The sequence below is a fragment of the Coptis chinensis genome, chromosome 2, assembly GCF_015680905.1.
Source record: "Coptis chinensis isolate HL-2020 chromosome 2, ASM1568090v1, whole genome shotgun sequence".
In the NCBI taxonomy this organism is placed as follows: domain Eukaryota; kingdom Viridiplantae; phylum Streptophyta; class Magnoliopsida; order Ranunculales; family Ranunculaceae; genus Coptis; species Coptis chinensis.
In genome coordinates, this window is record NC_141457.1 from 98,452,132 (window position 1) to 98,524,220 (window position 72,089).

Sequence of the window (72,089 nt, forward strand, 5' to 3'; positions counted from 1 at the left end):
ACACCAACTTTTATCTTTCCATCTTATGAATATCCGTTTGTGTTGTTCTCTTCTCCAATGGTTACATGGTATTCGAAGAAGAACAAGAAATATCGTAAGAAGTGTCATTGAAAGAAATTCGTTGAAAATTCGTTTGAAGCTTCTTTTGGACATGTGTTTACTTCAAGCAAAAGACTACGAAAATTTCACCCAAAAAGTTGAAAGAAGCGTTGGAAAATTTGTGAAAATATTGTTTTTGACAAAACAAGATTATTATTTTTTCCTATCATCAACTCAAGGTCGAGTTTTCCAAAAGAAGGGCCGGAAGAATGATGTAGGATTACTAGCCCATCTTTCTTGCCAGAATTCCTTCTAGTTGTGCTAAGATTATTTTATATTTTCAAATTAGAATTATTACTTATTAGGAATTTAGAATATTTATTAGTATTTTATATTTAGAGTTTAATTAGCTTTAGAAGTCTATGTAAAATTTAGAAGTCTAGTTTTCTTTGTTAATCAAATATGGCTTATCTATATAAAGAAGTCATTATAGTTTAGTTAATTATTTCAACCAATTTTCAAGGGTGTGGTGGTGATGTTGGCACCCCCCTTATTACATACTACAACTTATTAATGTTAATTTTTTTTTGTTGGACATAAAAGTCCTTGTTTGTTAGTGATGGCACCTACTTTAACAATTAGATTTTTTTTTCTCTGTTAAAAAAAGTTAAATAAAAATATTAAAAAGTAGAGAATGTATCATTCTTCTTTTTCTATGGACAATTGGGATCTTGTAATTGAACTATCATTCTTTATTTCATCTACTTAATTAGCGTCCTTGATCGAGCTAGATGACTAATTAAATGAAGCTCATATGATTATCCTTATTAGTTGAGCTAGACGACTAATTAACTAAATAAAGTTCATATGCATGCTTATCGCAGAAAACCATGTACTAGAGATGAGGTTCTTGGGTTTTTTTAATTCTTGTTGTTGGTTTTAGAGATATTGTTCCCCAAGCCGGCATTCATGTATGAGGTTTAACACTTTAACTATGGGGAAAAACACAATTCTGTGTTGAAGGAGGAATAATAGTCTATTGATCCGATTTAATTGAAGAAATATTTAAGGTTTCCTATTTCTTTTTGTAAATTCCATTTTGGTCATGAGTATTAAGAACTTATTAAGGCGAAACTACTCCCAATCCTATGTCAAAGACAGAAGTACAAATTTGTGAATATCCTAATACATTTTATTTTTTCTTCGATCAATTTTGATAACTCCACTCTTAATTAAAACTAGCCATTTGGCCCGGTTATGGCGGACTTGCTACATAGATAGCTAATGACTCAAAAGCCTAAAGTTTACTTGAATAAATAATATATGTATATTGATAGCTAATGATTTATTGCTTATAATATATTTTGTTTGAAGGGTTTATATGTTTTTGTAATTTTTTTTTGAAGGGTTTTGATGAAGGTTTTTATTGTAATGGCGGCTAAAGACAGGCTTAATAGTGTGGGAATGCTCGTTTAAAGGTGTTTATTTTTGGACCTGTTCAACGAACGAGACCGTTTTTATATGATTTTTTCCATTTGTATTATTATGTATAAAAAATGTTACTTCAAAACTATATTAAAATGTGGGTTGTATGCAAATGTGGACTTAAATCATAAGCCTATTTGGTAATCTGTAATACGAACTAAATTGACGCATACAGTCTAATTTTATCGCTTAGGCTCATAGTGCACTTCTTAAGGCTATAGTGCATCTTAGACTTTTTTTTTTATTATTGGTAAGCTTGTTTTAAATGAGATCAGTAACTCTTTGATGCTGATGGGGTTCGAGCCCTAGACCTCTGGTATCATCACCAAAGGTTTTACCGACTTTGCTAGTTGGCACCTGCAGTGCATCTTAGACATAACCCATAATAAAGTTTGTTAACCTATTTAATTGTGGTTGAGTTTAATTTTTTAATGAAAATGTGTCCTTGGTATGAGTATTATTTATTAAAAACTTTTTATTGATGTATAAACTTGCACTTATTGAATCGTTATGTTGTGATGGAAGAAGAATCAAAGAATTGGAACGATAAAATTTGTATTAACCGAACTATTATTTATCTGCTACTATTTATCAATGTATGTGGAATTTATAGTTAAAATATTACAAACAGGTCTGCAACTTTGCATAATGTTGTTTGAATATGTAGTAACATTGTTTGAACAAAGCGTTAGAGTATATTTTGTATGTATGAATAGTGTATCAAGCCAAAAAAATGTACAAACAACGTCAAAAGCCTCAAAGTCTTCTAAATCTGTATGTATTTTATAAAAGCCCAAACTTTGGCCCATAGTCCATTAATTGGTTGGAGTTTTGTGATGGTGTAGTCGTCTAAACATCGAGTTGTCCATAAAATCGTTTTGGCCTCATTATTTATTTTAAAAAAAAACCAATGCATTTATATAAAATTTCCGATTTTTCGTTAATTATTTTTTGAGTTAAGTATAGTTGCATCCATTTTAATTAATTTTTCAGGTTAGTTCAATGCATTTGACCCCGTTTCCAATTTTTTGTTACATGATATTTTTTTGGAATTTTTTTTCAACAGTTTTTTTAATAGAGTAGTGTTATACAGACTTTCTTTTTAGACATACTATTGCGACTGATTATTTGGATAATGTTGGTTTGCATTGCAATACACATGGACATGTATCTCTATGTAAATCAATGATTATGACTTTTGACACCTATCAGAAGATTAAACAATGCTGATTATAACTGTATCCTTTGTCCCAACTATTTTCTATTTCTTGAAACATATATACACCTCCTTCTATTCCTTCAATATATATACCGGATGATTGAATTTGGTAAAACATATTAAAAATAAAAGTTGTTTCATAATAAGCAATATAAAAAAAAATGCTATATAATAGAATAAAAAGTGAACGACGCGACTTATATATATTCAATATATTGGCATCTCAATTACTGATTGTTGTTGTTTGGTGAAGATCCAAAATCAATGACTTTGTTCAAATTGAGAATCAAGGTGGTGACCAAAAGGATTGCTCAAAAGTCAAAACTCATACTTAAAAAAAAACATTTGACAATATAGACAATGAAATACAACATTGAATGACACTGACGTCTGATGCCCACTAAAACTAAGTGCTATAATTTGCAGTTTTTACATGTCTCGAACCAAAAAGAACTATTGTGGATATCCATGAAATACACCATTTTTTCCTGTATTGCTTTGCTCTTCGTCAACATTAAGTTCCTGTAGCACTGGTGGAGATTCTCCCAGACTATTGTCACCCTGAGGATTACCATCTCACCATCACTATTCATCACTACCATACTGTATGGCATCAACTTCGTATACGATACAGTGTTCTTCTTGTGGTGTCTGAAAAAGGCCAAGAACACATGCTTAGATGCCAAAGGAGAATGCAATTAACCACCAGTTCTTGATGATGAAAGAAGCAACTCATTAACATGAAGTTTCAATTTGTGCTTTGTAACTCCTAAAAGATTCTCACTATATAGTCTACCATCATTTACATTGTAACAATGATTTCCTTATTTCAAGTATCAATTATATGGATTGCAGATATATAGACAATTATTCAAAGTACCTTCGAATACCACCTAAGTTGCATAACGAATGCTTGTAGTTTGTTCCAATACCACCAATCAAAGCAAATAACCAATCACAACCTTCATGCTGAACCACCTAAAATAGTTTTAATTTGAATGTATTAGTGAGATAGACTCATATTCTACATAGCTCAATGATTGCACAAACTTTATGATACTTTCATCCATTCACTTCATTCTCTCTTAATTAATAAGGTAAATGTTCCAGATGGAGAGCCAAAACATCTAATAACCCATCAGTTAGTGCTGCAATTTCATGTACAGAGTACGGGGTACCTAGAATGTAAAAATGATTTTCCTTTCATACTGTTCATGTACCTGGCAAACCAATTCTTTAATTAAGTCATTGTTTTTCATAACTATGGTGGGTTAAGTACTTGTTAACCCCAAACCTAAACGAATTGAATAGAGGTTTGGTTCAGGTCACTCATAAGAGTTGATGAGCATACTTGAATCGTTATATTATATGAATTCCATTATGTACCTCGAAAAATGAAAGGGGGCTATTGGAATAGAAGTCACAACCACCCCTGTTTCTACGTACTGCAATGTAATAAGCTTAAAAAGTATGAGCACTAAAAGTGAAGAAATTAATAAATTCATATAAAATGAGCATATGTAAGTGTAGTTTGTAAATCTCTTGTGACGACATTTCAAGTGGCAGCCATGGTCACGACATTTGGTAATTAATACAACTGATTTGTTGAAGTAGGTGGAGTGTGGAAACGCTAAAGGCATCTCTTCATGTGTGTTGAAAGTACACAAACATGTCCAGATAAATGTACCGAAAAAAGAGGAAAAACATACCAATGAAGGTTCCACGTTTGTGCTTAAGATACATTTCAATGATCTCATCGTTCGGAAAATTCTTCTCTGCGGAATTTTTTGGCAAACACCAAGTTGCCAATTTTCATGTTTCTTCTGCTCCTTATTTTTCCTATCCTGACCAATCAAAACAGAAGTCTTATTATAGGTGAGAAACGAATAAGGTGCATGTGGACTGAAAAAGAAAGATATTTTGATTTCCTATAGAACCACTAAAGCTTCAGTTCCACACTTGGTACTACCAATCTTTGGTTGGTAGTCCCTCTTTATGAACAAATATCATATCATATATACGTAAACAACAACAAAAAAATATATATGGAGCAACAAACGTAAAAATGTAAATATCGACTAAGATTTATTCAAATCTAATTAGAAGATCGCTTGTCATGACCAATTTCCAAACAATTAAAAAAATGAATATTTGAAATATAAATATCTCAAACATCACTTGGTTCAATTGTCTAAAAAACCCAGGCTATGACGGGGTGAATACAACACATGTCAAAACCTAAAACCCACATCATAAACAATCTTAACTACAAATTCAATCTCCAAAAATTCTCTTTATTACTTTATATAAGTCTATCTTTCATCAAAAATCATCAATATAACATTCTAAGAATAACAGGTCCTCAACATCGTATTCTCATGTCATACTAAAAATGTAAACTACGTTATTACATCATTCCAATAAGAATCAGACCTAAAAGAAAACTAACGGACTGCTCCAGGCAAGAATCCCAAATCAAACGCCATGTTTCCATCGCTTTCCACCTATGTTCCTAAGAACACACCCACGCTAAACAAAACAAAGCAAACATGGGTCAAAGAAATGGAATTTGCTGGTATGAGTAGACTAACCACATATAAATATTATCATACTTTCATTATTCAAACAATCACTTTATATTATCCCATAACTTAATCATTCACAGCTTGGAAGACAGGTAGTTCCGTCATTTTAACCGGCATAATTTCTTCCCAAGCAAGACTTCCATTATATAACTCATTATAATAACTCGGTTTTAATATCTAAACCATTGAATTAAAACTTACCGATATCCATCTTTGATAAGGGTAGGACCCTGCCCCTCAAGACAAAATGTTATTAAGTCCTACCCTCCTGCAAAAGAAAGTTAGAACTTCTATATAACCTTTAATTTGTAGATATTATATTAGGCATTCAAAAGTAAACCCAAACACTCGCATAATCAAAGAATACAACTAACCCGCAAGGCGAATACCTTAGTTCCTCTCTAGGGCAGTCCAAACAATCTGGTCATTCATGGCACATTCAATGAATACCCGGGTCATTCATGGCACATTCAATGAATACCCATATATAACGCTAATGGGCCATTTATGACATATTCAATAAATGCCCACTTAACATATGACATCAACAGTCATAAAACTCAATTCCAAAACTTGAGACGTGGAGAATTCTAAAAGAGGTGGTAAATTTGTTTACGCATTATTGCACTTTATTGCATATATTATCTCTGAGAACGAATGAATATCTTGTGTAATGTATTTTTTTTGTTTACGCGTTATTAATTTAATGGATGTATAAGTGTCATAACGTTGTGTATCGTAAAAGACTGAAAAATCACAAAGCAGTAAATATACGTACACAAGTATATTTAGAAAGGTCTTAGCCTAAAGCCAATCATGCTAATAGCCCTAGACCTATCCGAATAGCCCAAAATCATAATCCGAATTAAAAGGTCAAATTGGGTCAACTGGTCAAAAGTCAACCCTGTTCAAAGTCAACTCTGGTCAACAGTCAAAGTCAACCTGCCAAGTCAAATGCAGTCCAACCAGTCCCAAACTTTTCTAACCCAAAAGCCCAAAGTCAAAGGCCCAAAGTCTAATTGGTTTCGACCCAAGCCAATGTGGTCTAACCCAAGAACAAAATAGAACATGGCCCAAATAAAACTAATGTCTCAGCCCAACAGCTAAACAAACTAAGGCCCAAAACAAAATAGATCTCGGCCCAAGCCCTACTAAGGAACACTGTCATCTTCCTCACTAACTTCTCTCCAGGAACTCCTCTCCACCGTCAGCCACCACTAATCCACCACTCGACCACCTCCATCATCCTATCGGTTTTGACCCCCATGAAAACCCCCATCAACCGATACCATTATAACCCGATTTTATATCTCGACAAAACGAATCGACGCCATTAATGGCTGCTTAGAGCTTCACCGCCCCACCCAAACTAGTATTTAACCCTTCCACCAAACCTTTACTTCCCCGACATCAATCATCATTCTAACCTGAATCAAAAACCAAAACAACCAATGTTCACATAACCTACTGCGAAATTTCTTTGTTGTCGCCATTAACAACTAGCTTCTAAGGTTTCGACCTCCATTAAAGCTTATTTCAAGCTCCCCACCGCCCTCACTCAACAGCCCCACTACCACCATACCAAATCGTAGTTCAAACACACAAAGAAAACAAAAACCCAAATCCTTCAGTATCACAGTAACGCCATTAACACAGTTCAAGCTTTCTCCAAGCTCCAACAGCCCCCTCCCAACTCTCCAAATCATCAATCAATTCCATAACAACAACACAACAGTTGAACATCACAAAAACACAGTTTAAACAAAAATGAACGGGACGATTCCGTTTCTTTGGCTGGGCGACGCCATTTATGGCTTCTCGAAGCTTCGACAGAGCTTCGACAGTTTAAATAGTTTAACACTCCAGCCGATTTTACCAAATACAACAAAACGCCAAATAAAAACAGGAAATTGAATCGTAATAACAGACAGAAACCTTAGACAGAGAAAACTGTCCGTATACACCGATAAACGGAAAATTATAGATTTGTGAAATAGTAAAAAAATAACTACTCACTGTTTTAAAACCGAACTGCTTCCCGAAAGCGAAACCCCGAAAGCCCGACGCTTCATCAAGCCACGCTTAAAAAGATAATCTTCCTCGTTCAAAACCTTTTCAGCAAAACTCTCCTCTTTTTTTTTTTATAAACCCTCGCTGTGTTTTTTTTTTCTCCTAGAAACTCTCGTGAGAAAACTCTATTTTGTTTCCTTTCTGTTAAAAACAAAACCCCCGAAATAGGGAAGAAAGTTTATCCCATAAACCCACGTCTCCTATTTCCACTAACATTTATCCTATTTTATTTTATCTATTATCTATTATTATTATTATTAGAAAAAATAAAAGAAATAAAACACGGGTGTTATAATCGCTATTGAATCAGGTTCACGACTCCAATCGCTATTGATAAGGGCTGCTATTCTCATCAACTTTTGAAACATCACAACTTATTATTGCTTTATGTAAATTTTCTTGATATTTTTGACGGGGTTTATAAGTTGTGATTAGAGTTGCAGTGTGAACCCATCTGCTCCACCCACTATGTCCTACAACTATAATTAATTAAGTGTGGAAACATATTAAATTGAAATGAATTAAAAGAACTCGTAAAATAAAAAGAACCTGTTTGGGGAGCCAAGGAAGTTAATGGGTTGAGGACTCCAACACTATTGGCAAAGAGAGCTGCCATTTCTCCTTGTAAATCACCCTATTTAGTTTTCATCCATGGGCTATATTTCTGATTTACCTACCAAATTACCAATTAGTTTTAACTATATTGATTAGCAAAGTCAAAATTACCAATTAGTTTTAACTATATTGATTAGCAAAGTCAAAATTTTTGTTTCAGTATCACCAAAGTCAAATATTGATTGGAATTATAAAATTTCTGGGGTATGCATTTAATTTGATGTAAATTGTTTGAACACTTTGGAATTCAAAAATAAGTATACACATGTTATTGAAGTGATGACAACATGACATTTATAAAGAAAAATGTCAAAAACTCTCCATAGGGTAGAACGCCTAATCACGATTTTACATTTTTCTCTCTCTATACATTGTTCTTACTTTTGAGAGCTGGAACAACATGAAATGTGTGTATGGTTTGTCTGGGTTCACAATCACTGAAGGGAAGTTGGGATGATTTACTACGCCGTGGGAAACTTTGTGTTTCCAAACATAGTGCAAAGATGAGGACCGTAAACAAAACCGCCTTTTCCTTTTTACATCTTTCAACATGTTTCCCGTATAAAATCGCACACTGGTTGATCACTCCACGCCTTCATCAACCTCGCCTCGACTTGGGGTCATGAACTTTTGCCACCTTCTTCGGTTTGCGGTCATTAGGCCCATCGACATAGTTGATGTCGTACCCTTGGGGACTTTGTCGATCCCGCTACCAACAGTATGTGGTTTGAGGAAATCAAAGGGTGTTCCCTTAACTGGGTCAATCTTGCCGGTGGGGATAAGCTCATCGTCTGTGGGTGTGATGTGTGAGGCGAATAGCTGGACTCTGTTCTTTAGGATATCACCTCTGTTATGACCACCAAGGTTCTTGTTGTGAATATATAAGTGCGGAAACAACGTTACCCACAACAAACGGATCAATCCTACACAAAGATCGATCCTTCACACTAGACAAGACTTCAACACCCTCCAAGCAATATCCCAACACTTCTCAATATCAAATAACAAGCATATAAAGTAAAACAATTAATGTAAAGGAAGAACAAACCACAAGACGAGATATATCGTGGTTCGGCAATTTGCCTACTTCCACACTACGAGTTCCAAGCTTTACTGGATGTCCTGAGTAACAGATTACAAGTCTCTCAATTCACTCACAAAGAATGAACACTCAACTCACACGTAATTGCTCTCTCTTTATAATCTCTCTTTTTTGGTTTTGGAAAAAGTTAGGTTTTCTAAAACTGATTTTGTTTTTATACCAAAACCCAAAATCGCGATTCTTTAGAAATGAAGCCCACAAAAGAATCGAAGCATGGCGCTGGTCTTTACTCTGAAGCAGCGCCGCCTGAAATGAAAAACAAAAAAAAACTTTTTCTCTACATTCTCCACTTTCGGTGAGGTTTTAACACATAAAACCAAGCCCGAACACATCCAAAGAAGATCACATCCAAAAAAGGAACACCTCCAAAGAAGGAAGACTTCGCAAATAATCCGCCGGCTATGCCCACACGTGGCTCTTTCAAACATGTAGGATTTGGAGCAAGTCCAAACAATTGTTGGAACTTAACTCCGTGACAACTTTCGGCAAGATATCGCCAGGATTGTCATGGGTGTCTACTTTCTCAAGTGTTACATCACCATCCTCAACGACATCCCGTATAAAATGATAACGGACATCAATATGCTTGGTCCGAAAGCATGATGAACTTGGTTCTTCGCCAAATGAATAGCACTCGACTATCACAATACAAAGCAACACCGTTCTCGCTCAATACCCAAATCATCTAGAAGACCTCCGAAGCCATAAGTGCCTCTTTCCATCGCCTCTCGCCACACCCATATACTCTGCCTCAAGAGTAGATAGAGCAACCGTAGCCTGTAGAATAGACCTCCAAATAACCGTTGCACCATGCATCATAAACACATAACCAAGTAGTCGATCGTCGTCCTATCTAGATCACCGCATAATCGGAATCCACAAACCCATCGACATAACAAGTGCCTCCACCATAAGCTAATCCCACATCCAAGGTACCCTTCAAGTACCTTAGTACCCATTTCATCGCCTCCCAATGCCGCTTCCCAGGATTTGCCATATACCGGCCGACAACACTAAATCGCTTTTGGAAATGTCTCAGCGCAGTGCACACCATAGCATACATCAAACGCCACGGCACTTGCATAATAAGAACATTTGCCATATGCTTTTGTTCCTCCAATCAATTAGGAGAGAACTTAGCCGAAAGCCTAAAATGCCCAACTAAAGGTGTAGAAACCGACTTTGCATTCTCCATACCAAATCGAAAATTACTTTCTCTCGAATGTATTTCTTCCGAGATACAACTATCCGCCGCTTCTTCCTATCTCTGTCAATCTCCATGCCCAAGATCTTCTTGGCTCCACCTAAGTCTTTCATCTCAAACTCGTGAGCTAAGTTGAGATTTCAACTTGTCTATCTCCACCATGCTTTTGGAAGCAATAAACATGTCATCCACATAAAGCGGAGATAGATGAAGTCATTACCACGAAGCCTTCTAAAGTAGACACAGCTAGTCATACTTTACTTTGGGTGTACTCATGTTGCATCATGAATGTGTCAAAGCCCGCATTGTACCATTGCACAGGCGATTGCTTTAACCCGTCACGACAAAGGACCGATTCAATTTGCATACATAATCTTCTTTTCAAGAACGACAAACCCTTCGGGTTGTCTCATATAGATCTCTTCTTCCAAGTCCCCATGCAAGAAAGCGGTTTTCACATCAAGTTGCTCTAACTCCAAGTTGAAGTGAGCAACTAGACTCAATAACACACGAATGGACGTGATGTTTGACCACCGGGAAAATACCTCATTGTAGTCAACTCCTTCCTTCGTGGAAAACCCTTTGCTACCACTCTTTGCCTTGTACCCGATCTTTTCGGACTCGGGGAAGGACCTCTTTCTTTCAACACCCATTTATCGCCGATAGTCCTTTTGCCCTTTGGCAATAAAACTAGGTCCCATGTGTGATTTTTATCAAGAGATTCCATCTCTGCTTGCATAGCTACCAACCAATCTCTCGTAATGAGCATCTCTAATGCGGCTTCCTTGAAGCTATCTCCGCTCATCATCTTCGATATTCAAAGGCATATGCCACTAAATCCACCGACCATAGTGTTTCACCGGCTTCCGTGCCCATACTTGTGCACTTCTTTAACTTGTCTCGTGGCCTGGGTCACCACTACAAGTTGCGGATGCTCTTGCTCTTCTTCCCCGTTGTCGTGTGGTTCCATGATTTGGTACCTCATCATGATCTAACCACCATCTCGCTACATCGAATAACTCAAGCTCATTAGCTTGAACTTCTATAGACTCACCATTCTCGCCTTCCAGCCTACTTCCTAACTTCATCGAAGATAACACGGAAGTCTCATCAAAGGTAACATCTCTCTAACCGGAACTTGTAGTCTTCTAGACACCACAATCTGATCCCTTTACCCCATTTGCGAAACTAAGAATATGGCCTTCTTAGCTCTAGGATCTAGCTTGTTGTCCCTCACATGGTAGTAAGTCACGATCCAAACACTCGCGAAAAATACTATAATCACCGGTTACCTCGACCACACCTCATAAGGTGTCCCGCAATCTATAGCCGGTATCGGTGACCTATTATTGCGGGTAACACGCCATGGACACCGCATCCGCCTCAATACTTTTTGCCTAGACCGGCATTAGACAATAAACATCTTGCTCTTTCAAGCAAAGTTCTATTCATCCTCTCTACCATTCCATTCTCATGGCGGCGCCCTGATCGTCCGATTAATCCGGCAATTCCCTCGTCATACAAGACGAACTCTTGGAAATGTCCATAGGTATACTCAGTACCATTGTCAGACCGTAATGTCTTTACCTTCCTATATGTGCGATTCTCAACCCTTGCCTTCCACTTCTTAAATGTCTCAAACACTTCATCTTTCGATTTCATCATATACACCCACACATAGCGAGTATGATCATCAATGAATAAGACATAATAGCGGTTACCTCCCTTGGAAGCCACCTTGGAGGGTCCCCAAACATCTGTATATGCACATAGTCAAGGATGCCTGTTGTCGTGTGCTTGCTTGACTTGAACTTGACTCTGCACTGCTTCCCATAGACGCAATGCTCACAGAACCACATACTTGGTTCGTTTCTTCAAGTTCTTCAAGAACCCTCGCTTGCACAACTCAGACAAACCCTTTTCACTCATATGCCCTAAACGCATATGCCATATCTTAGTGCACTCAGAATCATTACTACATGCACCCACTACTACATCGCCTATCACCGTACTACCTATCAGAGTATACAAGGTTCCATATTTTTGACCCTTCATAACAACTAAAGAGCCATTAACAATATTTAGGACTCCACCTTCGCCCACAAACTTGTGGCCTTTGGAATCCAAGGTACCAAGAGAAATAAGACTTTTATTTAGCTCAGGAACATGTCTCACATCGGTTAAAGTCCTCACTACACCATCATACATCTTGACATGTATAGTTCCAATTCCTACCGTCTTACAAGCAACGTCATTACCCATTAAAACGGAACCACCATCAATGCTCTCATAAGAAGTAAACCACTTTCTATTCGGGCACATATGATAGGAACATCCGGAATCAAGAATCCATCTTTCGGTCATATAGTCTTGTGTGGACACGTAGACCAACTCATCATCTTCTTGAGCCCGAAGCATAATTTGCCTCAATTTTTGCCTTACCTTTCTTCTGACCATCTCTCTTGTTCTCTTTCTTCGGGTGAGGACAATTACTTGCATAGTATCCCTTTTCATTGCAATTGTAGCACTGTACATATTTTAAAGGCTTCTTTGACTTGGACCTAGAATTCTCATTACTTGAATAATTACGTTCATAATGAATTTCCTCTTGCCACTAGCCCCGACCTGCATCAATGCTATTCTCTACACGTGTCTTCTTCATCAACTCATAAGAAAGAAGTGCACTTTGAACTTCGCCAAGATCGACGACTTCTCTCTGCTCATGAATGTAGTCATTAGATGCTCATAGCTTTTCGGCAAGGAGAATATTAAACATGCCGCTTGATCCTCATCATCCATCTTCATACCAACATTCAAATAATCCGCTAGACGCCGACGAACTCACTAACGCGTGCTCTTTGCATCGTTGAACCATCGACCATCATGTACCGATAAAGACGCTTCTTAAGGTACATCTTGTTCATCATGCTCTTGGTCATATACATAGACTCTAGTTTGAGCCAAATACCGGCAGCGGTATTTTCTCCCATCACACTATACATAACCTCATTAGCAAGACATAACCGGATTGATGAACAAGCCCAAGAAGATCGAACTCTTCCCAATCATCATTACTCATACTTCGCCTTTAGATTTAATCCCCTTTAAAGCCTTGTGCAAACCTTGTTGGATGAGGATGTCCTTTACTTGGACTTGCCAAATCCCAAAGTTATTCTTCCCATTAAACTTCTCTACTTCAAACCTTGGTTTGACATCTTGGGAGCCATCTTTCAAGTTACACACAATAACCCAAAAGAAACAGTTTCACCTCGAATTTAATCAACACCTTGTCTACACAAATTTTGAGCACTAAACTCAAAATCCTAGGTCGTATACCTACGCTCCGATACCAATTGTTGTGAATATATAAGTGCGAAAACAACGCTTACCACAACAAACGGATCAATCCTACACAAATATCGATCCTTCACACTAGACAAGACTTCAACACCCCCAAGCAATATCCCAACACTTCTCAATATCAAATAACAAGCATATAAAGTAAAACAATTAATGTAAAGGAAGAACAAACCACAAGACGAGATATATCGTGGTTCGGCAATTTGCCTACTTCCACACCGCGAAGTTCCAAGCTTTACTTGGATGTCCCGAGTAACAGATTACAAGTCTCTCAATTCACTCACAAAGAATGAACACTCAACTCACAATGAAATTGCTCTCTTATAATCTCTCTCTTTCTTGGTTTTGGAAAAAGTTAGGTTTTCCAAAAACTGATTTTGTTTTTTATACCAAAACCCAAAATCGCTGGTCTTGTGATAAACCCACACAAAAGAACTAAGCTGGCGGCGCCCTTTGAGCTGGTCGCTCGCCAAAACATCGGAGCATGAGCGCTGTCGCTGCTTCACTCGAAGCCTTGGCCAGCCTCGAAAGTGAAAAAAAAAAAACTCTTTTTTCTCTACAGTTCTAGTAAGTGTGTTGAGCGAGATTAATTGGAGTTGCCTTGTTTAATGCTATGGCTTTCATGATCACACTCAATTTTTGGTTTCCATAGAGCATGTAAGTTACATAAGCAGCAACAACACCAGGGAATCCTGTGTTACATGGTTGATGCATTAAAACTTTAGAAATAAGAAATGTACATTAACTTTTAAGTTTTTACTAAATCCAAAACTAGGTTGAGTTTTTAAACTGACAGTTTGAGATTTCATAACTAAAATATCTGAACCTCAGTCCTAAGCTTACCTTGTTCACCATCAACGTTGCGGTATGCGAAAGTGATATAAGGAGCAGGACCATCTTGTTTGAACTTCTTCACTCGCCAAATCACGTCGCCAAACCCTATCTTTCCACCCTAAGTCAAAATGAACATTGCATATCAGATAATTGGAAATGGCATATTATTGAATCTAAAAAGAGTGGAACGGAAGCAAGGACTTAGTGAAGTACCATGAAGTATATTTTTGCCTTCATTGGCAACTAATTTGTAAGTGGTGCCATTTAAAGTAAACTTTGCCCCTCCAATCCTATTAGCAACTCGGCCAACAGTTGCACCAAAATACACCTTGTCAGTCTGCATCAAAACGATGCGTAGATAATAAAATTTTCAGTAATATGAGAAACATAATCAAAATTCCACAACATACATATGAAATGTTGCAATTGTAGGTCACTCAATGTTTAACTTATTATTAATTCATTTGATAATTTTCCTAGAGTGTACCTAGTCTTTGATTAGGCTTCTCTCTTTAAGCTTTAAGGCAGGGCGGCGGCATTGGTTGACTTTCTTTAGTTAGGAATCGATCTAGTTGCTTCTCCGGTCTTGGTGGGTTAGGTTAGTATGGGGAATTATATTCTGTTTCAGAAAGAACTCTGAGTGGAAAGAGATAAGAAAGAAAGTCAAAGGACAAAGGAGGGAGAGAGATAAAGAATAGAAGAATACAACTATATCCCCGACCGAGAAGAAGTAGAGAGTCAACCAAGGATTGGTTGGTCTTGCACAATAACCGATTCTAGCTATTCTTCTTCAATTTCAATAAGAGTTGGTGAGTGACTCTAAAATCGAAGCTCCCGGGGACCTTAGATTCTTTCTTTTCGACGCGAACTCACTTTCGCTTGAGGCGGACTCAATCACTCTTTTTGGTTGGAGGATCATTCGGTCTTCACTCTCTTGCTATTACCTCGAAGGGAGCGCAGCAACCAAAGTGCATATTATCATATAGAAAGAGGCTGGCGTGGCGATTAAGTACTACCGAAAAGTTTTGCTAACCGACAGGCAATAGAATCAGCCGATAGGGGCAAGCAAGTGTAGTGAATCACATAAATAAGCCCCTACCCGCTAGTGCATGGATAGATAGGGCGTGTGAAGTGTGAAGGGGATGGATGTCTGAGCGGTTGAAAGAGTCGGTCTTGAAAACCGAAGTATTGATAGGAATACCGGGGGTCCGAATCCCTCTCCATCCGAGAGGTCATAAGTTCACTCTTGCCTTATCTATAGATAATAATGAATCGGATCAACTCGACTGATATGATAGATGGAATGGTAGTTTGTGTTATGATTTAGTTAGGACCTTGTCTCCCTTTCGTTATCTACCGCTCTCCTTGTATAGGTTGGGAAAGGGCGGGTGGATTACCTTTGGGAGCTAAGTCAAGATCTCGGTGGTCTTGTGAGTGGTTGATAAAAGCTGCGATTGTTGTTTTCTTTAGGAAGTCCCATAGCTGTGAGGCTTAAGAGACAAAGAAAACGGTGGATACTTTTCTGGGTGGAAGGTGATGACCCTAATGAATCGACTATCAAGGGGGCTGTTAGCTACATTAGCACTCAAATTCTTTCCCTTGAAGCAAGCAGGCAATCTCACATCAGGAAGAGCCTCTCTCTAGGTTTCCCTTGAGATTTCACATTACCATTATTTACACAAAGAGGCTTAATATTCATTGGAGATCTTATCTTTATAAGGAAAATCTAATCGAGAATGCACGAACCTCTAACATGATCACTTACCTGGTTTAAGAGGCATTAAACCTACCACTCTGCAGATACAATTTCACCTTACATCTCAGTAGTACCAATATATTACTATTTTGTTTTCTACATATATGATATATCTACCCAGTCCAGTCCACATGAGAAGAATTTACGGAATTCTCTTCCATAAAACTCATAAGCTACAAAACATAGGAACCTCCAAACGTCTTTTGGGGAGCTTGGTCCAGTTTTAAGCCATATCCAGGTAGTCTCAAGTATTCATCTCAGTAATGATATCATTTCTTTGTGTGTAGAAGACCTTGTGACCATCAATATGAGCTCATGTGCTAACAAATAGGAGATAACTACATAAGTATGCAACTGTCAAGAGAACTTCTTATCTAACGAAAGAAAGTGAAACCACACTTCTAATTCTAGTATATAATTAACCACCACCACTGTTGCACCATTGACATCAGAGGAAATAAGATTATGACTACACAAACCAGAAAGTACCACAACAAATAGAAAACTGCAAGGCTGAAGATATGACTGACCGGGCAAAGTGGAAGTCCCGATGGACTCAGCAAATAGTTTGGAATAGGAATCAATCTTTCTCGAGGATGATGGAACCTGCAAACAGCACCGTACCATATTTACAATCACCAGTCTTCATGTAAAATTGGCATTCTGGTTGACCAGGTCTTTCAGGGAATACATTACCCCTCTGCAAATTATAAAGCCCTTGAACTTCGTGACTTGTTTGACTTTGTCGAGGAGTACCATAATATTGATTGTTTCACGGTGTTTACTGGCGACGCTCAAGAAGATATTGAACCAATTTGTCCCTCTATCAAAATCAATGTAGGGATTACTGAGCAAAGAGAGAGGTTGGTAAAAATTATGAAATTAAAAAGGGATGGTGACCATCACTCATGCCAGATTAAGACGCAAACTATCAATAGATAAAGAGATAGATGAAAAACATAAAATAGAAAAGTTTTGATTGAATCGATTTCAAAACCCCAAAAACACAAAATGAAAAAAGAAAAAAAAATTACAAATCATTGGTCTGGCAAATTGTGAAAATAAATTTTGTTGATTTAATTTGTTTTTTTAGGCCAAAAATAAATAAAGAAAGAAAATAAAAAGTTATTTGAGTGTACGTGTGAAACTCACCAAGATGTTAAGCTTCCCATTGAACACTGATGAGGTCTCTTCCATTAATTTCTCTCTTTGGGCTCACACCGAGACATCACAAATTGATCCAGTTACTTTATATCCCAACTGGCTCCACTCATGTGGATGGATTGATTGGACTGGGGTTTTGACAAAGAGTCTTTTGCTCTCTTTCTTCTTTATTCTTTTTTTCTTTTTCCGATTAATATGTAGCAAAAATGTCTCCATACCGTTGATTACAAAACCAACAGTGTTACAAAAATAAGTTTACAAAGTGAGAATTCTTTGTCACAATTCATAACACACCAAGCCACTCGACTTTGGGAGTCCCAAGCATGAGGTCGAGGGACTTTGGAAAAAAAAAATTGTTTCTGTATTGAGTTAGATATATAGACATAGTACACGGCATTTCCACCAAAGAACAATAACTGCAGCAATCAATGGACACATTGCAGTCCCCTCGTTCCCTAGAAAAGTTGAACTTCCTCTGTTGATTCTTTCCCAACAGGAAACTGTCCACCACATCCTTCAACAACAGCTCTGTTATTAGCACTGTCTACTTCCAGCTGTAGTCCGAGAGTCTTCAAAGCACCAAGCATATAATGAATATCCTCACTGTTTCTCGTATCTATCTTCATAGCATATATGCATATTGAATTGATCTAGGCATACAAATGTATACTGACCAAGGAATACTAACATTAAAACTAATCACAAAAAGAAGGCACATGAAAATAAAGAGAAAAAAATGGAATTCAACAAATCAGCATATAATAATACAAATTCAGAAACTAACAAAATTATGAAACTGTAATTTCAATAGAAAATTTCAGTATCACCATATCACCAATTATTCACACATGAGACACGCTACGGCAGCTTCAAATAAATCTAAATAACTTGAAGAAAAAGAAAATGATATTTAATTAGTTCTTGAACGTTACGTTGTCAATCATTTTTAACACATTTGTATATACAACCCTATCTCCTTTAATAAAAAAACTCTAGCACATTTCCCTCAAAACTACCATGCATCACCTCTGCTTGCAGATATATAACCTGATTAGTTATATCTATCATCATAAACAACCAAATAAACCAAGCAACAACTAAAATCAGTTAAGCCGCATATGTTCATTTGGCTTAGTGCAGCTATTTAACAAATCAAATGCCCAATATTTTCTGTGTTGCATAATTCATAAGACTTGAGCGGTCAGATGCCATGACATGTCAAATGTAGATTAAAATTGGAACTCAACTAATGCTTCACTCACTGAAATTAAGACTAAGCAAGCCTTAATTCAAATTTTCATTTAGTAAGCTAGAAAGACTAAAGTTTCTATGTAACCCTTACAGTTTCTAGCAGCAATGGAATTTTTCTAAATGGAGCTATTAATTGGGTCTCAAGTGTTGAAGATCAATCACCACACCAAGTTAATGCTTTTGATGTTGAGAAAAAAGCATTTCGACGGTTTTCTAGACATGATGAAGTGGGTAAAAAAGCTTTGTTGACTGTAGGGGTGCTTGGAAGGAAAATATATGTACTTTGCCAAAATTGTGGTTTTGATGTTTGGGTTATGAAGACTTATGGCGATACAAACTCGTGGGCAAAAATGTTTTCTATGAAAGATACTGTTATGAAATCAATTTTTCCACAAAGTCTTCTCATTTTGCATGGTCCTCCGAGGCTTTTGCATGTTTCAAAGAATGGTGAACTTATTGTGAAATATGGAAAAGGTGTATTTTCGTATGATCCGAACCAAGAAACACCTACGAAACTTAGCACTCATAAAAGTTTAGATAGTCTTGCCTTCTGAAGTGTCTCTGTCGCAAAGGGTACCCCTTCTCTAGTAGCTACAGCTCTTCCCAGGGATCCACCAAGAATGTTTTTTGTGTGTGACCTCTCCCATTCATACTTAAAAGCTGTTGCAGGTTAAGGATAATATTTATAAGAAATAATGAAAAGAAAATGTCCCATGTATCCACTACTTGGGATAGTGAACATATAAAATCTACAAGACTTGATTTAAAGCACTTTCATTCAAATAAATATGAAAGAATGTGCTGCGGATTTACACTCTTTGTATCCTATGAACAAATAAACACATAATACTAATTTATTTAAGGCCAGGGGACATGTGTTGCACGAGTACTTCAAAATGGAAGCCGTACCCTTCTTGGACACTCCATATTTTAATTGAAAATGTTGTGTCTCATGAGAAACACCGTCGTGTCTCAGCCGTACCCGTGCAACACAGCAGGGGACTAATAAAAAAGAAAAGGACCAAGGAAATTACCTACCCCAGTAATTGGGTTCATCATGTCCTAGAGAATATTTTGATAAATGGAACTCATCAAGACCATTAAGTATGCAAACCACACATCAGACAGTTTGATGAGCTGCGGCGAGTAATATGACATTAAATTCATATAATATGATAAACACCAAGTAATATCACAGTGCTTTGAGTGATCCTGTTGCTCAACTAATACTTGGTTAATTTTCCATAAAGCTAGTTTCAATAGATACTTACCTAGTAAAAAAATATGACAGCTTTCCTTTGTACATTGTCCCAAAGTTGTTTGCTCCAATGTTGTTTTCCAAGGAAAAGTTATTAGTAGCAGCAGCAGGCTTAAGGGTGTGAATTCCTATGCTCTATCAGTATGTTTCGAAGACGTTACGACTCATTTTTTAGAGTGTATTATGGTGGATGACCTGCATAATGAAGTGATAAAAAGGTTACTAATTGTCTGATAACCATTGCTATTGCCAAGATCATGTATGTTCATAAAGCTAGTTTCAATAGATACTTACCTAGTAAAAAAATTTGACAGCTTTCCTTTGTACATTGTCCCAAAGTTGTTTGCTCCAATGTTGTTTTCCAAGGAAAAGTTGTTAGTAGCAGCAGCAGGCGGGGTGTGAATTCCTATGCTCTATCAGTATGTTTTGAAGACGTTACGGCTCATTATTTAGAGTGTATTATGGTGGATGACCTGCATAATGAAAGTGATAAAAAGGTTACTAATTGTCTGGGAACCATTACTATTGCCAAGATCATGTATGAAATGAGTAATTGAAACATGAGTGAGATCACGCACCAAGAAATTAGATAGGCTGATAGCCAACCTTCAACATACTTTAAAATCTGATGTCTTAATGTACATTCTCAAAATTTAATTCAAATACCCAACAATAAACAATATATTCATGTACAATAGTTCAAATTTTTGTGATGAGGTTATAATGTTGTTCTCGAGCTCGATCATAAGCAATATGCTTACATTGGAGAGCTTTCTTAGCATCATCAAGTGTAACAATAGCAACAAATGAGCCAACCCCATTCTCCTCTTTTCTCAAAACTTCACAGCCTTCATCACCAACATGCATGCGGATCACATCAGAAGCTAAATCTTCAACTGGTCTAATCTTAGAACACAGCCATCACTAACTCATAGGCTAGGGATATGAAAATTGGTTTATGGCCCCAATGGAGAACAACCGCATGGGTAGCAGGGATCACTCCTGAGAATCCCATAGCAAGGAAAAGAGACGCCCTAAAATGCCCGGCAAGCAAGCGAAGCGATCACAGGCGAGGAGAGTAATGATTGCAAAGATGCCAAGTACAGTAATGGAGGTGAGGTATAAAGACCGAAAATTGGGATGGCAATAGAATGCATAATAAATAGGCGGTACAAAGGAAGAAACTATCATGAGAGAGATGCCGGCATAGTCAAGGCACCAAAAGAAAAGGTTGAAACTGCGAGAGTATATTGAAAACCGTTCGTTATCAACAGTGACTCTTCCCGTTGAAACATTAGAGAACACGGAGAAAAGAGAACTCTTGATAGCTATTTTGGGTTTCCCATTTGACGTGAGTTTTAAATCATCTTGAAATTGCAGTATAGAATTGTTCATCATCTTGAACAATTTCTTCTGAAGAACAACATCTTCTGTAATTTTGACATCACTCTATCATCCATAGAATAAGAGAGAGGGTTTGAAGAGATGATGCTTTTTTTTTTCCAGAGTTGGGAGTGTTTTGTAGAATTGAAAAGAGGAGTATGGAAATAAATTTTTATTTATTTTGGGTTATGAACAATTGAAATCAGTAAAAAAAGACATATAATTCATTTTTTTATGCTGAATTATTTTAAAATCTGATGTGTCAGTCTCAAAAAAAAAAAAAAATGCTGACGTGGGTCACTAGGAGCATTCTCAACTACTCAGTATTCATAGTCTTTGATGAATGGTTCACGGTTAAAAATGAAATAAACCGAAAAATCTAAGAAGTAAATTATGCATTTTAACCCCTTCCTAACCCCCAAAACTAAAACATGACCTCTACAATCTTATACGTTCTATACCCAAAAACATTTTTTCTCATACTGAAGTCGTGAAATTAAACTAAATCTTTTTTTATTTATGGTGGTCAAAGAAAGTTACGATTAGAACAATCAATATAATGTACTGTGTGTTCCAATATTTGTGTTGTCATAGATGTCCACTATCACATTTGTGCTATAATTCCACTTACTCAAAAAAAAAAAAATTTTGCTAGATTTTAGCTGGAAACAAATTTGTTTTATACCAAAAACTGCCATTAAAACATTTTAAGTTATGTGAAGTAGATGATTGTATATGAGAATAATGGGTCAAATATATAGACAATGAGCATGTATTCCATGACATTGGTATTATGTACGCTATTGTTGTGTTACTATAGCATCAAAGGTGACGTGTAGTCTAATACATCCATAAACTTTACCAAAATATAACTAACATATCATAAACTTTACCAAAACATTTACCAACAAAAATAACTACAACAATTATTATTTTGCATATATTATTGTAAATTATAATAAAATGTCACAATAATAGAATAACTTGATAACATCCGTGCCGAAGGCACGGGCACTAGCTAGTCTATATAATAAAACATAGCGGTTTTTGGAGAGAGGTGTTAGTGCGCAGTGTGGATCACATTAGAGGGGACTGATATGTATGAAAATTACACTTTTACTCCTACTTAGCTAAAGAAACTAGGAAGAAGTAAACTATATTTTCCAATATTTTTATATCAAAATTCTACTATCAATAATCATGTAATAAAACTAGAGTAAGAATTCATTCCACTCCTAATTGCTTATATAATAACTAATTTCACTAATGATGAACAATTAAACAACATGAGAGTAATGATTTAAAATATAACTAATATGGTGAGAACTAATATTGAATATATTCTAAATTAAACTATGACAATTAAATACTAAGATGTGAATATAAAGAAGGAATTAGGGAGATTTGAAATCTACTTTGATTAATCCCTAACATGTTAGTATAGAGTTTGTTAAAATCCCAATCTTTATGTTTTCACACAAGGTTCAACATAAAGGTTATGTCTTTTTATCCCTAATTATTCATGGTATCTCTAGCCAACTAATAATTAGTATGAAAGAATGTTGAAACCCATTCTCATGGTGAATGAACTACCTTCTAGCCTATGATTATTTTACTTATTGCTAAATAGAAAATCCTAGATTTGAAGTTCTTAAATACAACTATTCTATAATAACACATCAAGTCTTCATCAAAGCTTCAATCAAACCCCTCTAATGGAGGTTTAGCTATGGTTCATTAGACTATCATGGAATAAATAATGAGAAGAAGAAGATATAATTAAAGAAATACTTGTATTAAAAATAACTTGAATTGTATTAATGGTGGCTAGGTTAATAAAATATAAAGTTTTTAAACTAGGTTAAACTAAATAGAAGAGGTAGGAGAGAGTTAGAGTTTTGCCTTAGTCCTCCTTATGTAGAAGAGGACTAGGTTTACAATTTCGTGCATGGGCTTTGGAGCTATGTTTTGGGCCACTAAATCTGCTGAAAATTATTGCAACAACCTTTTTTTCCACCTTTACTACTCTTATTGGATCAAGGCTTAGACTATTAGAAAGCTCTTTCGAGTTGGTCGTTTTGACATATAATAGGCCCAATTCCGAGGTCTGAGTCCAAAGATATGGTTTGTGGAAGTTTTGTTGACTTTTATGCTTTATTTCTGTCCGCTTTTACTTTGACTTTTCAACTTTGACTGGGCTTTAAAAATGTTTTTTCTCCTTGAAACTTGGGCATTAACCATAGAACTTCTTAGCAACCGATTTTTGCTCATTTATCTTGCAAAAGTGACATATTTTTTCACATAGTTGACTCAAATACCTGAAATACACAAAAGTACGTAAATAGTACTAACTCTTATTTATTATAAATATAATTGGTCTAAATGTAATATTATTAAAGGGTTAAAATTACAATTTTGGGCTCTTATCAGGGATATGTGCGCGGTAGAGATCTTCTCATGTTTTAGGTGGGCTTCAGACGTGGATTAAATTTAGCACCAAAATGGCTGATCCAATAATAACTATTAATTGAGTAGCTGATAATATAAGAACAGTAGATTTCTCTAACTTATTCTTATGTTATCAATTATTATTTCCTACTTTCAACATATATATTCATCTAATATATAGAGTACGGAATCATTCTGATCTTAATTCTCTAGACCTAAACGAATTCAACTAATGGCAAACAAGTAAACGGTGGTGAGAGTAATATTTATAGATGTGAAGTTATACTACGAAACTAAATTTATGAATTTAACTTATACTAATTTTATCTAACCAATGAAATATGTGAAACAAATAGAGAAAGTTAGAGAGAGATTGAAATCCACTTTTCAATTCCGATCCTTAATATGCTAGCATAAAGTTGTTGAGAAAACCACAGTCTTTATATTTTCACACAAGGTGCAAACATAAAGACTAGACCTTTAATGGTTTATAATCACTTATGATATCTCTGGTCATAACTAATTAGCATGAGAGAAAGTTTGTTTCCCATTTTCATGATAAAACTCACCATTATCTAGTTTAGGTTTAACTCTCTTTATTTCTAAGTCAAGAAAAACCTAAACTTGAACTTCTAAACAACAATTCTAATCTAACAAATCAAGTCCTCTTAAAACTTCAAACTCCCTCTAATGGGAGTTTAGCTTTGATTCATTGGACTATTATGAACAAAACAATAACAACAAGACATAATGTAAAGAAGAATTGAATTAAAATAAGAACTTGAAGGTGTTTAATGGAGGTTGGAAACTACAATAATAACCCTAAATTATTCTAAACTAATGGGAGAGAAAGAGAGCTAATGTTTTACCCTAAATCTTTTTATAAAACAAATATTTAGGTTACAATTTTGTGCATGGGCTTTGTAGCAGTGTTTTGAGCCACTAAATCAAGTCCAAAACCTAAATACTTAAGTCCAACTCTGTTGGAATTTAATACAACACCCATTTTGTCCACTTTTACTACTTTTATTGGGTCGAGGCCTAAACCATTAGAAAGCTCTTTCCGAGCCGGTCGTGTTGACATAAAATAGGCCCAATTTTGAGGTCTGAGTTCAAAGATATGGTTTGGCTGAAGTTATGTTGACTTTTCTATTTTTTTTTTTTTGAGTTGACTTTGACTTTCCAACTTTGATTAGGCTTTAAAAGATTTTTTCTTGTTGAAACTTGAGTTTTAACCATAAAACTTCTCTGGTGATCAATTTGACTATTTTCTCTCACAAAAGTGATTCTTTTTTACACATTTGACTCAAAGACATAAAATATACAAAAGCACGTAAAGAGTACTAAACTATTATTATTATAAACATAATTGGCATGAATGGGATACTATTTGTTGGAGTTATCCCTCACATGAGGAGAAAAGGATTTCGGCCTGCATGGAGAAACTGTGCCGCTTCGACTTGGTCTTGCCTGGCGGCTTGCCCCATGCTGCCTTGGTTAACTTCGAACTCTCTTAACTCGTGACCACGCTCGACTTGGCCTTGGCCAAGGCGCACCCCGCGCCCAAGTCTATTTTCAGAAGAAATTATGGACCGCAAGTTTGTAATTAATAAGAGTTAAAGTTTTTGGCAAAATCTAACACTCAGAAGAGACACGATAGGCAGCACAAAAGTCAGAGAAAACCTAATCTTGAAAGCTATCAAGATTGAGAGATAACTTTTACAGAGAGACAACCTTGTAAAAAGATAAGAGTGATCTAGTAAGGTGAGAGACTGAAAGGAGAGATTGTAATCTTCATTCCCACTTTATAAAGAACTAGCTCTTGTGGAAGTAAGCACCATTGGCCAAACCACGATATATCTTTGTGTTGTGGTATGTGTTTAATTCTGCTTTACATTATTATCTATTGTTAATAGTTGTTTAGAGAGTTGGGCATGTTAGTATAGGTTATAGTTGATATTTAGAATTTTTTGGAGTTAAATTGAGTTCAAATACAAGTTATCTGTATAGTGGGGGAATCGATTGGTATTGGTATAAACCCCAACAAGTGGTATCAGAGCCTTAGTTAGATTAGCCTAGGGTGTTATCCAAATCTTGGTCGAAAGGTGTTTGACAAAATTCATGAGAGAATATTTGAGTTTAAATAACTTGTAGAAATGGACTATTCCATGAACACTCACATGATGAGTCTGAATAGGAAGAACTACACCATTTGAAAAGCCAAGATGGAAGACTTGCTTTATTGCAAGGACTTGACACAACTCATTGAGAATGGAGGAGAAAAATTGGAAGCGGTTGCTGTGGCTGAGTGGAGCAAGCTTGACAGAAAAGCAATTAGGTACATTCAACAGTGGATTGACGACAGTGTCTTTCACCATATATCCCAAGAAACTACAGCTTTTGGCTTGTGAAAGAAACTCGAAGACATTTATGAGAGGAAGTCGGGTGAAAACAAATGATTGTTCGTTAAGAAGTTTGCCGACACGAAGTACCAAGAAGGTTCTTCAATGTCTGAGCATCTTAACGAATTAAAGAATATCATCAATCAGATGCATTTGATGAAGATTAATTTGGGAGACGAAGTTGAGGCTTTGTTTATATTAGACTCTCTACCCGAAAGTTGGGAGACATTAGCAGTCTCTTTACACGGAGCAGCCAAGGATGGAATCGTTACCATAGATGGCTACCATGTCTTTGTTGAATGAGGAGACTAGAAGGAGTTCAAAAGGCAGCTCCTCTTGCTCAGAGATCGTTGTCATAGAGAAACGGGGGAGAGGTAGATACAGAAAACCATCTCATTCTAAAGGTGATGACAGAAGTAAATCTAGGGGTAAAGCTAGAACTCCTAAGGCAGAGAGGCAATGTTACTATTGTGCCACCAAGGGTCACTTCAGATATGAGTACAGAACACTAAAGAGGGATGAGAAGAATAACTGTGTACATGAAAGAATATGGTGGTGCAGAGGAACGGAAACACGCATGAGAGATTACCGCACTAGTCGGCGACCTAGTGAAAATTATGTCGTTGTGGTGTGTCTTTGTCTTAGTACCTCATGCCAGGATCTGAGTGGGTGATAGATACAGAGCATCCTATCATGTCACAATCAAGATAGGAATTCTTCACTACCTACAGCTATGGTGAATATGGTGAAGTGAAGATGGGTAACAGTGGTGTCTCGAAGATTATAGGCATTGGAGATGTTCATATAGAAACCAATGTCGGCTATACCTTGACACTCAAGGATGTAAGACATGTCCTTGACATTCGGCTAAGCCTAATTTCGGCTGGAAAGTTAGATGACGATGGCTTTCTAAATTCGTTTGGTAATGGGGTATGGAAACTGAGCAGAGGTTCCGTTGTAGCAGTCAGAGGGAAGAAAACTTGCTCTCTATACAAAACACAGGCTAGTTTGTGTAAAGCAGAAATGAATGCGGTATAAGAAGAAGCTTCCTCCGAACTGTGGCACAAGAGACTGTGTCATATGGGCATAAAAAGGGATGGAAGTTCTTGCTAAGCAAAAGGCCTTGCCAAACATTAAAGGTATACATTTAAATACATGTACTCACTGTTTGGTAGGAAAACAACACAGAGTGTCTTTCCAAAGATTCTCATCTCACAGAAAGGACAATGTCCTTGAACTAGTGCACACAGACTTATGTGGTCCTATAAAAGTGAAGTCCTATATGGGGGAGCTACATACTTCGTGACCTTCATTGATGATGCGTCAAGAAAGATATGGGCCTATAGTTTGAAGACCAAGGATGAAGTACTTGGAATGTTTGAGAAATTCCACAGCATGGTGGAAAGAGAGACTGGGAAGTTATTGAAGTGTATTCACTCAGATAATGGGGGTTAGTATATTGGGCCGTTTGAAGAGTATTGCTAGAGTCATGGGATTCGTTATGAGCGGACCGTTCCCAAGACACCGCAACATAATGGAATAGCAGAGAGAATAAATTGTACCATTGTAGAGAGGATGAGATGTATGCTATCTCACTCTAAGCTACCTAGAACCTACTGGGTAGAAGCAATACATACAACCGTGCATGTGATCAATCTATCGCCGTCAAAACCTTTGAATAGTGATTACCCAAAGAGAGTATGGTCAGGCAAAGATGTTGATTATGGATACTTGAAGGTATTTGGGTGCAGGGCATTTATATATATTCCGAAGGATGAGAGATCCAAGCTTGATGACAAAGCCAAGCAGTGTATTTTTTTGGGTTATGGAGATGAAAATTTTGGTTACAAACTCTATAATCCGATTAACAAAAAGGCAATCTGAAGTCGAGATGTTGTGTTCCTGGAAGACCAAACCATAACAGACTTTGAGGAGGGTGAGAAGCTACAAGCTTTCACCAATGATCTTGTTGATTCAGAACCAGAAGTTCCTACTGTGGAACGTGTAGAAGGCATTGAGAATCCAGAGAACCATGGGCTTTAAGCTCATGATGGGATAGAACCTATTGGTATAGAAGATGCAGATGAGATGCATGAACCACCACCATAGCAAGCAGAAGTGCATCCTCCTGAGGCACCAGTAGATGGGGCAAGGAGGTCAAACAGAGAGAGACTAGTTTCAACCAGGTATCCACCACATACGTATGTGCTACTAGCATCTATAAAAACTACTCTGGCCTCCTATTAATTTGGAAATTGCATGGAGGTAGCCCCCCTCACTGTTCGAAAGGGGAGATTGTTGGAGTTATCCCTCACATGAGGAGAAAAAGGATTTCGACATGCATGGAGAAGCCTGAGCGCGTGCACTCGACTTGGTCTTGTCCAAGGCCTGCCCCACGCCCTTACCTTGGTCGACTTCCAGAACTCTCAGTGCGACCCTCACTCTTGACTTGGCCTTGGCCAAGGCGCGCCCCGTGCCCAAGTCTATTTTCAAAAGATATTGTGGACCGCAAGTTTCCAATAATAGTTAAAGTTTTTGGCAAAACCTAACACTCAGAAGAGACACGAGAGGCAGCACAAAAGTCAGAGAAAACCCAATCTTGAAGGCTATCAAGATTGAAAGATAATCTTTACAGAGAGACAACCCTGTAAAGAGATAAGAGTGATCTAGTAAGGTGAGAGACTGAAAGGAGAGATTGTAATCTTCCTTCCCACTTTATAAATAACTAGCTTTTGTGGAAATAGGCACCATTGGCCGAACCACGGTATATCTTTGTGTTGTGGTATGTGTTTAATTCTGCTTTACATTATTATCTATTGTTAATAGTTGTTTATAGAGTTGGGCATGTTAGTATAGGTTGTAGTTGATATTTAGAATTTGTCTGGGGTTGAATTGAGTTCAAATACAAATTATCTGTGTAGTGGGGAATCGATTAGTATTGGTATAAACCCTAACACTATTAAAGGGTTTAAACTACAGTTTTGAATTCTTATCAGTAGCCCAATCGAGGTCTTATTGCACACAATGTCGTCAAACATATCCTTTCACCTAATCACTTTAATTTACCAAATCACTAAAAATTTATCACAAAGTATGCCATTGTAGTATCAACTAAGTTGGTGGAGATCTGGTGATTTTAGATTTTCTCAAACCAATAGATTGGTTGTTTCGTAGGAATGCAAATTATAAGCTTTTTTCTCTTATAAGTTGGTGATATTACAAGCCTTGGTCCATTCCAATAAACACGTTAACATAATGAATCGCCAAGGCACAAAATCTGTCAGAGGAGAGGCTGTATTCCCTCTGTCTTTACCTACGGTCATTACAAAGGTTCTTAGCAAATTGTATGAGTGCTGCTTCATTTGTTCTTTTCCCCACAAGCTCCCCATACTTTCCTATCTCCACATTTACACTTACAAAACCGGTTTCTTTAAGAGCCCATTTCCAATTTGATCAAGGCTTATTAAGTTCTATGTAGTTGCAACATAAACAAATACGGTGCCCCCTGCCTGTCATTGTGTCATCCTGGTTGAGATCCAATAGTATAGTGGTGAGTCTAAATGTAGGGTATCCTTATAACTATAGTTAGCGTACTGAAAGAAAAAATATATAAATTTTAAAAATAAAATTGTAATCATGCTCCTGAATTTGCAGATAGTTTTTTTCACTATTAAGAGCTTGGAAGGAAAAATAGAGATCTGAATGATATGTCAACAATATTAAAACTAGCATGCATGAAACTATCAATAAATGGGGTTGAGCCATTTGTGTGCAACTCATCCAAGCAACCTATGTTGGAATCTCTTGTGTATTTCTAAATACTAGTGTGTGTGCAAAGTGGAGGAGATGAACAAAAGGTGTTCTCTCCACTTTAGTGCATAGTAGATAGTCCCACATTGGTTATCCACCACATCGGGTCGGTTCAGGCTTGGGCTTGGGCTTGGGCTTACTGTTGTGGGTAGTGGTTTGACCAATTACCTAAACTTGTTTTGTTTTTTCTTGAGCAGTAAGTTTCGGTGTTCTATTAGGAGTTGGTCTCTCTTCCTTATCTGTTTAGGAGACTGACCTAATCTCTATAAATAGGACTATGAGTCCATAGAGGAAATGGACTTTTAACATAAACCAATCTTAGAGAAACAGAAACTTGCACTTGCTTTATTCTTCTTCTCTTCTTCCTGTAGCTACCAGAAAGAGTTATATTGCTGTTTTAGAGAGTAGTTTGTTATAGTGCAAAGTCAAGCTATTGTACACCATTGAATCCTGTGAGAAAGACGCCACTGTTGCCTTTCTGCACCATTGGAAGGGGCGAAATCTTTCTTTAAGGACAACCTAACACATGCCTTGGTTGTTACCTATTACTGTTGTCATTGTCTACTGTTCCTTCTGTTTTACTCTAGTTGTTGTGTTCATACAACTATTCTAACAATCTTAAGGAAATATTTTCGTAGTAGAACAAAGAAGAGTGCTTTAATATGACAATCAAAAGATAAGTCTTTTACTTTGAGTTATTGTTTGTGTTAATTGGGTTATGACTTTAGAAATATTCTAATAATTTTGTTTTTGTTAAGGAAACCAATTAAAGATTGAATATTTATTGATCTTTTGTGGTTTATCAAACCCTATATGGTTGTAGACCTTTCTTCTATGGTTGTGGGAGTCAAATTTGAGATTTCTATCAAGAAAAATGTCAAAGTTTGTCTTTTTGACAATTGCATCACTCGTTACAGAAACTGCTTGTAACTTTCAGCTCATAGCTCAGTTTGTAATCCACTTCTTGTGTTGGATAGTTGATTCAAAGAGCTTTCCAGTGGTATAAGTCTTGATACCCAATTCGCCCTGAGTTGGTTAAGTATTACAGTTCTTTTGAACTGTTTTTGTGGAAGGAGGAAAATATGGTGATCCAATTTTTCAATCGGTTAGGTATCATATTCTTTCACCCTTTGCAATTCTTTTGGTTTGATTATATGATGATATTCTTGCCTTGAGTCACATACTAGTTTTTATTCTTAGGAGGAAAATCCTAAGCTTAAACTTCTTTAATAACCTAGTCAACAAATTATATGTGTTTATCACTAAGATATTAATTGGTTTGACTAGAAGTAGTTTGATATTAATTTTCTTTAAACATATGTATATGTATGTAGATGGTCTAAGAGAGACCTTAAGATAGTTAATATCAACCATACTAAAATCTTGGATAGTAATTATAATGTATTCAATGCATAATTGCTTACCTTTATTGAGTGTACGTGTTGTTAGACGATGATTATAATTGTATTGTTGTGAAAATACATGTTAGATGAAGTAACTTGTAGCTTATATATATCCAATATATCATATGTTAAAGTTGTGAAGCATGCTAGTTTTGGATATTAATCACCGTAGATTTACTTTGAACTTGATGATAGTTTATTGGTAAAATTTTTTAGTTGAAGACATTAATGGGTTGAGCCATTAGATGTTGTGGTAGTACTTAAGGTCTTGTTGATAGGGTATCCTATCTTGTTTGAGCTCATGTAAAAAGAGGAGGTGGAGTCCTCAGTTGTTTTGCATATTCAGTGGCTAGATTTGCTTAAATATCGTTTACTTTTTGTTATGAGGGGTACAGGCTATTGTGAATGAATCTAAAAAAAGTTTTTTTTTAGACCTAGAACTATCTAGTAGATATTCATTGGTGAAACTCATAATAGTGATGTTTATTTTTAGTTGTCATGCGTGATAACAATCTTGTAGATACCACACTATTATTGAATGTCTTATATGCTAATTTTATTTGAGGTTGTGCTTTATGTGAAATTAGCATAGAGTGGTTAAATGTTCATAATGAACTACATAAGAGGATCCCATAATTTCTAAACAAGAAATTTGGAAGACTATCAATGAGTATATCTACCATTCACGGTGATGATGTTTATATGTTTCTTGAGGAAGATTCATTAACCTATAAGAAAGTTGTCTGTCTATGAGAAGTGTCCATTTTGAAGGACACAACTCCTCTAAACTAGACTCTTGATTTATTGGGGGATCTATAGGTTGAATTGGATGTTCAAGAGAAAACTAAAACGTGATAGTTGTATTGCAAAATATAAGACTAATAATAATAGTCAAGGGGTTTCACTCAGAGAAAAGATTTATAATATTTTGGAACCTTGTTCATGCAACTAGAATTTCTTCTTTAGAATTCTAAAGACTTTAGTTGAGTAGTTGTGAGGAACTACAATACCAAGTAGTACCAGGTGATGAGCTTAAGGTATACAATTTAGTTAAATCTTTGTATGAGTTGATTCAAGTGCCTATAAATGGCATGAGCAATTCAACAACATATTGGTGTCGTATAGATGTCAAAGTACCATTGTTGATAAAGATGTATCCTTTCTTTAGAGTAAAACAAGACATATGTTTTAATCTCTCTTTGTTTAGATGATTTAATATTATGAGTGCTAGCATTGAGAATGTATGAGACAGATAAATTCCTATTTGAAACACATAATAGACCGTCATTGGAAATGATAGTTCATTATGTTGTTAAACTCATTTAAGGAACGTGTGAATCGCTATATTCAAAATTAATTGTTAAGATGTTGACGTTTGAATATGGTTGAAGGCCCGCAAACAGTCGGCCACCACCTTAAGAATTAAGTCTCTCTCTTACCTTAAAAACCACTTAACCTTCCTTTTGTTCCGATGGTATAGGGGGGAATTTCGTGGTTATCACTAAAAATTGAATGATTGGTGAATATATAAATTATAACTCATGTTGGTCTCATTATGTTGTTTTCGGTTTCGACTTAGTAGAAATATTTTCATTGAAAAGTATGGGTTATTATTTTAGTAAAACTATTGAGATGTCAACACTTCTTGTGGTAGATATCCATCTTATGAAAAATAATCTACTTGTGTTTTTTCATACTAAATATGTCAATATCATTGGTAGCCTATTGTACTTGATGTATTATATTTGTGAGACATGACATTGCCTACATTAATGACATACTGAGTTGATAACCCATTGTTCTTAAAAGGAACATTGGATGTATATTGTCAAATTATCCAAGTACTATAGCGGAGCCATTGATTATGGACTTATATTTAGTGTTTTTCCATCATTGTTGAAAGGGTAATGTGTTATAAGTTGGATCCAGTAATGTTTATGTGTTTACCCTGTCTTGGATATCATCCAAGCTAATCGCCTTAGAAAAGGCATGTGATGATGTTGAGTAGGTTAACAACCTCTTGGCAAATCTTCCTATTGGCTCTAAAATAGTCTCTCATATGTATATGTTTTTGGTAACCTGCCTCATTGCAATAGCTAAGACATAAAAAGAAATATGTGCAATGGGAAAAGAATACATGCAAGTTTGAGATATAACTTAATTAAGCAATTGCTAGAGATTATGTTAGGTTGGACTTTTAGTTTGGCCATTATGTCGACCACACCACTTTTGGAGGCAAGTGGTTACGTCGAGGGGATGGCACTTAAATATAGCTTATATAGAGGGCTTACACCGACTAAGCAACCCTACCTATGTAATTGGAGATCCCATGAAGTATGTTCAAAGGGAAAAACAAGTCACAATTCAGATCCGCTTGATTACTATCGTCTTATATATTTATGAGACGTCTCACCTTATGGCGAGATGATACTATAGTATACTTTGTATAACTAGAATTGCAATGAGTAAGGATGAGTTATTTTACTCTTATTGGAATCCATAGTCCATTTTATAATGAGATAGTGTATTTTAACTGCAATGTACACTTGATGGATATCCACCTACGTGAATGTAGAACTGGGTCGGTTCTTATGAGTATACATGCAAGTACTCTAGAGCATTCATGGAACATAGGCAGCGCAATGGCCAAAAAGCGCAACACCGCAGAACAGACATATAATGAAAGAGCAGTTTGGGTGCATGTGATCTATTTTACTACAAGGAAATGTTGGTTCAAAGATTTTTTAATCCACCACTTTCACGTATTATAAGACATGTTACCCTATGACTGGTTCAAGCTCGTAAAGCATCAGTATCTTATGTATTGTTTTTTCGATTCTCTCTGACATTTAGTTAACCCATTTATTTTGTAATATCCTATTCCAAAATAGTGGAGGACTATTAGTATTTTGAAATAGTGGGGGATTGTTGGAATCTCTTGTGTATTTCTAAATACTAGTGTGTGTACAAAGTGGAGGAGATGAACAAAGGGTGTTCTCTCCACTTTAGTACATAGTAGATAGTCCCACATTAGTTATCCACCACATCGGGTTGGTTTGGGCTTGGGCTTGGGTTTACTGTTGTGGGTAGTGGATGGTTTGACCAATGTCTAAACTTGTTTTGCTTTTTTCTTGAGCAGCAAATTTCGGTGTTCTTTTAGGAGTTGGTCTCTCTTCCTTATCTATTTAGGAGACTGACCTAATCTCTATAAATAGGATTGTGAGTCCATAAAGGGAATGGACTTTTAACAGAAACCATTCTCAGAGAAACAGAAACTTGCACCTGCCCTATTCTTCTTCTCTTCTTCCTGTAGCCGCCAGATAGAGTTATATTGTTGTTCTAGAGAGTAGTTTGTTCTAGTGCAAAGTTAAGCTATTGTACACCATTGAATCATGTGAGGAAGACGCCACTGCTGCCTTTCTACACCATTAGAAGGGGCAAAATCTTTCCTTAAAGGACAGCCTAATACATGCCTTGGTTGTTACTTGTTATTGCTGTTCTTGTCTAATGTTCCTTCTGTTCTACTCTAGTTATTGTGTTTATACAACTATTCTAACAACCTGCAACCCCCACTTTGCTGCGGCAGCAAAGAGTTCCTGTGCATAAGGAAAGTAGTAATAACTTGCTATAATCCATTGGATGGATAGATTGGGTGAAATTCTGGGCTCTTCTTCTTATTTCCCTTGAGATATGGCCGGGTGATGGCCCTGTGTGTCTGCACAAATGACTGATATAGTAAGTTGTACATGTCAAGTTATAGTACATATAAACTAGATAGATAGGTTATATGCAAGAAGGATTCATAGTCTAAGTTGATGCCCATGCCTGACTTACAGGATTGTTTGCAGTAACACGTACTACAGTCCTCTTCGTTTCAAAGTAATGAGCAGGAAGATGTTGGAGCTGCAGAGGTGCTGACGCAAATGTCCCAGAATAATGGGTTCTTTAATGCATCAATTCCAAGTTTCCAACCTGTATAGGTTCTCAAGGCAACATAGTTGAACCGAAGTTGCGTACTCGTCTGCACACAGCTTAAACAAACCTTCAAAGTTATATGGTGCACAATTGCACATTGGACGATACTCAATTCCTGTCATAAATAGATAAGAAATTTGGAATAGCATTATAGCGCAGTAGATGTCAACTATTGGACTTAAAACATGCATCACCATGATTACACTTGTAACTTATCTGATGGTGAGAAACTTTCCTACTGTCTCCAGTTTATTTAGTTAGGAATTAGGATTTGTTTTACGGAACTCACGGGTTTCTTGATTTCAAATTGAGTCACGGTATTGGGGGACCCAAACGAAATCCCAAAACTAGCACGTGAGGGACAGAATGAAGTGGGCTTCGGACCCTTTTTTTTTTTAATATTTACGCAGGGTATTTAACCGAGTAAATATTTTAAGCGGTTTTTATTTAAATAACGAACACGTGGCTTATTTCCTGAGCTGCGGAAATCCTACGCTACTTATTTTTGCCTATAAAAAGCCTGCTTGGGCTTTAATCCACAAAATAAAGCACACTTTGCTCACTTATGGAAATTAAGGGGATGTATTATTAATTTATCTTATAAAACTTTCTTCTTACTTCTTATAAAACAATCCTGTTGGTTTTCTTTTTGTGAAATATAAACCTTATTCTGCTATTGGGTGGTTGCTCATTGCAGTCTATTTGTGTCAGCTACTAGTGCTTCAGAATTGGAAACCGCACCATATATTCCTTGTCAACTTTTAAAGGATTGTTTTTTTCTTTCTCGTTGAACTCAGTTTCGCAAAAGATATATTTTATTTTCCCCAATATTGATTAAAATTCCTCCTAGCAAAAGATGTTTGTTTCTTGTTTTACAAGAAAACAATACAATCATTTTTCAAAAACTTTTTCTATCTTACCAAAAACTGTTTTTTGCACACTTGGAGTTTGCAATCTCTGTCCCAATTACTACATTGTTACAGAAACCCTTTTCTTTTCTAGTATCGAGTTTTGTAAAAAAAAAAAATTATATTTGAAAGACTCATCTGGTTTTGAACAAATACTCATGCTTTTGGGTGGTTTTCCTATTTGTCAACATAAAACATCCTTTTTGTTTTAGTTTATTCAAAACGATGGTTATTTTGTTCACGGTTACATTTAAGTTTCCGTAGACGCTCATGATTTTTTCTGGAGAAGAGTTGATACGAAAGGTGTTGGCAAAACAGGCTTTCTTGTGAGTCTTGCTTGTTAAAATTCTTCTTTTCTAAAGCACATGATTCCTATTTGGCTTCTTTTTTTGTTTTGAAAATAAGTAAAATGTTGGTGCTTATCTTATTTGGATGATACCTTTGATGCTAATATATATATCATAAAATTGGACTCGACGAAATCCTCTAATAAACAGTGTTTTTCTTCGTCCCTGTCAAGTTCATATGATCGTGGAGATACACTCTATTTTTCTATTAGTTCTTTGTGTATACTGTTTTTTCTGAGTTTTTATGTGAATGTTTCCTTTATGTAAGCCAGATGACCTAAAAGTAACACACAGTTACTAGCGATGAAATAACTATCACAATGGTTGCTAAAATTACCACAAACTCTTCCCTTCCCAGTAGCTCATTATATCAAGGTTCTGTTGTAGCTCATCATATGGTTGCGTGATCCTATCTGTTTATTAGATTTGAAGTTACAGTTTATTCGATATAAAGTTGGTGTTTTAGGTTGTTTGCTGATACCTTGTCCATTAATAATTTCTTAATTTATATCGTTTGATTGGAAGAGGTGCTGACGCAAATGTCAAGATAATTGGATCTGCAAGTAGTCTCCAAGCTTATTAATGTAAAATGGTTTGGCCAGGTTTTTAATTTTCTAGTAATTTTTATTGTGATTATTGGTTAATTACTACTTCATTATATTAGTAATGTTATTATTTTGGGATCTCGTAGGGGTGAGGAATTCAAATGTCATAGGATTCGTGTCGCCTTGATGTAAGTATGTAACAGAAATGCCTCTACTCTACAGAGTAATTTTTTTCCTTTTTATTTATTTATTTATTTTTGGGGTGGGGTGGGGGATATTGGATGATCACGTTGCTACTTCGTGGGAGATAGAATTGCAAAATAATCCTCTTTCAGTCATTTCCTAAAATTACGTTAAGCTGAGGTAAAGTACTCTTTAAAGGATTGTGTGACATGATTGCTGGCTGACATGCTGCAAAACAGATAATTGCTTTGAGAAAAAGCCAATGTGAAAAAAGATCAAAGCCATAAATACAAGAATGATGCTCTTGAGGTTACCATGTTATGTAATCTACTCATTTTTCATTTTATAAATCAAGTCTATGTCCTAACTCTATTAGCTTGGTGTTACAGATGTTAGCGAAGAAAGTTAGACACTATCGAGAACTGCGGTGGAGGATTTTGCACCTTCTGTGACAGTAAATGTAAGCTACTAGATAGTTTAGTGGGCATACGACAGTTGTCAATAGCACTAGCGAGGTATGTGTGATGCATTTTTCTGTGTGTTGGTAATGGATAATGCTAGATGCACTTTATGTTTTTTCATGAGAAGTCAAAGGACTTAGTTCATGACTAGACCTATTACTTTCTAGTTTCTACATCTTAGTTTGAACAATGTTATACAGCTTTATTTACTGGATATGGGCCATGCAACAAAATCCTGAAGGATTACAGTAATATGCAAATTGTAACTGTGATTGGGTCTGGCAGCTTATTGCATTGCAGGAGAAAGAGGATCGGTGAACGTATTTCACTTGTCCAGTAATTGTGAAAATGTTGTGTGGTGTGAAGCATCTCAGTGACACTCTATTTGCCATTAATACCTTTGGAGGTGGTGAGAAATGGAGTTAGTTAACATATCTTGCCACCCAATGATACACAGGTAGGTTTATGAAAATGTCAAAATAGTGAGGTAGTTCTTGTGCCTAATGAACTAATATATGATACTTGACATTCTTGCCCACATCCAATCACATAAGTCACTTGAAACATGATTGATTTAGTTTCTTTATTTCATTGAACTACGTAACTCTGCTAGTATCATTACACTGGCAAATACTGTTATGGACAAACATTTCACCAACGAGGTATGACCTGCATTTGATATGATGCTTCTTCAGCCTCATATGTTCACTAGCCATGAGGGTTGAGGTATGTCCATATTGTATATTTTATTTTTTAGTTCGACATGCTCAGAACTTATCATACTAATTGGTGAGTATACTGAACTGAATTTGAGTTTCTATCATACTGTTCTCATATTATGCCTTCAGATATCATATTCACGTCTGAACTGATATACTCCTGCATGCTAGAGTGGGCAGTGCAGAGAAACCCTGTACCCTCTAACGCCTGCATCAGCATTTCGGTAGCTTCCACACACTCTTCCGGCTCATTGTTTTGAAACGAAAGACTCGGATGGAAAATCTGTTAGGAATATACAACTTAATTGTACTTACTCTTTACCAATTACCAAACTATACAAATCTTTTGTCTTGTAAGTGTTTTGTACTTCTTAATTAAATTCGAGCCTAGCGTAGATACACTATGTCCTTAAGACAGATTTTCTCCCTCACGGTGCTTGAAGGTTGATAGGAAACTGTCTCCCAAGATAGAACGAATTTCCTTCTATAGAAAGCTAGCACTTCAATTTTATAGAATCAACGAATACAAGATAGTATTTGACTAAGAACAGAAGGAGAAGAGAAAGATCAGAACTCTGTGTGATCTGGTATCGTTCTCTCCAAATTCATCTACTATTTATAGGTGAGTGGTGTCTCTTCGAAACAACACAGTGACTCTTGAGAAAAAGTAAGTAACTCTTTGAAAAGTCACATGTTTTGAAAAGACACACCATTTCGACATAAAGTACTGTTTCGAACCAGTGCCTATTTCGAAAGGTCACACCTTTTCGGCATGATGCATGTTTCGAACCAGTGTACATTTCGAAATGTCGCACTTTTTCGGCATAATGCACTGTTTCGAACAAGTGCATCCTTTTGAAAATGTTTTTCTCACTTTACTTACTATTTTAAAAAAAACTCATCTTATAAGTGGGGTAATTTGGGAGACAAACTACTCATTCATATTTTAATGGATTTGTGCAAATTTATTTTTCTAACAAAATCTAGACGCTTTGACCTCATTGGTGAAGTTCTTACTGCAAACAATCTTGTAAGTCATCACACATATTCTTTCACCTCATCAGTCTCATTTACAAACACACAAGACTTGTATTATTTGTAACAAAAAAGATGCCTAAAAGGTCTATCACCACCTACACCGTTGTAGTATCAATTAAGTTGGTGGCTTCTGGTGATTTGAGATTTTCTCAGACCAATAGATTGGTTGTTTCATAGAAATATGGATATAATACTGATTATAATTTTTTCTCTTATAAGTTGATGATATTTCAAGCCTGAGCCTATCCCTGTACAGAAATTAACACAATCAATCACCAAGGTGCAAAGTCTGTCAGAGGACAGGCGGTTTTCCCTGTCTTTGCCTACGTTCATTACAGAGCTTCTTAGCAAATCGGACAAGTGCTTCTTCATTTGTTCCTTCCCCCTTAAGCTCCTCTTGCTTTCCTGTCTCCATATTTACCCTTGAAACTGGTCTCTTTAAGAGCCCATTTCCAATTTGAACGAGACTCATTAAGTTCTCCGTTGTTGCAATATCAACAGATGCTGCATCCCCTGTCAAAGTGTCATCCTATTTGATATACAACATATGTTAATGAATCTAAATGTAATCTTATAGATATAGTTGGCGTATAGGAAGAAAATGGTGAGAAAAAAATATAATAAAGAAGAGAATAGAAACAGGCACCTGAATCCGCAAATAGTTTTTGTCACTATTGAAAGCTTGGAAGAGAATAGAGGTGTGAATGTCAACAATATCAGAACTAGCATGCATGAAACTATCAATCAAAGGGGTTGAGCCATTGTTGTACAACCATCCAAGCAACCCCCACTTTGCTGCGGCAGCTGCACTAAATTTCTCTTCCAGCTTGGGAGTTCCTGTGCCTAAGGAAAGTACCAAGAACTTGCTACAATCCATTGGATGTATTGGCTGAAAATATGGGTTCTGCATCTTAATTTCCCTTGAGATAAGGGTGATGGCCATGTGTGTCTGCACAAATGATTGATACAGTAAGTTATACCTAGATAGATAGGTTTTATGCAAGAACGATTCATAGTCTAAATTGATACCCTTGCTCACTTACAGGATTGTTTGCAGCAACACCTCCATCGATCAGGTCAAAACATCGAGATGTGCCACCAGAGTCATCTTTCGTTTCAAAGTAATGAGCAGGAAGATATGTTGGAGCTGCAGAAGTGCTGACGCAGATGTCTGAGAGTAAAGGGTTCTTTAGCGCGTCAATTCTAGCCTGTATAATTCAGGGCAACATGAGTTTCTTATAAGTCTGCACACAGTAAAAATAAACCTTCAAACGCTCTCATTTACTCTTAAGAAATACATAAGAAATTTGGAACCACATTCTGGTGCCGAGAGGTCAATGACTGGTTTTCAAAATTCAAACAAAGACCAAGGTGATTAAACTCGTAACTTATTTGATGAATCACTCGTAACTCCTACTGTCTAACACCTACCCTCAAGTTTATTCAGTTAGGAATTAGGATTACTTTTCATGAATCACTGGTACGACTATTGTACATACCTCTTGGGTGGTGAACATGGTGGGCTGAAGGAGCTTGATATCAAATGCAGGAATGAGTATGTTTGTTAAGGTTTGATGGAGCTTTGTTTCACCGAGAACCTCTCGCACTTTTGTGCGTAGAAATTTGCCATTGTATTTTGGTCCAGCAATTGCTCCGAACAAGCTTTTCACAGGTCCTAAAATCATGTTCTTCCTGTGTTTTAATCACATAAAATTGTTGGAATGAAAGTACTGAAGTACTTTACGTCTGGGTACCTTTTGTTCACATCTTATTACTAAGGAAGAGAATATATAATTGCATACATAACCATCTGGTGCCGCATGAAACCAACAATTTGATTTACCGAAACTCCTCCAGATGGTGATAGTGAGAGCCATTTCCAGACAAAGTATATGCACCTTTACTAATCAAAATTTCACATAATTTTTTACTGGTGGATACTGATATCTCGTGAATTTCATGAAAAATTTGGATTTAGTTTCTCTAAAATGATAATCGATTGTCAATTCAAGAAAAGAACTATACACATGAGTACATGACACATAATTTAACAATTGTTTAACAATTCGTAAATTGGACAAGAGCTACTATAATAAAAAGTTAGTCAGCTGAACTATAAACAATTTAGAATACATATTTAGTATTTAGATAAAGTTCGATCTGTTAGACTGTTAGTATTATTATATTTATATAATTATATTTAACCATGACTACAATAATCTACAATTCGCTAGCTGATCATGTCATGATTCATAATCTATCCAATCCACGCCAAAAGATAGGGTGTCTTAAATGATAAGTGGATTTTATATTGAGAGTTCAAAAACTAAAGTCTCTGCTCTAAAATCTAAAACATTATTAGCCTAACTGCATACACAAACTAAGTGCAAATTCAGGGAACAGTACTCACGCATTTTGAGGGAAGATCTTTGGGCAATTGTCCAAGTAGAAGTTGATGACTTCTTTCGCCATGTAAAGCGGGCGATTTTCCTTATTAGGAACTGTAAGCATGATTGTCACTAGTCCTCCTGTGCTTGTTCCGGCAACAAGATCAAAATAATCTGCAATTCTTGCATCCACTCCATCCAGTTCCTGCAGATCAACAACCGGAAGGGAAAGTTCAAAAACAACCACAACGATAATGGTAGCTTGACGTAAGTCAAATATTCAACTAAAGTAACTTCCATACCTGAAGCTTAGATTCAAGAAAAGAGAGGATGGTTGCTGGAATAAGGCCTCTAACACCACCGCCATCAATGCTCAACAATGTTACCATCTTGCAAGCTGAACGCTGAGGTGTAGGATTTACAGTTCCATTAACACTGGTGTCCTGACCTGCACTAGTTGCCATGGTTGTAGAAGTACCGTTGCAGTCTAGCTAGCTAGTACAAACTACGAAGTGTTAATCTGGTTAAATGTTGGAAATTTCAAGACAACTTCAGAATATACAAATGGAGTAACAGCTCGTAAAAATAAAAATAATAGATTCCCTACTTGGGCTGATCAAATAAATTGAGCAAGCACTGAGACCAAATGTTAAATAACTGACGAGTGTTCCTTGAAAATCCGAGTAGTCAATTATTTAACCAGGACCCTAACACCTAAGCATTTTCATGAAATTTTGTTCCATCTGGATTTAACGAACTCTTTAGAATTCACCTGGATAATTTGAGTTTTTTAAGGCATTCAGCTCAATCATTTTGAGACAATCAAATCGAGTGGAATTATTAGGCGAGTAGTGTAGGTCGCTTTCATCAAATGCTTGATTACAAGTTTACAACTAGAGATGTCCAAGCGGGTACCGACCCGGAACAAACTCAAACTTTCTGGTTTTTGGGTTACCTGTTCTTAGCGGGTTGGGTTTGGATAATTTGCTGAGAAATGCTGAAATGTGACAAAATCCCCTTACCCCTATATTTTGGACAGCCATCGGGTTTGGGTTTCCGGGTGTATAGGGCAGTAGGAAACCCTATTTGAATGAATCATTGTCACAAAGTATGGTAGGGTTTAAAACGGTGTACTTGAAAAAAAAACTTAATTTGTGTTTTAAACGGAACGTTTCGGAAAACAAATGGAAAAAAAAACGTAAAAAAACGTGGAGCATAAAAAACGGGTTTAAAACGTATAATACGTAAAAGAAACGGTAAAAACCGATGATAAAGAATATGATAGATAAGGAATTTGATTTGTTAATTGTTATAAGAGTGGAAAAAAGAATAGGCACAGAAAATAAAAATAATAATAATACAAATGAAAGAAAATTCAAATACATGAAAGCATCAAATTATCATTATTCATCTAAATACTAGAAGTTTTAGATTGAGTACCAAAACACGACTCTAAATAAGATACTACTAATTACCAACCATAATGGCATAATCAAGTACTACAAATGAGTTAATAACTTTAAAATTTTCAATTATTAATAGTTCAAAACAAAATAGAACTGTCTCAATAAGTCAATCTAATGCCCACTCTTCAAAAAGGTAAACTTCAAAACCCCTTCTCGCATTTTCTTTTAGATTATTAAAAAAAAAAATGTTTTAATAAAGTTTAAAACGGGAGATTTTCAAAATCTCGGGTTTTAAATGTTTTTTAAGTTTAAAGCGCGTTTATTTTTAAAAAACCCGGGCTTTAAACTGGAACAAGACGCCTTGCCAATATCTCGGGTTTTAAACGCGTTTTTTTGAAAAAAAACACCGAATTTGGGGACAATAATTGAATCCATCACAATTAAGGGAGTGTTTGTTTTTGGCTAATTGAAGTGTTTGCTATTTATAAGTTTTTGTAAGTCAAATATTACTATTTGCACTTTTGGCACTTCTAAGTAACAAAAATATACCCAAAAAATAGTCTACCACTTTTAAGTAGCTAAAAACAAAAAAAAAAAAGTGGTCCACCACTTACAGTGAGAATAAGTACTAAGAGCAAGTCCAATGGGGTGTTATATGGGTTGCTAAATCCAATATAACACATTAACACCCCAAAAATCAAAATGTTATTCCAATTGGGCTGCTAGAAGGCTCCTAAATTTGGTTGGTGTGATAAACTTAGGCAAATTTGTGGCCTTGTCTAGCAGCTGCCATAATAAGTTTTGGGAGACAGACGACACAGTTTATGCTGTCTGTGTGTTAAATTTCAACTTACGACAGAAATTGTGTCATCTGTATCCCTTTAGCACCTCCATCTTCAATGTCTCTATTGAAACCAATTTTGAGTTTTCTACCTCTCAAATTTAGTTGGGCAACCAAAAATGCTAAAAATCTTACGTGGCGGTACTATAGCAGCCCATTATAGCAGTTTTCTATTGGACTTGATCTAAGAACTTACAAAAAATTAAAAACAAACACCCCCTAATCTTTGATTTCAGTCCCCCTTAAGAGCAACTTCAATGAAGATCGAGATACCACCAATCTCTTCACAAGATCATCACCACCCAATTTCCACCATTACTCTTCATAAGAACTGAATCTGTCATGTCAATGGTGGTCCTAATCTACTCAATGGAGGCGAAAATGACGAGTTTGAAATTCCAAAATATAGCAAATATAGGCAAGATATATGCATTCTTTTGATATGAAAAGCTAGGAAAGGCTTGAACACTTGTATGTACATCTTGGAATTCGGTTCCTTGTTAGCAATTCGGGATAATTCATGATATTATGTTAATAAATAAATATTAATAATAGTTGTCATTCTCTACAACATAACAAACCTATTCAAACAATTTAGCTACGAAAGCATTGAAACTAATTGAATGGTCCACATAGGCACCTTTATGTATTTGTTATTGGATTGAAATTACAGCTCAAACTTCAAAATACACACACCATGGCACGACAATTTAAATATTGTCCAAAAATTATAAAATCAAAGTTTTTGGATTAATTTATTACTAAGAGTGTAAGAGTGAGGGACTTAAAGAGTGAGGACACAAAGTACATAAAAAATAACAAAAGTGCGACCGAATTTTCATTCATTTTTTTTTAAGTGAAAAGTTTATTGATAATGATAACGAGTTTTACAAATAATTAGGACAAGCGTGCAACAAGCTGCACCGCAAGTCCTTTCTGAATGGCAAATCCTATCCTCTTATATACAAACTTGTTAGATACAGCTGTCATTACGTTGTAGTCTATAACTTTCTGCAATCTCTTAAGGAGCTCAACAGATTGTTGTGCCAAGAAACCAAAAGTGTCGAAACTGAACGGAATGAAATAATGTTGATTAGCTCTACAAGCCTCCTCATGTTTCTCAATCTTCTCTACCGCTCTATTAGCTGCTTCTCCTACCTCAAAGACTCTATTCCCAAACCCTACCAACAGAGAGGCTCTAGTTACATCAACACACGCATGTCTCCCCTTAAACCAACTATAGATCAATACATCCGCAGGCCGAAGTGTAGATCTTCCCTCATTCGGATCAGTGAGAAAATTCACCGGAGCCTCCTTCTTCACTTGTACTACAATCCTCTAAAATGCATCACATAAAATATCTCTGACATGATCATGTTGGTATTTGAAACCTGAAAAATGTTTACAATGTGGAACATGGTCCTCGAAAGCATCTAATCTACTCTTTTTGCAAACAGGGTATAGACCACCATCAGAGTACAAATTAAGGAATCATGATACGGTACCGGAGAATAGAACGATACTCCACCGGCGACATACGCTGTCCAAGTCCCTCCATTGGATTAGCAAGTAGAAAATCATTTGCGTGTTATGACTGCAAGCATCCAATGACTGCTTTCTGACGAACATATAACACAAACTCTCTCTCAAGACCAACAACAATCTTACCATAAAATGCTTTCGCCAAAACTTTTTGTGATTTTTGAGGGGAGGATGATAGCATTCACAACCATAGAACTATGGTCAAAATCGGGTAGACAGAGACTCAATGCATTGCTAGCAACATCAAGAATCTCATCCAAAGGCACTATGCCACAACTCCTAAAAATGTGGTTCTGAAACTCAGAAGCCTGACACCGGGAGGCCACAAAAGCAAAAGTAGAGACGTTAGTGGCACAATAAATACCTAACTCACCAAGACGTAATGGGAGTGTTGATAAAAGCCATTACAAATCACCGAAGTCAGGACCATCAGAAACCATAATACCTTGGAGAACACTGCAGAGATGCCGATCAAAAGTCTTAGCTGCCTCTATAAAAAGGGATGGTGGACAAGTACGAATCGCAAAGACAAACTTAGAGAGCCCATCACAAGCACGTAAAAGCGCTAACTCACACTGTGAATCTTCTAATGTAACTAAATGGTCCATCAAAGTCATAACCTTTTCAACATGCTTGCGAGCAAAGCCTATGACAAATGATGAATCAGTGCTGACCGCACCTCCAAGCAACTTGACACCCTGCTGAGGACGGGACAAATCTGAAGGAAAGAGACTCGGAGTGGAGCGACGTGGATCCAGTGATGGCCAAAATATCTCAATTTTAGCCACATTAAGAACCAGCCTGTAAGAAGGACCTTCTGCCTGAATCATACCCAAAGATGTCGCCACCTATTCTGTATCTCCAATCGGAGTCTTATCATCTAGGTACCAAACCTGTAGCAATAACTAACAACTGGACTGAATCCGTAGAATCACGGGATGTAACACCAGTGCAAAGAGAAGGGGACCTAAAGGGTTGCCTTGCTAGACCCCAATAGCAGACCACATGTAGCCAGGCCATCCCCCAAATGTAACCTTGCAGGTTGACAATACAAGTACTCGACCTAAGCGGCAATAGTTGGACAACGGATACGAACCTCTCTCAACATAGTAGTCCGATCAACCATGTTAAAAGCATTCTAAAAATCTACAAACAACATCGAAAGAGAGGTACTGTCACTGTTAGCATACACTATACGGTTGACAGCATGCAAAATTGCTTCTACTCACCAGAAACACCAACCCCATACTGAAAATCATGTAAGTAACCTACCACATCTTTGGAAACTCCTTTCATTGCAATATTGGAGACCAGACGCCGCCAAACCATGCCCACAGCTATAGGATAAGTACTATTATCCGGCTTAAGAAGTGGAGTAAGTGGAACACTCGTAATGAATTCCACTAACGGCTGTGGGCATCGTCCCTGTAATCAAAGATTCACCATAGAGGTCAATGCATCTAGTAAATCAGACGATATAGCTGCTGCAGCACCACTTATGGCATCCAACAAATGCTGAGCTCGAAAACCATCACAACCACAAGAAGTACCTTTCGGAAATGACCTAATGCATAACAATAGGGTGTCTTTCTTTACCACTAAAAGGGGCTCAACAAAAGGAACTGTTGGTCTTACCGGCAGTTGTCGCATCGGGTGCTTCTCCTTTAATGCACATATGGTCTCTGCAGTATTGGAGGCAACTCCTGATGATGACAATACTTTTACCGCTGCAGCAAAATGTCCATCAGCAACTATCTGCAAGCATCAACACACATTCTGAGTGGGGACAGATATTTGGGGTGGCTAGATTGAAGGAGGCTCTATTACAGACTTTAAGAGACGAAACATCCCACCAGACTTATTCGATGTCGTCAAAGCATGGAGAATCTGTTTCTACTGAAGGTTTTTTCTAATACCAGAATGATGTTTCTGACGATTCTGTGGTCGAAAAACTTGTAGCATACAGCGAGGTAGAAGAAGGAGACTAACCCAAGGCATAACTAAACCAGGATCAACCGTAATATCCGAGAGAGCAGATTTCAGTGCAGCAGGAAAAACCAAATGACAAGCACGTGGTATACTTTTCACAGTACGAAAAGGTATACGGAATGCGCTATCAAGTAACGTCTCATCAAGATGCGAAACAACACCAAGCGGAATTAGGAGTATCACCGTCACAGTGTCACCCCTGAGTGTCGTGAGTGTAAGGTTCATAGTGTTAGGCTTGGGGGCGGCTGTGGTATGCCCACAATAACACATGCGGGTTCTCCACTCTCCATCAAAGTAGGTGGTTCTATGGTATCATCTGGATGACGACACAGTATACCTAAGTGTTGATGCAAAACAAATGCTACAAATCCATTTGTCTAATGACTTTAAGGAGTTATATAGTGACAAATATAGTTGAAAAATTATTCACATATGCGACAAATTCATTTTTATTTTATTTTTCACAACCAATGAATTTTTTAGCCAAAGTTTTGAAAAATTTATTAAAAATTGTATTATAAGGCAAAAAATTACGAATTATTTCGAATCTTTCAAACATTCGAAAGTATTAAACGTATGCCCTTCAAAGATTCGATTAGTGAATAATTCGGTTTCCATTTTTTAACGCTTATACGAGGTTTAGGGTTAGATGGTCAGGTTGGGTTTGGAGAGTGTGACCCAACTCTACCGTCAACCCTATATATTTCGGTCTAGGGTCTGGTTCGGGCTTTGTCAGCTTTGGTGGCGGTTTTTTTTTCCACAAGGCATCCCTACTTACACCTGACTTCAATTCCTTATTGGCTGTTGATTTCAACCCATTCACACAGGACACGTAGAAAGTGTGGAACTCATTGTCGAATGATGCTGATTTGAGCCCATTCTCAAAAGTGTGGAACTTTTTTTTAGGTAAAGGTGAAGCCATTGTCCAAAATTCGACCTATCCTCTTTCTTCTTGGTATTTTAATTCACTTGCTTTTTGTTACGCCAATCTTCACCACCGCTTTTCCTTTCCAGAAGAACTGGGGACTACAAATGCTATGAGCCGGGACGAGGTGCAAAAATGGGACTACTTTAGACTATTAAAGTTGGTGCAGTCAATAGTTTTCCAACCAATAACCAACTCTGGACAATATAATGCGACACCTATACTGATGGAGTCAGGGAGCTACAGCCTACAGGGTTTATTAACAGGCTTTGTGAATGAATGAAACTGAGGTTAAAAATTCACGGATCCACTGTAATAAAATTCTAACTATTTGAAACAACCAATAATCAAATTAATGACCAAATAATTAATTAACGTGCTTGAGAATTGAGATACGAGAATTTGAACAATTATCAACAACCATTTATGATAATTAAAAAAAAATCCACCACTATCACTCATACATTCAAGTATCATTTTTATTTATTTATTTTTGAGATTTTGGACTTTCCCGCCAAACTTAATTCCATCATTATTATTACCACGTTAATATCGGCTCGGTGTTAGAGCGATTGAGTTTTTCTGATAATTTGTATTTGTTCTCAGTGATTAATTCGGTGATTTCGGCCGAGATGACTGATTTCTCACTCTATCCTTTCAAAATTAATCAGTGAGATTATCGGTGCCCAAAGAATGAGAAAGAAAACTTCTATCATCTCTCTACACTTTCAATTCGTAGAAATCTTTCCCATCTAAATCCCAAGCTCACTCCTTCTCATGAATGAATGATGGAGGTTTAGTTAAATTGAAATTGTTTAGGGGGAGACAGAAAAGATAAGCCAAGATCACTAAAGAAAAGAACAAAAGAAAAGAATTGGAGGAAACGGGATTTGTTAGTTGTTTTTTTTTTTTGGTTTTGAAGACGAAATGGTCTGTTTGTTAGTTGATTTTTTCATTTTGGTTTTAATACGGACAGAAATAAACGAATTAATAACAGTGACACTATACTCAATTTCTGAAGGAGTCAACTGGGCATTTTGCTAAACTGGAAAATTTCGATATCTCGGTTTTTGGTGACGTCAAATTTCTAAAATAACAGTGATACCATACTTTCATTTCTGTATATATCGATTATCTCGAAATATCGATTATATCGTATATAAACTTTCAATTTGTTCATATATGTCAGCAAATACTGAAATCTACCAACACTGTGAGCACGTATATTACTATAACTAGCATCATGCACGTGGCGCTGCACGAATTTGTATTACACCGTTGACTCTTGAGGCTTATACTAATGGAAGTTATTTCTATAGCTCAAATGCAAACCTTGATTTGCCTGAATCTAGTGAGTTGAGGATTCTCGAACATCATAATTAAACATTTGAGGCTAGAAAATAGAGAGATTGGAGTAGTATACATATGATAACATAATCAAGTTATATGCAGTAATTTAAAAGTAGCAAAGGGAATTAAAAGTTAACAGAGATTTCACCCATAGTCCACCTAATGAAGAGATTGGGGTAGTATAATTAAATGAAGAGTAATTTGTCTCTTCATTTACATACGTTTCAAAGCATATCAAATAATTTACACATGTGATATATCACTGTTCATCAAGGGTCTGCAAAATCAATTCCATACCATGGAAGATTCGCGAAAGCAAGTTACACAAATGATAGCCAATTATTTTTTTTAAGATATGCAATCGGCAGTATCATATGAATGCACGTCCCTTAGGCCAACATTGCACTGCAGATCGTTTGAACTTTAAAGTATACATTGTAGCACAATTGGCTAGTGTTCTTGTAAGTGGGGCTTTTGTGATTGACGATATATGAAGTATATGAAGTGATCCAGAATTTCAAATGTCTCCATAGAAATTAACCCAGTCATATAATTTAGAATAGTTACTGTATTAACTAATGTAATAGTCTAATAACACAATGTAAACTGAAAGTTAAAAATTAAATGTCCAAGATTATTTTCTCCGGCATTACAATGGCGTACATGAAAAAGGGAATGAAGTATTAAAATTAGATCAGTTGCATCTTTTTCATTGAGTGATCCGGTATCGAGATTTGAGTGTGTGGAACTCAAAATTAAGGTTGCTTCAGTTCATTTGCTCTCAATTGACATGCGGGCCTGCAATAGGAAAGTATATGTAAATGTTAGAAATCAGATTATGGTTAATAAGTAAATTACTGAAGTGTGTATAATGTTGCTAAAACTTTACAGCTTCAACAGTTCAGCCTAAGTTCAACGTAATATCGAAAAACCAGTTCAACCTGATTACTAAGTACTAACCCATCAAATGCATGAGAGGTGAACAAATAAAAGATTTACAATTCATGTCCAGTTAATTCTGAATTTTAATATTCAGTATGCTCAACTCTGCAATAGCATTGAACTTGTAGTTGACTGGCTAGCCATTTTCTCTAGCATGGGCACGTCAGGTAACCTGCTTTTTATAAAGCCCAAAGCAAACATTGAGTCCAAAAATGTTATGTCGCAACATCTGATGGCCTAGGACTTCCAAGAATCATTTTCCTACGGACGCTTGGATCATAAGTTTTGGCCTTGACATGAGCTTTTATCAAGATATTAAACAAAAAGGTATACCTAGGATATCTTGCTCCCTACAACCCAGTAAAAATAAACATGCTTCACATTCTCCATATCACCCCTACCTGCAAACAGTTCAACTACTACGAAAGCAGTTACTAAACATTATGCAAATCTTTTAACAGTGGTTGTTGTTGTCAGATCAATCCCAACTGCGGCCTCCAATGTCATCAAGAGCATAAAATTAAATTGAGAATAAATATTAAGAACATATTCATGAAGTAAGAACCCCAAGTAAGTAACCTGCAAATATTTAACTATGGGAAAGGGTCCTTATTTCTCTTAAAACCTATTGATTAAAACAACAATGAGGTCTTGTACAACAATAAGAAAATGGAAAAGAAACTAATAAGAAAACAAAGTGTAAATTATATGATTTGATTTTGCTAACCATCTAAAAACTGAACAATTAAAGAAACGTAAACAGTCGACCAATGTAATAAGGTTCAAGTTTGAGTTGAAGCAGCCCAACATCAACTAGTGTGAACAGTTAGTTTAGGTTCAACTACAAACCATGGTGCATATTTAAAAAACCCACAATCATGTCTCTACGAGGGATGACTTTGTTCTAACAACTTGGACCATTTCTAAAAGACCAAGACCTGCACCGACCATCAAGCAATAGCAATGTACCTCGATTCCACCTGAACCTAACATAAGTAAACTCAACACCGATGGTGCAACTTTCAGCAATCCAGGTCCAACAGGTATCAAATTTTCTTTCTCAAATACATATTTCATCCTCAAATGTCCACGAAAACTTATGTCCGAGTGCCATTAAATCTAGGTTGTGACAATCCATCCATTAGCCACATCAAACCATCAACTGCATGACGCAGAAGGCCACTCCATGGACCATGTTGATTTCACCTCTAATAGCTTACCTCTACGTTAAAGAGAAAATACAAACTCATCCATATTACTGAACTCAAAAGAATGAATTGTTTACAGATCACAACTCTGAGGGTATTGGTAGCATGAGAATCACATTGTTATTCCACTATTGTGATTGAATACCCCTACTAATACTACTACTTCATCTAATTCAAAGTTTATATAGATCTAACAAAGAATTTATTTTGTCGTTGCACACACAATTAGTATATATACATAAAGAATGCGTAAATGATTTGTGATTGAATAGCCTAAGTCTTTTCTAATGGATGCATCATTGATTTGTGACCCTAAATGCCAGGAGCTGAGACAGATTTCACATTGCACATTGATGTGATCAATAAAATAGCAAAGGCCAAGTGTTATATATCCTTTGATATTGGCAAGGCAAGAAATGGCTTTTAGGTAAATAGTTCTAGTGAGTTTATAACCTCCTTGAGCTCAAACCACCATCGCCAATCAAAATTTTCGATTACCAATATTCAAGTACACTGTTATAGCAAACATCATGCTCCAAATATATTTTCCCAGGTAAATCCCCCATAAACTTTCCAAGGTGACTATGACAATGGTATCGTTATTTCAAAGTCACTACAATGTCACTTCAAGACACTGGTTTCTCAAGATTATATCTCTGATTTTTTAAATGAGATTCGTGTTCATGTCACCGTTTCAATTCATAACAAACAGATAATTAATCACAAAGCTAGAAGATACATAAGAATAAATGGGCTATAGGATGTACTTGCCTCAGTAACAATGATTCTCGAGTTTAAGGTCCAACCATCCTATTGAAAGCAAGGTACCACCATGGCACATCATTGAAAATCTACACAAAAGCAAACACAATTAACACCAAGAGGTTATCAATCAAAAGATTAAAAAATCCAAAAACCACCATATCGAAATCAAATAAGCAAATGACATGAAGCAAAATCAGTTCAGGACTAACTTGAAAAGGGTATTGAGCGATTTTGAGGGCCCTCTAGAGTTAACTTGCTCTTGGTCCTAATAGTCAAGAAGGGACTAATCATCCTATTTGATGCAAGATACCACCATGGAACATTGATGAAGGCTTACAAACAAACATCTTTAGATAGTTATTTCAACTAAATTAAGTCCATGTTTGATAAAAGAAGAAAAAGGTTGAACTTGTCATAATGATAACCAAAAAGAAAGAATCTGGTCATGCCTGAGAGAATCAATCTGAGACCTATATAGAGCTCCTTCTATAGATCACCTTTGTTTGAGCAAAATAAAATAAAATAAGAGAAGATGATAATTATGATGTAACTAAGAGCACACACCTGAGGAAGTAAATTGGAATTCCACCATGAATAACCTTTGGAGACCTGAAATTAGCTTAATTAGACATAGCAATATAGCATTCACTAAAATTTTCAAAAGCAAAGACAAATTAGAAAACAACAAGAGCAATTAGACGTACTAACCAGTGACAACCAAGGTGAATAACAATATGAAACTTCCCAAAAGTTTGTTGACTGCTAAACTGGCCTCTGGCCTTGACCTAGATACAACATAATGTTCGTCCCATTTATCTAGTTTCTGCAAGTTAAAAAAAAAAGACTAATGAAGATCGTATTAGAACAAATCTACAATCTACATAATGCTACAATCATGGAAGGATCAAAAGTAAAAAGCTAACTGTCAAACAGCCATGATCAGATATTCGTATCCTCTAATCAATGTCAACTGAACATGGAAATTGACTAAAAAAAATATGATAACTACAAAGCAAATCTTCCTAAATGAAAAAAAATAGAAGATACAATCTCTCGCATTAAAAGAAATCGAAATAACTAAATAGTCACTTAAAAAAAATACCTGCTACAGACAGTGCTGGAATTGAGAGCGAGAAGAGTGTCCTAATTCGAATCGTCAACAACTTTAGAGCTTTGATAGAACTTTGAATAATGGTATTGCAAGCAACTTGAATGAACCAAAAGCCCTATTAATAACTTTGAAGATAGATTCAAGTCCTCAAATTTCTTCGCAGATGAATACCATGTATTTCCTGAGGTAATTTGTACACTATTCATTAAGAAACTAAAAACTTAATCATTGCAATTACCTAATTAAACTTAACACTAGAAACAATAAAAGGAAAAAAAGAAAAGAGAAAGGGAATTATTGCTTCAACATTCCTAAATTATGGGTTGTTTTTTCTATCTTGATTTGGATTGTTAAGGAATAAAAATTTAGCATATTAGTTACTGATGAGGCGGACTCTTTTGATTCACGTTTGTCTCCTTCATCACCATTAATGATTCTACATTCACTACTATCAACATAGAATAAACGTTAAAACAAAATATCTTACCTTTTGAAATGGAGAGATTTTTGTTTCTTTACTTCTAATAACAATCGGCAGTAGAGAGAATTAGGGGTTTTTTATTCTTTTTATTATTATTATTATTATTTTTTTAGCTTGTACTTTTGGGAGAGACAAATGAGGGGAGAGTTAAGAGAGAGAAAGGATATTGGGAGTCAGGTAACAGCAACATCCAAGAAATGATAATTTCTCCTCAAGCTCGGGAGATGAAGTGCTCCACCCCGATTGAGCTACACGTAGACAAAACCCCAAGAATCGTAGAGCATCCTTCCGTTGTATGTGGACATAGCCAAAACACACAGTCAAAACTACATCGCCATCTAAAGAATACTATTGTCTGTGACCCCCATTTTTTGAATGTTTTTCTCTTCCTTTATTTTTCCGGTTAAAAGCTTTCAATGATTTGTTACAAGTAATTCCGACAAATCCCGACACTTAGATGGCATAAAAAATGAAGAGTAAACTTGAAGAGAAAAAAATAGACAAACCTGAGCAATGTGCATCTGAACCTATCGTGGCAGTAGGTTCAACTTCCTCAAGCAGTTTTCATATTCTTCATTAATACATTCTTCACCAATACCCACCACATTTTGCTAGATATGAACATTTGGCTTAACCTTCTTTAGTATTGGGACCTATGTTTTAAGAAGACATTGAGGTTAAAATAGACATACATAACGGGCAGTGGTATATCGTATTAATCCCCTTATCCTAATTCAAATATCCTACCTTGCAGCAAGAACTATGAAGACACTATTGATGTACAAAGAGAAGGCCACATAGACAATCCAAAAAGTAAAAACAAAAAAATGTTTCAAGTAGTAATACACAGATGCAGTTCACAACCTGAAAGTAAGTGCCCAAAATGTATCCACCAATCCACCATACCAACACCTATCACCAAACTTTGCCAAGTTAGTTAAATTTAAAGGCTTCATATCAGCGACAACTTTGCAACTCACTTACCAAACAAATTGAAGACAAACAAATGTTATATTATATTAGAGTATACATATCTTACTCTGGTGGGTGTAAGTTGTCAATTTTTCGATTGTGTGTTCATCAGTTCAACTTAAACCGAATTGTTTATTAGCTGAAGAAATAACCAACCAACTATCAGTTTGCACCACGATTTTCTGAATGAGTCTCAATGCATTATATTTTTTTGGACCAACACACTTGATTCTATAAAATTTATGTTTCATTCTAACTCAATTGTATTCATAGACTTGAAAAAATAGTAATTTGGGTGCGTGTAATTTAGAGCTTAGTGCTTTATACCAATCACAAGAACATACTATTCACTGTGCTCATTATATTAGAACAACTTATTGACCTGGAAAAACACACCAAAACGAAGGCATAAGCTAGAAGCACTGGGATTGCAAGGGAGCATTTCTCTTGTTTAAGGAATGGATTGTATATCACGTGCTCAATCAATGGTTTAAATCCCAAAGGCCGAAATCAGCAAGTAATATATAGAGACGCAGTTTATTGAGACATTATAAGCAAATATGACAATGCAAAAATAGTGAAGTATTCAGAGCTTTGGGGAAGAAGAAACTCACTTCATGAGCATGTCATATTACTCAAGATCCATAGAAGAGATCAACCCATCAACATCTTTAATCTCATTATCGCCAGTTGCACCAATATGACAATCTATTCCAGAACAAAACACAAACCTCAATTTCGTTTACGACACCCCTAAATTTTATTTCAGGCATTAACCATGTCCTTAAGCCAATTTTATACCTTAAAACACAAATCGACGTTGTAATAAGACTTAGGTGTATTTTCTAGACTTGGATAATACAAATGCAATTTTATACCTGATTAATCAGTTGTTTATTCATACCTTTAAGCCAATTTTATTTCGGTACTGTGGTGTTTTTTTTGTCTGATTTCCCACATCAGATATCATATTTCCAAGGGTTATCTCCTCAAAATAGTTATAACTAATCCAATAGAATTAGAAACAATAAAAACCAATTAAACAAACCACAGTATCAAAACTCAATACAACCTAATTAAGAATTCATAAGCAAAACCATACCCGACAAAAAAAAAATTATAAAAAAAAAAAAAACCAAAACCCACACACTATATAAAAACTCAATACAAACTCAATATTTTACTTGGGTTGAGATCTTTTTGATCCCCAGCAAAAGAAAATGAGAGCATGGTGAGTAAATTCATTAAACACATAATCCAATAGAAAAAGCGTTCAAAGCTCACGAAGCTTTCTCTTCAATTTGTGAAGAGGAACTTTCACAGTACATCCAACAAAAATAATGCCATAAACATTGAAAATCTTAGCGTGATTTCTCTCCACCTATATGAAAAAACCACGAGGTACTAACTACTAAGTAGCTACACCCGAAATTACAAAACCAATCACTACTCCCTCATGCAGTGGGTTTTCTATAAGTTGGTGTATAATATCACCGAATATCAGCACCATTTTTGATATACTATTTTCGATATACGCCCAAAAACCGAACTTTGCATAGCCATTAATATCGTTGATATATAGCCAAACAAAACACAGTGTAAATTGGCATAATTGTCAGAATCATGGTCGTAGGCATTTCAACAGTTATTTCATGGGCACGTCGATATATCATGTGATGAACTAATAAGTTATATCGATCATAGAAGAAAAAATTGTTTTGTAAAAAGCATAGACTTGGCTAAATACATACCTTTTCGAGGGACAGATAACAGCTACATCCAAGAAACTGGTTTTGAGTAGTGGGCCTGTTTTGAAATAGATATTTTTTATTTTTTTATTTATTTTTTACTTCTAATAATAATCGGCAGTGCAGACAGTGGAGAGATAATTAGCAGTAGAGAGGGGATCTTAGTTTTTTTTTGTTTGGTTTTTAGCTTTTTTAAGAGAACGAATGAGGGGAGATTTCTTTTTTGGTAACTGAATGAGGGGAGATTTGAGATAGATAAAACTCATAAAAGAGAAAAGAGAAAAACGTCTGGGATATGTGTGTGTGTGTGTGTGTTTTTTTTTGGCTTATAGCTTTTAAGAGAGAGTGAATGAGGGGAGATTTGAGAGAGAAATGGGCACATAAGAATAAGAAGAAGAGAAAGACGTCTAGTTTCTCCGCATTTAAAATCGGTATAAATGGTAATAAATTCGGCATTAATGTGAAGGCTTTAGTCGCGTACAATTGAATAGTGGCGTGTAGTTGATTTCCAACTTGAATTTACACATACATCCTTAAAGGCACTATATCATCTTAAGGGTATAAATAGTAGTAAATTTTGCAGTTCGCATGGTAATAAAGTGCTGCTGATGTGTGTTATGATAGTAGGGATATTGTATTTCTTCTTGCACTAAGTGATCAGAAACTTAAGCCTATTAGATTAGGGCATCTAGACCAATCCTTTTCAATGCCGCCATTTGATATTATGTGCACGGTTTTACAATCGATTGTATTCGAGATAATTTATCAAAAGATTTTCATTTCAAATGTCGATCAAATTAATTTGAGAGAAAAAAGTACAACTAAATTTACCTCGATATAGCTTGTATCAAAGAGATTCAGCTTGAGCAGTAACATGAAGTCCCATATTATCATCTACTTCCTTTTTCACCTAAAAAAACCATCAAAACAAATCAACTCGAATCTGATCTGCACATGATAGTTGGAGTATTCTTGGTTTTCATAGTGATAACCTGCAAGGGTCAAGAAGGAAGTTGAGTATTCTATGCTTAAAGCATTTGAAATAACTGCCATGGGAATATTCTAATATCTTGGGAGCAAGGGGATGCTGGACTGGGCATCCGCACCACAAAGATTTGGAACAGCACATCGTAGTACCAGTCATTACATATTTACATATAAAGAATGTCAGAAACTATAATGATTTTTTTTTTTTTTTGATAAATTGAAACTATAATTACTCAGTACCCTAAACTAAGACTTTGGTTCCTTTCCTAACCATAAGTATATGTCCAAGGAAGCTCTAAGTCCCAGGTACTAACTACAACATTCACTTTCGGTGTCCCCCCGGACCATCTAAAAATTTAGTTAAACTACGAAATATGGTGAACTTACCCCAACTTGAGAGAGGTTTCGGAGCTGTCGTCATCAGGAGGACTTCCATTGTTGGTGACAGAGTCTGATGACTGGCCTTCCTCAAAAACCACAATCTCTGAGTCTCCAGTGAGCCAAAAATGGATCTTCCATTTAAAATACGACTAATTCAAATTGGGGAATGATATATACCTTTCGTCTTCTTGAACAGAATTTTGGTGATGCAAGTAAAATCTCTTATTGCGAAATCCCCACAACAGATCGAGAAGCCTCAATGATTTGAAACCATCACTCGTTTCTCAGATTGGCAACATCACTCGTTTCATATTACTAACAAACTGATTTGACACAAAGGAATTATTGAACATTTGAGAAGTAACAAATCAAAATTTGATGAGTACGGAAATTTGGAACCTGAGTTTTTGAAGAGGAGAAATTTTGATTTTCTTTTTCTTTTTTTCCTTTTGATTCTTTTTTAGTGGGCTAAAGAGTGGGAGAGAGATGGAGAGGAAAACGGAAAGAGAAAGAATTTGTATTTATGGTAATTAATTAAGGGTGATTTTGGACGTACCCATAAAAACACTCCTGTATCCCAACTTTGAAATAAATAAATAAAATTGTTTAATACACATTTAGATTTCTAAATTACCCTTTCTTTTATTAAATATATCAAAGACAAAACAAGTGTTTATCCTTCCAGCAAACACAAACCCTTCGCACTTATTTTCCTTTTTTTCTGTTATTTTTTTTCTCACTCATCAGCCATTAATGTATTTTTTCTTCATTGCAGCTCCTTGCTGTCTTTTTCATTTTCCACTTGATAAATTTTCAATTTGATATATTTCTACTAAACTCTTTTAACCCTTCTACAATAATGAAGAAGAAGTAATTGCAATAAGAAAAAAAAAATCAAATTTGAAGCAACTTCTAGAAGAGGAAAAAAACAATTTGTTTTTTGGGCATTCTTTTACTTTTATTAGAAATTCTCTTATTGTGTAGTGTGCTATAGTAACACAGAGATTCTTCAAGGCGAGTATTATTTTCAATTTTTTTTATTTGTTGTTTTCTTTTGAAATGAGTCTCTCGGTCTTTTTGTTTTTTCTCTTTCTTTACTCTTATTGGAAATATCTCAAATTAATTTGGAAGATATTAAGGTGATCTTGGACATACCCAACAAAACACTCCCTACCCCGATTTTAAAAAAAAAAAAAAAATAAAAAAAAATAAAAAAATAGACATATTGAGCTTCCTAAATTACCTTTTTTTTTATTAGATATACCCAAAATATTTATTGACTAAAACAAGTCATTTACTCTACGTGATTCAGAACGGTTTTTTTTTTTCTTCTTCTTCTTCTCCAATAATGGTGCACCTTTGTAGTTCAAAACATACAAATAACAGCTATTAAAGGAACTTAATTGTTCTTGTTTCTTCAATCCTCCTCCCTTATCGTTCTCCATCACATACAGACGCACACATTTTGTATTTCCTTCGCTGTTCTTCACATACAGACGTACATGTTTTGTATTTCTTTTATTGTCTTCGCCTTCAAGGACTTTGTACGACTTAATCTAATGCACCGCGCGACGCTCTTCTCCAGTTGAGTGCATGAAGACCGATTAAGTAATATTTCAATAGATGTGTTCACACAAGAGGGTGACACAAACGCCGACTCACTTGGCAAAGATATATTGTTCATCAGGACTTGCATTCACAACAATAGAATCTAAGCAGTGTAACAAATTTCATGAAGTTAAACTTTATGTCAACTATTTGTCTCTGTACCCATTCGTAATGTTGACAACAGCAACTCATAGATCTGGACCAATGCATATATCAATAAAACTGAATTGTACATCTTGAGGCTGATTTTTGTTACACTAGTATCCATGACTCCATGCACCAATGCACGGACACAACAACATACATACACATTCATGTCCTATTTTAACTCAGAGCTTGAAAAAGCCAAGGTGGTCTTTGCAAATTTCCCTATCAAATGCCGCACCGCAAGATTGCTTGTGATGTTTGTTCGCTCATTGTATTGATCTCCTGCATCTGATCTGATTGACAGAGATCGATCCAACTCCCTTCTTTCATAATTGTTTGGTTTAGAGTAGCCTGATTATGGACTCGAATGTGCTTTGCAATTTTTTGAATTCTTCTTATTAGTGCCAAATCCAATGCTCATTGTCAGCTCCACCTTGTTTTCTCCATCATTGTAGAAACATGGATCACAGGAGCTGGTGATGTTCATCTTATCTTTTGAGGACTTCAAGGAGTTAGGCTCGGCTTTGTCTTCAATAGCACCGATGTTTGTTGGAGATGTCCGCTTCAAATGAAGTCGCCAAGATCAAATCCCCAGGCATTTTAGAAGTGTCCCCGAGCACTCGTTCTCGGAGGTGTAGATCGGCTCTCATGCTAATCGCTGTATTAAATTTATATCCGAGTTGGTCCGGTTGGATAAGTCGTGGTTCCAACTACTAAAAAGGGAATGGTTAGTTTCAGAAATAGTCGCAGTAGTCCAGAATCCAGTTTGGTTATCTTTTACGATGCATTTCCCTCCAATCCTTCCTGTTTGTGAACTTAGAATGGTTGGAGAGTGGAGCTGTGGTTCATTATTTCTAAACTCAGCCATCAACAACTTTTGAACTTTCACTACTAAAAGAATGGCTTTTTGTGTCACTTTTTTTTTAGGCCTCGTGTCACTTTCTACAAAAAAAGTGACACACAGAAGTTTGATGTGTCACTTTTTGTGGAATAAGAGTTGACGTGTTGCTTTTAGAAAAAGTGACACAACTAATTTAACTTTTAGTATCGCTTTATTTGATAGTGACACTAGTGCTTTGCCTTGTTGTGTCACTTTTTACTAAGAGAAAACAAAAACAAAAGAAAACTACATCAAATTTAAAAAAACGACACAACTAGACCTACAAAACACAAAACGTACTACTTATACTCAAAGTGATTTGGGCGCCATGTTTTTTTAGCCCTTCAAAAAGGAATCAACAAGCTGAGAAAAAAAAAAAAGGGTCCTATTACTGCCGACCCCAATTTGTGTTGGGCGGACTCTCACAAAAAAAATAATTATTACAAATATGCCATTGGTTTCAAAAAATCCAAAAAAAAACAATTATTACAAGTATGCCATTGATTCCCAAAAAATTGAATTCGAAACCCCAAACTTAAACGACCCGGCCAAGTCGTTTGGACTAAGTCCCAAACGACTTGGCCACACCGTTTGGGACTTAGTCCAAACGATCCAGCCACACTGGTCAAGAGCCCAAAAAACAGAACTTTGATTTTTTTTTCAAAGTTCAAATCCCAAACGACATGGCCACATCGTTTTGAACTAAGTCTAAACAGTGTGACCATATCGTTGGAGACTTAGTCCAAACGGTGTGACCATATCGTTGGGGATTTTTCTAAGTCCAAACGGTGTGGCCATTTTTTTTTATAAGTTCAAATCCCAAACGACATGGCCACATCGTTTTGGACTCAGTCCAGACGGTGTGGCCATGTCGTTTGGGATTTGAACTTTGAAAAAAAATTCAAAGTTCTGTTTTTTGGGCTCTTAACCGGTGTGGCCGGGTCGTTTAAATTTCGAATTCAATTTTTTGGAAATCAATAACATACTTATAATAATTGTTTTTTTTTGGATTTTTTGAAACCAATGACACACTTGTAATAATCGTTTTTTTTTTAGTCCGCCCAACACAAATTGGGTTCCGGCAGTAACAAATACCAAAAAAAAAGACCTATCACTTTTCTCACCGGCAGTTGTCTTTCTCCCAGCGCTCTCTCTTTCTCCCTGGCAGAGCTATCTCCTTCCCTCGTTCTCCTTCCCAACCCTCTCTCTCACGCACGTAAGAAGTTTAAGGTATATATATATATATATTTTTTTTTAAAACTTAAAATGTTAGGGTTAGTCGAAATTAAGTTATAATTTTTTTTTCCTTTCTTGTTTTTATTGCACTACGTATAATAACTTTTTTCAATTGTGTTTTTCTATTTGCAATTATTATAATTTTTCGAAAAGATTTGCTTTTTAATTCACATTTTGGTCTATACGATTTAATTTTACTAGGTAGTTTGTTTTTACAGAGCGGAATCAGACAAAAGCAACATGAAAATCCATTGTCTTAATAGTCTTTTACTTGATTTCTTAAAGAGGATGCTTGATGTTGGTCTGTACGATGAAGGTGGTGGCTACTTTTCAGCTGGAAGTATTACAACAACTCTGTGACTTGTACCTAGAGTTACTTCAGAAGTACAGGTAAAGCTATTAATTATCATCTCTCAGAATCCAATACAATACTAATGGGGTTATATCATTGGGTCAAACTGTCAATGGACTATTGGATATAGACTTGTTTGTGTGTATATCATTTGAAACTCACTTTAAGGTTACTGGCGTCTACTGAATATTTATGATTGTTTACATAGATTACTGATAACAAAAGTTCATCCTGGATTTGTTTGATATTTCTCTCTTTTTCCCCATGTCTAGAACCTAATGTAAAGGAGCGTTTTGATCTTCTCCTAATTACAATAAGGATGAACGGGAAGGGTTTGGGTTTTGGATATGACCGAGGTCGTTGTGAGCGAACTGCCTACGTATCTTCTCTCGATTTTCCTTTTTCTGGGGAGAGAAGAATCAGGTCTGACGTAGTTCCAGTAGGTGGTATTTATAGGATTCTGGGAGTGGAGATCCTTCAGACACGTGTACCCTTTGTGTACAAATGTAGGGTAGAGATCGTGAAATGAGTCTTTGGAGTGGTTTTGGTGTAAGTCGTGCTCGATTGGGAGTTGGCGCCGTAGTCCCTATTTCCGTGGTGGGACATACAAATAAGATTTTGGCAATGATTATATCCGCGGGCGCTCGCTTACGTCTCGGCAAAGTGTTCGTGACCGAGGTATCTTTGTTCGCACCACCTACTTGTAAGGAGTCGCCGCAGATCGGTCTTGGAGGTCGATGCGTTGAGGTCGCTTTTATGCTTCGCCCGCAATGTTCCTTAGTGGGGATATTGCTCCCTACACAACCCTCTCGGTTAGAATGGCCGGGTTCATGCAGCGACCACGAGAGAAGACTCAACACTTGGGTGTGAAGCATGAGCGAGCTATGGAGATCGCTCGTTTGGGATGCCACTGAGTTGGAAACTTGTAACAAGGTGGTTTTGGCGGAAAGAAAAATTGTGCGTGCGGTTGGGCACGCGACGTAATCATAGCAGCTTGGAAAGGAGTCGGGTCGCCGCTGTATTTGGAAGTCGAAAAAGACAGCCTTCCTTGGACACGCAGTGTGGGCTATATCATAGGCCGAATCATAACTTCTTGGGAACTGAACAGCGGTTGTGCAAAAATCAAAATTGAGGCAACCAAAAGGCATTTTCAGCTTCTTCTTCCGCAAAACGCAGTTTGAGGGCTTTGCAGCGTGAGTGCTTCGCTTCGCTGTTGCTTTTCATTTTCGCTTTGCTTTCTTCGCTCCAAAGTAGGGTTTGTTAAGTTGGTAGGTCGCTGTTAGGTTATAGGGTTTAGGGTTTGGTGATTCGAGAATAAGGTGATATTACAATGTCGGATTCTCGACGACACTCGCTCGAAAAGGTACGGGAGGTTTCAATCGAGCCGCGGAGAGAGTATGAAGAAGAGAATGAGGATTCGCCGAGCGCGGTGATGGTCGGACTGAAGTGGAAGAAGAAGTTAGGGTAGAGGAGGTTAATAGCCGATCCGGGTCGAGGATGAGGTGGCTAGTACGCCCGGTCGAGGAGAGATGACGCCAAAGCAGTGACCTACCCCAAGAGTCGTCAGATCGTCGGCCGCCACCCGGCTTTCCTTTCGAGAGCGAAAGCAAATGGGGGATTAATGTGCCCGACCTGAAATATAATGAACCTAGGTTGAGTGAAAATGTTCAGAGTGAGGGGTACAAGCCTCCAATGGTGGAGTAATCATATGTGAAGGTCACCGAGAGCGCTCATGCAACCTACCGCTCGAAATTGGTTTGTGACTTCGAAGTCATTGTGGGAAGTCTCCATGTCGGGTTCGTTGGAAACACCTCGGCGACTATTTAAGGTGTTCAATCTGTTGAATGCGAGTGGGAATTCCACATAGGTGTGTCCGACATAATAGAGCATTACGTAATGAGGCGGTCCGTAATCAACTTTAGCTTGCAAACCATGCCGACGCTGCTTATTGCTTGATGGTGTAAGCAATGAGGCCCGACGAGGGAGGCCGTTGTTGCTAGTGGGCAACTACATGCTAGTGGATGTAGGTTGCGAACTAGGATGTGTAGTCTAGCCGGTGGGTAGGCTTGTCTTCCTCTTGTTGTTTTAGTGGGTGAAGCCAACGCTTCTTCTAACCGGGTTCATCTCTTTGTTTTGTTTGCGGATGTTCCCGCGGGACTCGAACCGATCGTAGGGAGATAGAAAGGTTCGCGCGGTTGAGTCGGGAACAAAAGCGAAGCTAAGCTTCCAGAGTTTGCTCATTTCTTTGAGGAAAAAGGAGGTGCCGCGATCCGGAGAAGAGAAAGGTGCAAAAGAGAGCGAGCTCTAAGTCGAACGGCGAAGGGTGATGGAGAAGCGCATAAGTGATCTGATAACACGGAGGACCGAGACCGGGCGCTACGCCTCGAGGCGCGCCCCGTTGTGGAGGCTGCGGGCCGGTAGCTCGAAGCCATCCCGAGGATCGACCATTGATGCTCCCGTGGAGTTGAGATCAGAAGCTTTTCGCTTCCTCCTGTGGGTAGGTCGGAGAAGAGGAGAGCTGAAGTGGGCGAGCGGCAGGGAGCTCGAATGGCTAAAGTGGTGCGACATGCCCCTCGGGAGGGCTCGAGTGGAGGAGGTGGTGCTAGCGCTGGCGCCGAATCGGGCGCTGGCCCCGAAAGGTGTCATGGACTTGCCACCTTCGGTCGGGGATCTAGTCCGCCTCTACAAGGATCGGAACCCACCCGCTAGTGAAAGCGGCGACTCCCCGTAAGGCGAAAGTGGAAAAGCGGCCGTGGGTGGCGAGCCGAGGAGGCCCAATTTGTGTACCGACGAAAGCACGGAGGGCAGCCGAATCAGAAGCGCACCGATCGCAAATTTCGTGTAAAGGTAGCGGCCCGCTTGCTCGAAATGCATCGCCTGGATGGGAACCGCAAGGAATCGATGAGAAGGGATCGGGCGGATACCATACGCCGGATGGAAATCGCGCAATGTCCGGGTAATGAGAATTATCGTCCGCTAGTATAGCATGTTAACCTATGTTCGCTGCTTTGATCTGTTTGCATGTGTGCATTGTTGTAGCTTGTCACGGCTTCCAAAAGTTGAAAGAGATTGCGCGCACTGAAAACAGATAGGGAGTCCGGCCGGCCGACGGAAGAGCTGAAAACGCGCAGACGCCGCCAAGATGGAGCGTGATGAGCTCGGGGTCCGCGGAAGGCACATGAAGCTCGACTCTGTCGAAGATGCCGAAAGACACCGGTCGAAGATCCGAAGCGTTAGAAGGAGCGAAGGTAACGCTCGCGGCCGCGAATCGCGGAAATCGGGAGGTCGAACGATTATGTTCTCCATCGTGAAGAAAGTTGCTCGGACGCTACTAAAGGCGCATTTACGATCCGGATCTTGCGACTACGGAGATCTGGAAATGGATTACAAAGCTTTGAAGGAGGAACACGCGACGCCACGCCCCGCACTACGCTGAACAAAACGCAGGAGACGCGTCGGTGGGGCGATTGGGTCCTCCTTGATCATGCCGTAAACCGTGGTGTCCGAAGTCGAGCCGCTGCACCCGATCGCTACCATGAAGTTTAGAACCGACGGGATATCGATCGGGCGGAAGGGAGGGTCACGAGGGTTGATGAAGCGCTTTGAGCCCGGGCGAATCGACCGGGTGCCCATGGAGGGCGAATGCGAATTTATTATTATTTTTTGTTTCTTGCCGCCTTATATGCCGTGGATACAATAGAACCGGGTTTCCCTGGGTAACCCGGCGTTCGCCTTTGTTGTGTTTGTGTACTGTAATCTTGAACAAGCCGGTGTTACTTGCGGATTCGGGTAGCCGAATGTTGTTAATTCGTGTGGGCCCGGTTGGATTTCTGAGTAATCTCAAAGAACTCGCTCAACATTGAGTCAATGATGAAAAAACTATTAAACCAGTCTTCCTTTGTTTGCATCTGCGATGGTAGATAGGTGTTTTGTGTGTGTATGTCCGAAGTCGCTTTGCTCACTCATAGTTATGTAGGAGTATACGGGCTTAGAATGGAACGCCAGAGCCCATTGCGGGTGACGACCTCGCTACTTATGATTGGTAAAATGGGAGGAGCGCCCCGCTGTTGGAGTTATTTAGATTGGGCGCTCACGACGCAACGCGTGAGCATCGATCAGAGGAGTTTGGCCCGAGATGCGTCAATTGCTTTCGGTATTCGCCGCCGCCAACCGCAGTGTTCCGCGCGTGACATGACACGTGTAAGGAGATGAGCGGTTCATGGGACATAATGATGGCGGGCGGATGGCGCTTACGCCTCAAGGTGATAATGAGGCACTTAGGAAAAGACGCTTCCTAAGGAATATAAACCGCCAATATCTTAAAGGGGTTCTATCATTGTTGTGGCCTAAGCTTCCCTCATCATCTTTGCTCTGCTTCTTGCTTGCCTTTGTCACGCCGCCGCTTCTTCAAGTATGTGGTTTCTTATCTGCGCGTGTTATTCCGCTTGAGAAATACCTAGAGTAAGTTTTAACCGCCGCCGTAACTTTGCCGCTAGGTTAGGATGGCTAGATGTCGCGGCGTTTGAGAGAAACGCCCCACTATCAATGGAGGAAATGGAGTTTGAGCCTCATGTTCATGGTGATCGGGGAAGAGAAAGGTTGCGATGGAGAAACGGGGGTCATAAACGATCGAGGAGAGATAGTCGCCTGGCCGGGCGGCATTGATTCGTCGCCGCAAATGAGCTGGGCTTAAACAACCGGTCGTTCGGTTTAACGAAAGTCAGGGGCAAAGGTCGCCTCAGCCATCACGCGTGAGAGTTCGCCCCGCCATGTAAGGATGTGGGGAGCTTAATTCTACTACCGGGAAGACGGGAAGAAGCGGATGGTGAAACGCCGGATCAGAAGCTTCCACTCGGCCCCCATAAATACTAGCGCGCTCAAGGGATTGTGCTAGATGGTGATAAAGCAGAGGTTGAGGACGAGGACATGGGGACACTACTGGGGACGATGGATATGGCCGCTTGTTTGGTGAGTTCCTGATAGCTTAAGTCGTTGTTGCACCGACTTCCGATTAGTCCGGTGTTCTAACCGTGTTCATGCAGCTTTCTTGCGGTGGTATGATAAGTCGAAAAGATGCCGCGCAGCGCGCTCGAGACTAGTGGTAACCCGCACGTGGAGCTGGGGTTGATGCGAGCTGCGTGGGGGGTGGACAAGAAGAAACTAGAAGTGATGTCCACCAAGTACCAGAACGTAACTGCTGAGAACGCTGTACTGGTGACGGATATGACTGAGCTGGAAAGGGAATTGGCGGTTGTGACTGCTTATGCGAAGAAATGTCAGAAGGTGGCGCGAAAAGCGAAGAAGGCGATAATCGAAGCCCTCAGACGCCTATGCCGCTACCGACGAAAAAGTATGACACGCTGAGGAAAACGATTGCTGGCGAGGAAGAAAAGCCTGAAATGCGTGTGATGCTGAGGTCAGCTCGGCATACTGCTTCGACTAGCGCAGCCCCGGAAGACAAGCATGTCATTACTGAGAATTGATAAGGTGATCGCCATCCGACTCGTTAGTCTTAAGTTGTGAGTGTAGTCTACATTTCTCTCTTATATGAGAGCAAACAATAGAGCCGTGTTTTCGTGCTTGCCCGAAAGCAGTTCGGCATTTTCATTTGAGAACCGGTTTCCACGAAAAGCGGCGCTCAATACTTGGTGAATTTTTGTAATGATCATCGATCCGATTTCTGGTAATCCCAAAGAGATCGGTGGATGTAGCCGGATGACGTATGGTCCTATAATGTTATTTTGGATGTGTATGCATGCTTCTGTGTACTTGTGTGTAACTAGCATCCTGACTCGGGTTCTAGAAATATGCGTCCTGTTATGTAGTCAACCCTAGAAATATAGGTCGTTGATGGGACAGGAATTGGATGGGCTACGGTGCCGTGGAGCTCGGAGAGGCGCTTGCTTTCGAGGAGAAGCGTTCTCGTGTGGTCGATCCTAGAAATTTAGGGCCGCGACGTAACAAGACTTGGAAAGGCTGTAGAGCCGGTAAACTCCAGAGAGCTGTATGCTCGCGGAGAATGTTTTCGTGTAGTCGATCCTAGAAATATAGGTCCTCGACGTAACAAGAATTGGAGAGGCTATGTAGCCGCTGAGCTCCGTAGAGTCGGTGCTCATGAAAGCGTTCTCGTGTAGTCGATCCTAGAAATATAGGTCCTCGACGAACAAGAATTGGAGAGGCTATGTAGCCGATGAGCTCGAGAGCGGTGCTCATGAGAGATGTTCTCGCAGTCGATCCTAGAAATATAGGTCCTCGACGTAACAAGAATTGGAGAGGCTATGTAGCCAGTGAGCTCCAGAGAGCTGTGTGCTCGCGGAGAGCGTTCTCGTGTAGTCGATCCTAGAAATATAGGTCCTCGACGTAACAAGAATTGGAGAGGCTATGTAGCCATTGAGCTCCAGAGAGCTGTGGTGCTCGAGAAGCGTTCTCGTAGTCGATCCTAGAAATATAGGTCCTCGACGTAACAAGAATTGAGAGGCTATGTAGCCGGTGAGCTCCGCAGAGAGCTGGTGCTCGCTAAAGAAATGTAGTCGATCCTAGAAATGTAGGTCCTCGACGTAACAAGAATTGGAGAGGCTATGTAGCCAGTGAGCTCCGTGAGTCCGCGCGAGAGCCGCTAAGTGTAGTCGATCCTAGAAATATAGGTCCCTCGACGTAACAAGAATTGATAGGCTATGTAGCCATTGAGCTCGCAGAGTCGCGGTGCTCGCCGAGAGCCGTTCTCGATTAGCGAGAGTATGTCACCGGCGAGGACGGCGAGCCAAGTAAAACGTGTTGAGCGTCTATGCTTTGTAAACTGGTTGACTTGCCAATACAAATAAAGATAGTAACTTGTATTAAATAACACAGGAAACTTATTTAACATTAATGTGAACCAAAACATGTACAACATGGATGGCTTATTGGTAAAAAAAAAAAATTCAGTAGATAAGTATTTCAAGGTCGAGGCAACATCTTCCCCTCTTGGGTTCTTATCCAGTATGCTCCATTGCCGACGACGCGTTCCACGATGTAGGGGCCTTCCCATGTGGGCTTAACTTGAATCGCCCCGCCTTTTTGAGCACTAGGTCTCCAGTTGAAAAGACCTAGGATGAACTCGCTTATCAGTAGGAGTTCTTCGAGTTTGCTTTGTAAGATCGCGACTCGGACGGCAGCCTAAGTCTCGCTTTTCTTCCAACAGTCGACGTCTCGCGATAACACGGAGTCGTTATGCCCCGACTCAACAAGTTCGATCGAGTTGTAGTGACGGTCACCGGTGGGAATTACGACTTCGCGGCCATAACATAAGGAGAATGGCGACTCACGCCGATCGGAGCGAAGCCGTGGTGCGGTGAGCCCATAGAATGTTTTCCAACCGGTTTGGCCATCGCTCTTATTCTTTTCAATCTTTTTCTTCAAATTTTCCAAGATTGCTTTGTTATCGGGTTTCGCTTGCCGTTACTCGAAAGCGCATCGCGGAGTAGAGAACGCATGAATGATCTTCCACTTGGCTAGGAACTCTTTAACCGCTCGCCTTTGAATTGAGGCCCATTGTCCATTACTAATGTATGTGGTAAACCAAATCGGTGATAATGTGAGTCCGGATGAAGTTTCGACATGGGACTCTTTGACGCGTGTCTTGAGGAATGGCCTCGACCCACTTGGTGAAGTAGTCGGTTGCAGGCTAGGACAAAGCGGAAGCCGCATTTTCGGTGGGATGAATGGTCCCATGATGTCCATGCCCCACATGTGAAATGGCCACGGCCGCTCGCTATCTTGTCGACCGGGCCATGAAAGGTTGGATGATATCAGGGGTTTAACGCTTGGCATTTGAGACATTTGAGGGCGATGCTTTAGCATCGACCGCATCCGGGGCCGAAATATCCTCGAGAGATGGCCTTGTGAGCTAATGAAATCACGGGCGTGATTTCCACATTCTCCTTGGATTTCGCAAAAATCAATTGACCCGCTTCTCGGGTAATGCATCGTAAGTGTGGGCCACCAAATGATTTCTGAATAGCTTGTTTTGGACTAAACAATAACGCCGAAGCTTGATAAGAGACCTGCCGCCTTGGTACGCCCCTCGTGGAGCGTCCGCGGCTTGATATAATCGATGATGGGTCGCATCCATGTTTGGCTCAACCGACCGGGCGGAGAGAGGAAATAGGTCGCTTATCATCAAGGTGTGGTCGACTTGGTATGCGTGTCGGTCGGCGACTTCTTTCTATGAGAACTTGTCGGGAACGCAGCTGGTCCGGGTAGCCAAATAAGCTAAACCGTCAAGGCGTTCTCCTCACGCAAGAAATGATGTATGTGTACCGCTTAAAAGAAGGCAATAACCGATGAACGACCTAAAGATACTTGGAAAGGTTACCTTCGTGGGTAGTGTACTTTTTGCAACCCGGGCGAATCCACCGGGCCATGAAGTCACTAAAGACTTGAGCTCTTCGACACCGAAATGCAACGCCATCCTTAGTCCCCTAATTAGCCAGCAGACTTCGGCTTCATTGTTGGAAGTTGCAAAATCAATGCGGACCGACTTTTCAATCATATTTCCGTCGGGAAACTAAGACGACTCGATGCCGCTTCCACCGAGATTACTCGAACCATCCACAAAGAGAGACCAGGCGATTTTGACTCCGCTTTTGTGTCCGGGAGCTCGGTTTCTTGTTCCCGGGTCCTCGACCGAAATCTGCTAGGAAATCGGGCGACGACGACCGACCTTTCTGAGAAGTGCGGGGGACGAACTCTATGTGGTGTTCTCCGAGTTCTTCGGCCCAAACTGCCATTCGGGTAGTCTTGTTTTCTTTGTGAAGGACTTTCTTCAATGGAAGGTCGGTAAGAACTTTGATTTGATGTGCTTGAAAGTACGGCCCCAACTTCCGTATGAATACAACAAAGCAAGTACGCTCGCTCCAGAAGGAATAATTCTTTTCGGCTGGCGTGAGTGTCTTACTCGTGAAGTAGATCGGCTTCTCTGAATTGTTCTCCTCTTTAAAGAGAACTGAGCTGATGGCGAAATCGGAGACGGCCAGATAAAGCCCCAATGTCTCTCCATATATTGGTTTGGCTAAGACGGGAGGCGTGGTGAGATACTCTTTGAGAGTAGCGAATGCATGATGACATTGATCGCTTCCATGAAAACGGCTCGCTTTTTGAGGAGCCGCAGAACGGCCTACACTTATCCGAGGCCCTTGATATGAACCGCCGAGCCACACCATTCCCCGACAATTTCTCAGATTCGTTTCTTTGTGCGTGGATCGGGCATATCTAAGAACGCTTGATCTG

General features: G+C 37.9%; 2 protein-coding genes, 4 long non-coding RNA genes and 1 pseudogene across 29 annotated transcripts in view; 2 read left to right on the top strand and 5 right to left on the bottom strand.

Annotated features, from left to right (window-relative positions):
- Window positions 1–8,361: 8,361 nt before the first annotated feature.
- On the bottom strand, window positions 8,362–17,441 carry LOC147519463 (uncharacterized; annotated as a pseudogene). The gene is made up of 6 exons (XR_015213144.1): window positions 17,422–17,441; window positions 16,800–16,875; window positions 14,715–14,850; window positions 14,523–14,618; window positions 14,226–14,371; window positions 8,362–8,880 (listed from the first exon to the last, which is right to left on the bottom strand). The product of XR_015213144.1 is annotated as an uncharacterized LOC147519463 (transcript).
- Window positions 17,442–17,898: 457 nt separating this feature from the next.
- On the bottom strand, window positions 17,899–20,963 carry LOC147519464 (uncharacterized). The gene is made up of 4 exons (XR_015214233.1): window positions 20,704–20,963; window positions 20,237–20,415; window positions 19,956–20,137; window positions 17,899–19,344 (listed from the first exon to the last, which is right to left on the bottom strand). It is a non-coding gene; the product is annotated as an uncharacterized LOC147519464 (long non-coding RNA).
- A 14,958-nt stretch (window positions 20,964–35,921) lies between these two features.
- On the top strand, window positions 35,922–40,880 carry LOC147519465 (uncharacterized). 3 transcript variants are annotated; one of them, XR_015212203.1, is made up of 3 exons: window positions 35,922–37,220; window positions 37,310–40,533; window positions 40,610–40,880. It is a non-coding gene; the product is annotated as an uncharacterized LOC147519465 (long non-coding RNA). The 3 variants fall into 3 exon arrangements; XR_015212201.1 differs by having other exon boundaries at window positions 35,922–37,202; XR_015212202.1 differs by having other exon boundaries at window positions 35,922–36,597; window positions 37,144–40,533.
- LOC147519466 (patatin-like protein 1) lies at window positions 39,747–42,792 on the bottom strand. The gene is made up of 7 exons (XM_086591052.1): window positions 42,559–42,792; window positions 42,254–42,456; window positions 41,975–42,156; window positions 41,064–41,256; window positions 40,608–40,772; window positions 40,211–40,513; window positions 39,747–40,093 (listed from the first exon to the last, which is right to left on the bottom strand). Exons 2-7 carry the CDS (start codon window positions 42,413–42,415, stop codon window positions 39,857–39,859), a joined length of 1,242 nt encoding a protein of 413 aa, XP_086447178.1. The 5' UTR covers window positions 42,416–42,456; window positions 42,559–42,792; the 3' UTR covers window positions 39,747–39,856.
- Window positions 42,793–50,554: 7,762 nt separating this feature from the next.
- LOC147519467 (uncharacterized) lies at window positions 50,555–59,116 on the bottom strand. 21 transcript variants are annotated; one of them, XR_015212223.1, is made up of 11 exons: window positions 58,606–59,116; window positions 58,063–58,223; window positions 56,098–56,191; window positions 55,376–55,423; window positions 55,018–55,164; window positions 54,022–54,211; window positions 53,628–53,742; window positions 53,484–53,528; window positions 53,129–53,251; window positions 52,926–53,005; window positions 50,555–50,802 (listed from the first exon to the last, which is right to left on the bottom strand). It is a non-coding gene; the product is annotated as an uncharacterized LOC147519467 (long non-coding RNA). The 21 variants fall into 21 exon arrangements; XR_015212220.1 differs by lacking the exons at window positions 53,129–53,251; window positions 55,376–55,423 and adding an exon at window positions 57,235–57,289 and having other exon boundaries at window positions 58,606–58,676; window positions 58,777–59,115; XR_015212207.1 differs by lacking the exon at window positions 53,129–53,251 and having other exon boundaries at window positions 58,606–58,681; window positions 58,777–59,114.
- On the bottom strand, window positions 50,841–52,918 carry LOC147519468 (uncharacterized). Its single transcript, XR_015212225.1, has 2 exons — window positions 51,280–52,918; window positions 50,841–51,207 (listed from the first exon to the last, which is right to left on the bottom strand). It is a non-coding gene; the product is annotated as an uncharacterized LOC147519468 (long non-coding RNA).
- A 3,183-nt stretch (window positions 59,117–62,299) lies between the features above and the next one.
- Window positions 62,300–72,089, top strand: part of LOC147519469 (L-galactono-1,4-lactone dehydrogenase, mitochondrial-like) — a 16,403-nt gene continuing 6,613 nt past the window's right edge. The window contains exons 1-2 of the mRNA XM_086591055.1: window positions 62,300–62,464; window positions 62,756–62,860. Coding sequence (XP_086447181.1) covers window positions 62,766–62,860 — 95 coding nt within the window. The 5' untranslated portion in view covers window positions 62,300–62,464; window positions 62,756–62,765. The remainder of the gene's footprint in view (window positions 62,465–62,755; window positions 62,861–72,089) is intronic.

Bases quoted from the DNA above. Each gene is read 5' to 3' on its own strand.
- LOC147519466 (XM_086591052.1), bottom strand. From the start codon at position 42,415: ATGGCAACTAGTGCAGGTCAGGACACCAGTGTTAATGGAACTGTAAAT. The intron at 41,257-41,974 runs GTGAGTACTGTT...ATTAAAACACAG, and splicing joins AAGATCTTCCCTCAAAATGC to GAAGAACATGATTTTAGGAC. The intron at 40,514-40,607 runs GTAAGTGAGCAA...TCATTTGTGCAG, and splicing joins GTGTTGCTGCAAACAATCCT to ACACACATGGCCATCACCCT.